The sequence below is a fragment of the Musca vetustissima genome, unplaced genomic scaffold, assembly GCF_032173495.1.
Source record: "Musca vetustissima isolate MV318-11 ecotype Yass unplaced genomic scaffold, APGP_CSIRO_Mvet_v1 utg4496, whole genome shotgun sequence".
NCBI classification, from domain to species: Eukaryota; Metazoa; Arthropoda; class Insecta; order Diptera; family Muscidae; genus Musca; species Musca vetustissima.
In genome coordinates, this window is record NW_026876942.1 from 74,171 (window position 1) to 146,259 (window position 72,089).

At 33.1% G+C, this 72,089-nt stretch overlaps 2 protein-coding genes across 3 annotated transcripts in view; both read left to right on the plus strand.

Annotated features, from left to right (window-relative positions):
- The first annotated feature begins 33,170 nt into the window (after positions 1 to 33,170).
- Positions 33,171 to 34,083, plus strand: LOC133321470 (alcohol dehydrogenase-like). The gene is made up of 3 exons (XM_061530562.1): positions 33,171 to 33,277; positions 33,338 to 33,739; positions 33,802 to 34,083. The coding sequence occupies exons 1-3, from the start codon at positions 33,185 to 33,187 to the stop codon at positions 34,075 to 34,077; spliced, it is 771 nt and encodes a 256-aa protein (XP_061386546.1). The 5' UTR covers positions 33,171 to 33,184; the 3' UTR covers positions 34,078 to 34,083.
- Positions 34,084 to 66,784: 32,701 nt separating this feature from the next.
- The window catches only part of LOC133321469 (autophagy-related protein 16-1-like), a 6,306-nt gene continuing 1,001 nt past the window's right edge, over positions 66,785 to 72,089 (plus strand). For both annotated transcript variants that reach the window (XM_061530561.1, XM_061530560.1), the window contains exons 1-3: positions 66,785 to 67,085; positions 67,146 to 67,230; positions 67,554 to 67,697. In XM_061530561.1, coding sequence (XP_061386545.1) covers positions 66,815 to 67,085; positions 67,146 to 67,230; positions 67,554 to 67,697 — 500 coding nt within the window. In that variant the 5' untranslated portion in view covers positions 66,785 to 66,814. The remainder of the gene's footprint in view (positions 67,086 to 67,145; positions 67,231 to 67,553; positions 67,698 to 72,089) is intronic.

Genomic DNA, 72,089 nt, shown 5'->3' on the forward strand with positions numbered 1-72,089 from the left:
ATTTCTAACATGTTTTTTCAGCTCAGCTATATAAAAATATTTATATACAGCTCTGCTGAATGTAAATTTTCCATTAACCTCAGCTGAATATGGATTTTCTATAAAAATTTTATATTAAATTCATCTGAATACGAATATATATTGAATATAATTTTCAATAGAAAATATTCCATTCAGTTATCTGAAAATTAATATTCTATATAAACGATTTCTGTGTAGCACAGCCGAATATGGATTTTCAATTGTCATTTTTAATTCAGCCAAGTTTAGAGTGGATTTTCTCAAAATTCTATATTCACTCAAGCTGAATATTGATTCTTTTATGGAATATTTTCCATTCCGAGCTGAATTTTAATGTTATATAGAAAATAACTATAAAGCGCAGCTGAATATGAAATTTCTATAAAAAATTACAAATTAACACAGCGGAATTTTCCATTGACAATTTATATTCAGCCCATATGAATATTGATTTCCAATAGATAATTTTGTTCAGTTCAGCAGAATTATATATATATATTTTTTTGTGTGAAAATTTCTAGTGTTCCCAGCTGAATTTGTATTCATATAGAAAATTTCTATCGCCTGAATATGGATTTATTAAAGAAAATGTTATTTCAGGTCAGCTGAATATGAAAAAAATATTCATATACTGCCCAGCTGAATATGTATTTTCTATAAAATGTTTCTTTTCATGTCAGAGAAGTTATTATAGAAAAAAAAGTTATTATAGAAAATAGAAGTTATTATAGAAAATAGAACATTTTAACTAAGCACAGCTGCATATGATTTTCCATAAAAAAATTTTACTAAAGCCAGTTGAATATGGATTTCCCATAGACAATTTATATTCATTCCATCAAATTATGAATTTTCAAGAGATAGCTGAATAATTACATATGCTAAAATTTTTCTAGTCTGCCCAGCTGAATATGTATTTCTTATAGAAAATTTCTATTCAAACCGGATGAATATATAAAATTCCTATTGTTAATTCAAGTCAGCTGGATATGGATTTCCTATGTAAAAATATTAATATACAGTTCAGCTGAATATGAATATTCAATATAAAATATTTGTTTAGTAATCTTAAAATTTATTTTCTATATAAAAGCTTTAAATTAAGCACAGCGGAATATGGATTCCCATACAAATTTTCAATTCAGCCAATTTGAATGTGGATTTCGAATAAAAAAAATGTAGTAATCCCAGCTGAATATGGATTTAGCTATACAACATTTTCTATTTTCAGCTGAATTTAGAATTTTTATAAAGCAGTCTATCTAAGAGTCTATTAAACCCTGCTGAATAAGGATTTTCTATAGAAATTTTCTATTAAACCCATCTGAATACAAATATATAGACAATTTATATTTACTTTACCATATTATTTATTCGATTTCCAATATAATTTTTTTAGAAAATGTCTAGTCTCCCCAGCAGAATTTGTGTTTGTACAGTAAATTTCTAACATGTTTTTTCAGCTCAGCTATATAAAAATATTTATATACAGCTCTGCTGAATGTAAATTTTCCATTAACCTCAGCTGAATATGGATTTTCTATAAAAATTTTATATTAAATTCATCTGAATACGAATATATATTGAATATAATTTTCAATAGAAAATATTCCATTCAGTTATCTGAAAATTAATATTCTATATAAACGATTTCTGTGTAGCACAGCCGAATATGGATTTTCAATTGTCATTTTTAATTCAGCCAAGTTTAGAGTGGATTTTCTCAAAATTCTATATTCACTCAAGCTGAATATTGATTCTTTTATGGAATATTTTCCATTCCGAGCTGAATTTTAATGTTATATAGAAAATAACTATAAAGCGCAGCTGAATATGAAATTTCTATAAAAAATTACAAATTAACACAGCGGAATTTTCCATTGACAATTTATATTCAGCCCATATGAATATTGATTTCCAATAGATAATTTTGTTCAGTTCAGCAGAATTATATATATATATTTTTTTGTGTGAAAATTTCTAGTGTTCCCAGCTGAATTTGTATTCATATAGAAAATTTCTATCGCCTGAATATGGATTTTTTAAAGAAAATGTTATTTCAGGTCAGCTGAATATGAAAAAAAATATTCATATACTGCCCAGCTGAATATGTATTTTCTATAAAATGTTTCTTTTCATGTCAGAGAAGTTATTATAGATCACAAAGACTTCTAATTAAAGACTCAATGACTTCTTATAGAGTGCAAATAGGCGCTCTTATTCTTATAGAACACCACCACAACATTTAGCAGAAGGTATTCTCATATCAGAGCAGCATTTTTTCTCAAAGTAAACATGAAGGGCTCCTAATAGAAGGCCAGGAAGTTTGATCAAAGAAGGCCAGAAGGGCTTCTCATAGAAGTTCACAGGGACTTCTTTTCTCCGAAGTCTATATAGATCCCCAAAAAGGTATTCTCATAGCAGAACTACATTTATTTTCAAAGTAGACCGGATAGACTTCTCATGGAAGACCGAAGAGGCTTCTCATAGAAGACCAGAGTTTGATGTCGGCTTCTCATAGAAGACCAGAGAGGCTTCTCATAGAAGTTCGATGAGCTTATCCTGCAAATCTTGATCATAGAAGTTGTGAAGGCTATATCATAACGAAACAAATATAGTCTCAGAAGGCCTTCTCATAAAAGAAAGAAGGGTTTCTCATAGCAGAACTAAAGAGGCTTCTCATAGAAGTTCGATGGACTTATCATAGAAAACTTGATCATAGAAGCTCCGAAGGTTATTGCATAGCGAAGCAAATGATGCTCTCTGAAGGGCTTCTTATAGAAAAACAACATTTCTCATAATATACCATAGAGGGCCCTCATAGAAGATCAGAATACTATTATATACCAAAGCAGATCAAAAACGAAAGGCTTATTTTTAGAAGAACACAATGTATTTTCTTGTATAATATCTACTGCTAGGAGAACAAAAGGTATCTTTATAGAAGTCCAGAAGGTATTCTTATAGAAAACCCGGAGAATTTCTTACGTAAAAGCAAGGGAAATCAAACGGTTATCTCATAACCAAGCAGAATGAGTTTTCATTGAATACCATAAGGTATTTCTCTAGAATACTAAAATGTCCAGAAGATATTTTCGGTCACATTAACATGTTACATTATGTTATTTTTTGATTTACAACATTAATCTGGCAACCCCTTCTTTAGCATATTATTGACCATAAAGAAAAACAAATAATTCCATTAAAAAATAGTCACGCATTTAATAAAATATCCTACCACAGAACACAATTCACCCTTCCCGTTTTATTCACATTTCCATCCTGCCATGGCAGTATTTATAGGGACACACACACAAAAAATACGATTTTTAATAGGTGGTATTTATCAAGCTTTTATTATGTGTCCATCCATATGTGTTTGTGGTGCTCAACAAGCCGAAAGTAAAAAATAAACCGATATGTATGCGAAACTATCTTCCTATACAAGGGAATAGTTTATAGAAAAATAAAACTTTTAAATAATTCCAACCATGAGAAGGAAGAATATAACCCAGACAAAGTTTACCCCTGCTGCACAGCCACAAAAAATGTCCTGACGAAAAAAATAATAAAAAAAAAACGATGTCCACAACAATTCAATGTCCCTACAGAAGTAGGTAGTGGTAAAATTGGAATCACAAGCCAGATCCCTTATTATTATTTTTCATTACAATAACGCATGCCCATCTGTAATGATGGTTGGTTGGACGGTTGTTTGGTAGATTCGTCGCCCAGTCTATAATCGTTCGGTCACTTTAGGACCCACCGATCGACCGATCGGCCGGCACTTCACACAAACACAATATCATAACCTTAAATTGCAGATGATGATAATAGCATGCCAAAGAAACCCAAAAAAAAAGATAGAAAGACATACAGTCTCTTACATACATATCATATAAAATACTCTGAGTGGACAATATTTTTTGGTTGAATGAATGAGTTCTTCTCCACCAGCTAGCCTTTTTAGATTTAGAAGGAAATACTATAGAGTTTTTGTCCATGAAAATTGTGGTTTCGGTACAATTTCACAATAACAAGCAATGAAACGAAAAAAAAACTTTATAACTAGGATTGCAAGCTGGCAGGAAGAACCAGTAAAGTTTAGAAAAAAGTCAACATGATTATCATTTAACCATGAGAATTGCTTTGTGTTGCAAACCAGCCGACTTACCGACCAGCCGCCTGGCCACAAAGGTTAAACCCAAGGAATGAATGAAATATAAATGCATCTTGACCATGGCTGCAACTACTTTCATGAATTTTTATTACATTTTATATTGAAATTAAATGTTAATGGCCTTAAATGGAAAGTATTGACCATGGCCACCAACGAGAGTGAGTGTGCAGTGCACAGAGTTCGGTAAAAGTGGTAATAAATGTTTTAATTTTTTGTTTTGCTTTTCTTATGAAATTTTCTATGGAAAATGAATAATGAAAAGTTTATTGCTTCACGGGAAATTGAAAATAGTCCCCAAAATGTCAATGACCATAATTAAAAGAAACATTCTAAATCCATTAGATGTCATTAAATGGTTTATTGTGGTACGTAATTAGATAATTATCAGAATTTATTTGGAATAATAAAAATGGGTGCTTCTGTTGGCACTTGTTCCAATACTTTTCATAAGAGTTCAGTAGAATTTATGTTAGAAAACTTGATCATAGAAGATCCGAATGCTATATCATAGCGAAACAGATAAAGCTCTCTGAATGGCTTCTCATAGAAGAATAAAATTTCTCGTAGAAGACTAAAAATGGCCCTCATAGAAGATCAGAAGACTTTTTCAATGCGCAGGAGGAGTTGTTCTTATTTCAGAACAAAAGGCCTTGCCATAAATGAGCACAAGGTATTTTCTTGTAGAATGACTACTGCTAAAAATGGTTATATAGAAGGTATTTTTATAGACCAGGAGGCTTCTTATCCCAGAGGAAAAGAGCTTTTCATAGAAGATCAGACGGTTATCTCATGTCGAAGCAGAAGGAGTTCGCATTGAACACCATACGGCATGATTAAAATAAATTAATTATTTTTTTAATACATTCCATTTTTATTAATATGAGTGACGATCTCTTAGCATCCATGAAGTTAAGTTACCTTATGGTGCAAGATACACTAATCTCGACCTATTGAAGTTAACAATATTTTTACTTATAGCATTGTACACTGTACATTACTTATAGCATTATATGTATTATCTATTATATAAAAATATCTCTCTATTGTGATACCAGAAGATTAAACTTGCATCCACTGGCCACATCCGGAGAATCGGAAAATTGTCCCATATAAAACAAAATTGTATTATTTTCATAAATGATAATTATTTGCAGAGGGGTTGGGGAACACCTAAATAAATTCCCTATAAAAATAATTAAAAAACTTCACCCATTCGAAAGCTATAACGAAGTTACTATGATTGTTAAGTTACTATGTAATAGATTATCATTTAAACATGGATTTTAATATATATTATTTTAATGTATATATAATTTTGAGTTCCTACATCTAGATCAGATCCATGAAGACTAATTTAAAACAAAAAACCGCACGGTAGTCCAATGTTTGAATGAATTTGGATGGGTACAAATGTAACACGGTTATTGATGTCTATAAATTATTTTATAGAAATCGACTTTAAATTAAATAAATTATTTTATTTTACCAACCTTCATGCTACAACTAATTTTTTTCAAAATTTGTTTTTAATAACACAACATTAAATGACGGCAAGAGGGCTTCTCAAACATTAAACGCATTTTTCACCAAACAGCGTTTTTTCAAATGGCGGGCACAAAAAAACTAATAATCCGATCGATTTAAAATTTTGGGACGTTTCTCTGTGAGTGTATAGCTACGTATAAAGTAGGATAAATCTATTCGGTCAATATATTCCTTATGTTTTAACTTGGTTTGTGGTAAAAAAACTAGGCGATTTTCGAAAAATATTTTTTCAAAGGTCCGCCATTTTGTTGATTTTTGAGCGAAGTCAAAATCATAGTTCATACGCGTGCCAGGCATGTACCCTTTCTAACACCGTTGGAATTTTCGGATTCCGATGTTCCAGTGAGGAGTTATCATACCCGCCATCAAAAATAAGGACTTTTCTTTATCTCATAAAACATCAACAAAACAATAACAAAAAATGTTTGAAAATTAATATTCTTTTCCTTTACATCTTCAAATATATATCTGCAAAGTTACAAACCTTAACAAGCCTTGGTATTGATTTACCTGCCCACTGATAATCTTGGTTCTCTTAAGTCAACGTAATTATAATTGATGGACACTAAACTATTACAATATATAATGGAATTTTATGGGGGAGATGTGCTACACAAGATAACCCTAAATATAAAATTTCAGTCAATTCGGTCTTTATAATTCTAAAAATATTAAAAATGTGGGCTATCGTTATATGAGGACATACATAAAGATGAAAGGATATCCAACTTCATGAGAACCCTTAATATCAAAAATCAGCAAATGTTCTCAAAATTCTGAAAATGGTGGGACTAATTAAATGTGGGGTTAAGTGAGCCGATGTTGATAATTTTTGGTTAGAAATTAGAATATCACAATACAACCAATTTAAAAAATAAGTATAAAATCCTTAAAATTTGGGGGCAATATTTCAGCTTTGTATCTCAATTCTTGCAGAAACTATTGTGATTACCATTGAAATACTGCGATATTTATATCGTGTTCCAATTTTTCTGTTAATCGATCGACAAAGTTCATTTTCAAGACTTATCAGACAATATAACTCTTATTATGTTTCTTCGAAATAGTCGGTTAAAAACATGGACGAAATTCCATCAGAAAAAAATAGAGCCGATTTAGCTATTTCAGCTTAACTGACACATGTCAAATGTTAATGGTATATTTTCAGTGCTTCTACCTGTTTTAGCGATTTCTCACACCATTTAACTTTTAAGGTCACTATTACGTAAAATTTGTTAATATTGACCAATTAATACAAAACTATTCGATTTAGAAACATTATTTTTCAAATCCAGAATTATACAATTGTTGTACACACATTTTTCAACAACGTCTATATATTCTTATTTTGCAATATTGCAAATATGTTTCAACCATTCAAAACAACATAATCTAGTTTATTCAAAATCAGTTAAAAATATCGCTACAGGTTTTCAATACACCAAAAAAAAAATATTAAATGGAAGTTCAAATTATTCTATTTGGAATTCGAATCCTTTCTTTTGAAATTCAAAAGTTTCCATTTGCTAATCAAGTAATTCCATTTGATATATGTTATATTGCAATTTCTGAAATATTGCAATGTTATCAAAACATTTCAAATGAAATATTTTGAATACAGATTTTATTAATTTGAATTTCCAAATGAATAACTTGAATCGCAAATTGAATAGTCTAAATTCCAAATGGAATAAATTGAATTACAGTTACAATTATTCGAATTGCAAGAAGAAAACCACGAGTATCAAATTTAATTGTGGATTAAGAAATGAAATATTTTAAAGTACTAAAAACGCATTGTGAAATATTTTTGCTTTTAGCGTTAGTTTTTAGTTTAGTTTTTGGTTCGTTTTTTGGAACCAAACATTTTAAATTGTAGCTACAAAACCACATAATTCATTGAAGTTTAAATCGGACTGTGCGGTTTTATGAAGGTCATATGATGAAATGAACCGATATTAAATTTCGTCTCACGATATGAATAAAGTATATCATAATATTGCAAAATCAATGGCAAAATAGTATGTCAGGATATCTTCCCATTGCAAATTGTAAATATTTTAATTTTATCACGTTCTGGCCTATGAAAACTTTGAAAAAATCTAATTTTTAAAATATTATTATAAAAACAAATTATTATTTCAGCTCACCTTATCAAAGGTTCGTAGTGTGTGTTTTATTAAAAAAAAACTCTTCGTAAAAATTCACAATTTTACCGAAACACTTTTATATTCAACACCTGTTGTTTCACTTCAAAAAAAAATTATGTTTTCAGTTTTCAGCACCAATATGTTTTGTGTTAATAAATTAAAAGAATATGCTTTGTTTACATTCAATATTTTGTTTCATATAAATCCACAATTACTTTTATGCGAGAAATATTCTCATCAATTTCGTTTTTTTCAATTCATATAAATTTACAATATGTTTTTTTATAATTCCTCTCCGTATTTATTTGAAATCAGTCAAGGAATAATTTTCAATATTTTTTTGTTTTGCAAAAAATCAACAACGACATCCACTACACTCAAGAACGGAGAAGAAATTAAGGAAATTTTTGTAACCGATCTTGACCAATGTAAGGTCGACGTAGAACTAAAGTCTTTTACCAATGTAATGAGTTGTTATATAAGTTAGAAGACTTCTTCTTTCTTCGTTCGGCACATTTCAGCACACAATGAGCAAAACTAAGTTGGCAGCAGCAGCAAAAAACTAAAAACGATAATCAACCAACAACCACCACAGCGCCACTCCATATCCATCCATCCATACTCATATGCTCCAGCTTCTTTGGGAAAAAAGGAGAAGAAGTAGAATTGAAGATAGAAAACCAGAATATTACGGCTCAGTCACTACAACAGAACTCGAATGAGAGAGGAGCGAATAACCAAAGGCTTTACAAAGAAGAAGAAGAAGTTGGGAAAAAACAGCAAATGCCAAAATGAAATTCATAATTATTGTCATCCTCGCCATCGTCGTAACAATGATCATAAACGTGATCATAATTGTTATAATGTATAAATGATGGGAATCATTATGATGATGTTGCTGTTGTTGGTGGCGGTGGCCAAAGTCAAGGCAATATCATACCACCATACCAAACTCGCATTTTGTTTATCGTCATCATCATCATCATCGTGGCAATTCATCCATCCATGACCATCACACATCCAACAAATGTTGTACTGGTGCTGTTGCTGCTTCTTCTTCGTCTTCTTAGATCCGCTCAATTTTAGCAAATGTGTGCTGTGCTCAGAATACCAGCCAACAATTGAAGTTTAGTTTGGTTCGTTCGTTCACTGGTTCTATGTATGTAAAAAGGAAAAAGAACGCGAGTTTTTGCCATTTTCTTTCATTCTTGGAGTTTTCGAGCAAAAAAGCTATACACGCACATGTGTTGCTGATCTCAATGCCAAAGTCTCTTGGTTTCAACCAGAACCTCTTGTCGTCATACCAAAAACCACCAGCAGCAACAACACTTGTCCTCTTCTGTCCACATTGTTGTGTTTGTGAGTCATAAGAAAAATCCACACAGATCCAAGTTTTGTAACCGCAAACCCAAACCACAATTACGATCAAAAGCTAATGATCATTTGGTAGTATGAATGGAAATCAGGTGGAAAAAGGGGGAGCATTATTTGCAATGGTATGAAGATTAAGAGGTTAAGTAAGTTTTTATTGTAAAATTCTGTTGTGAGAAAAGAGAGAGACCTGGAAAATTATTGTGAAAATAAAGAGAAAGAAAGTTCTTTCTTCAATGTTGCTAACATGTCGGTTCGAAATTGTTCGAAATTAAAATTGTAGAAATCTGTGTTACTTAGGGGAATATTCAAATACGGTTTAGCTATATTCTACCTACAAAATCTCCCTATCAAAAATATTCAATATAAGTCCATGAATCATATACATTACCCCCATACAATGGTCAAAAGGTCGGTATATTCAAGATCATAGCACAATTTTTTTCAGGGACTAAGCGCTGATTTTTTGTTTAAAAATATGTTTTAAGGCAAGCCAATAGACAGGCGTAGATAAAAAAAAATATTTTTTCGAGGCGTAGATTTCTTAAAAAATATTTTTTTCAAGGCGTAAATTTCTTAAAAAAAATTTTTTTCAAGGCGTAGTTTTCTTAAAACAATATTTTTTCAAGGCGTAGATTTCTTAAAAAATATTTTTTCAAGGCGTAGATTTAAAAAAAAATATTTTTTCAAGGGGTAGATTTAAAAAAAATATTTTTTCAAGGCGTAAATTTCTTAAAAAATATTTTTTCAAGGCGTAAATTTCTTAAAAAATATTTTTTCAAGGCGTAGATTTAAAAAAAAAAACATTTTTTCAAGGGGTAGATTTTTTAAAAAATATATTTTTTCAAGGCGTAGATTTCTAAAAAAAACTATTTTTTCGAGGCGTAGATTTCTAAAAAAACTATTTTTTCAAGGCGTAGATTTCTATAACATATTTTTTCAAGGCGTAGATTTCTAAAACAATATTTTTTCAAGGCGTAGATTTCAAAAAAATATTTTTTCAAGTCGTAGATTTCTAAAAAATATTTTTTCAAGGCGTAGATTTCTAAAAAATATTTTTTCAAGGCGTAGATTTCTAAAAAATATTTTTTCAATGCGTAGATTTAAAAAAAATATTTTTTTAAGGCGTAGATTATTAAAAAATATTTTTTCAAAGCGTAGATTAAAAAAAAAGTATTTTTTCAAGGCGTAGATTTTTTAAAAAATATTTTTTCAAGGCGTAGATTAAAAAATATATTTTTTCAATGCGTAGATTTTTAAACAAATATTTTTTCAAGGCGTATATTTAAAACAAATATTTCTATCTAGGCGTAGATTTTTAAAAAAATATTTTTTCAAGGCGTAGATTTAAAAAACATATTTTTTCAAGGCGTAGATTTAAAAAAATATTTTTTCAAGGCGTAGATTTAAAAAATATATATATTTTCAAGGTGTATATTTAAAAAATATATATATATTTTCAAGGTGTATATTTAAAAAATATATATATTTTCAAGGCGTAGATTAAAAAAAATATTTTTCAAGTTGTAGATTAAAAAAATGTTTTTTTCAAGGCGTTGATTAGAAAAAATATTTTTTCAAGGCGTAGATTCAAAAAAAAAATATTTTTCAAGGCGTAGATTTAAAAAAAAATATTTTTTCAAGGCGTAGATTAAAAAAATATTTTTTCAAGGCGTAGATTAAAAAAAAATATTTTGAATGCTTAAATTTAAAATAATATTTTTTTCTTAACAAAATATTTTTTTAAGTCGTAGTTTTTTTAAAATATATTTTTTCAAGGGGTAGATTTTGATTTTTTAAAATTATTTTTCAAGCCTATTCATAAAGCGTAGATTTGTTTAAATGTTTTTTTTTTCAATGCCAGTTATAAGGCGTAAAATCCAGGTATTAGGCGTAGATTTTTTTAAAAATGTTTTTTTAAGATCAAGAATAAAGAGTATAATTTTTAAAAATATTTTTTAAGATTTTTAAAAAAAATGTGTTCAAGACGATCCATTTCTCAAGCTAATTTTTCAGTACAATCCAGTAAACCTCCGAAGATTATTTTCTGTCTTCTCATTTATGAATTATGTTTCAAATTAATGGTAAATATTTGAACAATTATGGCCACAGGTCTGCACATTTTAATTTTTTAAGTACAAATTGAAGCGTTTTTCAAACATACACTGAAAATACATTTTTATTGAATTAACTCGTGTTTATTTGTATTTTATTATCAATACTCTTATCTCACGAAAGAGATGCATATCTCTTACCACTTCCTCACAATTTCTCTTATAGTTTTTCTTAACCAATTGATTTAATGATCATTGGTGAAAGTTCTCATTTAAATCTCTCCTTTTTATTTTACAACTCTCACGCTTTCTTCTCAAACACACATCACTAAAATTAACATTTCCCTCAGTCATACATGTTAGTCCGACGATCTTCGATATGCTGCTCATCTTCAACCTGTTGCCGATCAAACCAAACATGCCGGAAAATAGCATTCCTCTTCTTAGCATTCATTTCAGATTAACGCTGATTTAAACGTTACGGTTTTATGAGCGCAGACTTAGTACCCGAATAACAATACAAAAAACGAAACCATCAAAAAATACCTCATGTGGTGGTCATAAACAAAATCTTGGATTTATTCCCGGCAGCAATGCCAAAAAAATATCAAATTAATGCCTGTTTTTCGTTAAGAAAACGCCATGATTTATCATAAAGCCCATTTTGTTGCTATGACGTGTGGAAAAATGATGAAAAGTCAGCGAAGCATTTCATTCTAGACGTACATTGACCGTTCAAGTAGTGTGTTGGTTCGGGAGCACTTACTGCCATACAGCTGATAACAAAAACAACATAGGAACACAACAATAACAGTAGAACATCCTCAACTATTCATCCTCATAGTGGTGGTTACCACAAAATAAGAACAAAAACAACAACAACAATGGGCGACGAAATGAACAGAAAGAAATAAATAAAACAAAATTGTGGAATACACTTCGAGTCAAAGTCTTCGACATACCACACCACCAACCATCATAGCAGCCATCAGACATGCACGCATGCGCGCATATCCATCTTGTTTATGTTGTTGTTGGTTTTGTTTTTCCTTTGCTGGCCAGGCTACCTGTTCGATAGATGTTCACAACTCCATACCTTTGTATGGCGTATGAAGCGGCTTGGCTTGCCGTGGCTGGCTACTTGGCACGATCACGGTTTTTATTACACATTTCCTCAGTGGTGTTATTAATTTAACTGTAAATTCATTGAGTCCGAAAAACGAAAAATCTCTCCAATGCGCGTATTTTTTGTTTGGCGTTTTTTTTTCTCAATAACTGAAACTGCAATAGCTACATAGCCTATAAAATCCCCAAGAGTGTGGATTGGAATGTTACCATATTGTTGGGAAATATGGAGTATATTTTGTGGAATGGCCTGGTATGAAGCACAAAAAATGAGCAGGAATCCATCATGTAAATTGTATAACGAAATAGATTTTCCAAGAGTGGCTTGCATATTTCTTTCGATGCACAAATAGCATATTTATCTGATTTTGGAATTTATATACAATTTAATGTGGTTTATAACAAATATTTTAGAAAACATTTTAAATCATATACAACGCTTGAAGAAATCTATTTATTTTTATTTATAGATCAAACTGTTCAAAACACTTCTTTAGAATTTCAAAAAAAAACTCTTCAAAATATAGAAGGAGGCTTCAAATGGGAAAATAAGGTTTTCAAAACATCTTAATAATAAAACTGTTTTGGAATTATATACTAAGCCCCACATTTTTATATATGAACTACAATTTGGTGCATTAGTTTTTAAAATGTGAATCTGTATTGGGTATATTGGAGCGGGTCGAGGAACCCCATAAGTTAATCTCGAACGAATATAACGTCCAATAGCCTCCTCTATAATGAGAGAGGACAGCTGCACTCGATTTAAAAAAAAAAAATAGTTTTCTATTAAAACCGAACTTGCACTAATTCAAGAAAACCTCAACAACTATTGAAGATATAGCCGATTTATTGTGTCAGCATCAACGTTAAATGTTTTGCCAAGAATATTTGTTACATTGAGGTTTTATCGAAAATTAGGTGGAACTTTATGAACCATGGACCTATATAAAAAGTTCCCGCTTACTTCCAGAACACGGAATTCCAAATAACAGTTACTTCGGCTGGAAAATAAGCTATACGCACCACCATGAGCTGGGAATTTTCCTGCTAGATAAAAAATACGATTAGGATCTTCAGCTTCTCGAAAATTGGGCGAACATTTAGCAATCATGGGTGTATATTGAAAAATATATAAATATGTTTCTTACTCTCCAAGAATTCCGAATTTCAAATAATAGTTACTAGGAACAAAATAACTTTAGAAATCATGGACCTATATTAAAATTTTTCTGCAAATATGCTCCCTGGAATTTCAGATAACACCTACTTAGAAAAGCTGATACCAAACTCGGCGGGCTTTACCATTATTTGGGTAAAATTTTGCATTTCCAAATTTCACTGAGCTGGGAATTATCCTGCTAGATAAAAAATACGATTAGGATCTTCAGCTTCTCGAAAATTGAACGAACATTTAACAATCATGGGTCTATATTGAAAATATATAAATATGTTTCCTACTGTCCAAGAATTCCGAATTCTAAATAATAGTTACTAAGAACAAAATAAACCTTTAGAAATCATGGACCTCTATTAAAATTTTTCTGCGAACTTGTTCCCTGGAATTGCAGATAACACCTACTTAGAAAAAGTTTACTTATTTGGGTAAAAGTTCTCATTTCAAAATTTTACTGAAAAAGGAGTCAAAACTTTCGAAAATATGGGTATATACCAAAACGTGAACCTATATTAGGAAGTTTTCTAGCCAAGACGAAGACGTTTTCTATGGGAGTCATATGAAAATATGGACCTATATTGAAAATATTCTGCAAAAGTTTTTTTTTAACCTCTAAGGCCCGAAACGTCACATTTCAGCTTATAATATTCCGACAAAATTAAACGGTGCCCTTATATGGCTGATATACCGAAACGTGAATCACGTAAAAATAGGGACTATATTTTTGCTGTGAAAAATTTTTTCGCCCTTCAACACTCAGGAACTCTAAATTGCAGCCATATGTCCTGAACCATTAATACCTAAATTAACATACACAGTAACCTGCGAATAATTTATAACCAGTAAGCGGAGTAGTATATTCGGACGGGGCCGACCATATGGTACCCTACACAACTTCCACCGCGGAGGTAAATTCTAAACCTAGGAAATATTTCGCGTTATTTTCACTCTCTTGGCCGATTAGAGGTCCTATACAAAAAAAAAAAAAAAAATACTAAATAAGATTAAAATTTTGTTACTTTACACAAAAACGTTTGGGTTCATTTCGACAGCCATTCGACGTCTAGAAAGGAAGACAAAATTTAGTTTTTAGTCCTTTTCATCCCCCCAATATCATCTGACCATCATCGAAAATTATAGGGTTTTCAAGAGAAAATATATAAGCCGTAGAATATAAATTTTGTATGTCATGGTAAAAATACCTTAAATCGGGAGGTACGGTTATATGGGTGGCTATATCTTATTACCCATACCAGTATATATAAAAACCTTCTGAGCCAAATTTTGACCGCCTATGTCAAGTGGTTCGCCAATTAATGAGTTTATACTCAATTTTGGGTAAATACTCAAAATAGGGGTATCTTGGTATGGGGCTTCCAGAAAACGTGGACCTACATATATAAATTTCTGCATGAATATTTTGCACCCAAAGAGAACACTCTGTGCCAAATCACAGCCAATTTGGTCGTAACATGTGTCTAATAGACAAAAAATACCTTAAATCTGGAGATACGGTTATATGGGTGCCATTTTCCATTCCAGGATCCCATTTTCCATTTCAATATTTGCTTTCAGCCTGACTATTTTGCAAAAACAAAATACAAATGGTATCCCAAATAAACCGCCAACACTACTGAAGTTGTAGACGCAGGCACGGTTGAACTGTTTGGTTTGTTGCTGTATACTAGCAACACCAACAAAGTCGTTGTGTGCATTTGTCGCGATGTGACAACACACAACAGTGGGAAAGGTGTGGTATTGTTTGTAAATGCCTTGTTAACCTCGAAGTGAGGCTCCAGCGAAATTCTCATGCAGTTTATGTCGTTGGTCAGCTAAGTACTTCGCTTTGTTACAAGAGACATTTGGGTATGAAAGGTTTTTTGTATAGAAGCAATAGCTTCTGGGGAGAATATCCCAACAAAAAACTAAGGGAACTGATGAGGATCAGTGGCGTGATCCGAAACTATAGTCTTCCCTGCCTTACCCCTCGGCAAACAATGCCATACATTCCCCACTAATAAATAGTTGTTTTTTATAAAAACAACAAACTGGGATTCAGCCTGACTATTTTGCAAAAACAAAATACAAATGGTATCCCAAATAAACCGCCAACACTACTATTTGCTTTGACATTAAAAACATGTAAGCAAAATGTTGGCCGCCTATGTCAAGTAGTGAGTTTATACCCAATTTTTGGCTAAATACTCGGGTATTTACCCACGTCTTTAAAGTATCGTAAAACTATCCATTATAAATCGATTTGATAACAGAAACCTGGAAAATGGGGTAAGATGTTGTATTACCGATTCAATATAGTAAATACCCAAATAAATACCCGCAAATGGGTATTTACCCGGTAAATACCATCTCTATTCATGTAGAATATCAAAGTTTTTTTGCTTCGTAAATGGTAATGACAATTCTAAATAATATCAGAATACGTCCGAGTAAACAAATAAATATAATTAGTATGCATTGAAAGGTCAACCATTCCCCTTGGATATACTATGAACTTATCAAGTTTATGTTCTTTAGGAGTTCATATATGCCCCATAAAATGTTCACCCAAAAGTATAATTACTAAGTTAAAACTTAAATTTACATACACCAAAAATTCTATGCCGAAATGTTTCTCGTCCTCGTTGTACCCGGAATGCCAAATTTCGGCGTTTTCGATTGAAAAATGTGACTAAAATCTTCAAGAAACCAAAATTGAGACGCTACCGTTATATAGATGAAACATATATCAGAACATGGACTAATGTATCCAATTCTCCATAACAAACATCCAAATAGAAAACGCAATGTATTTGCAAAACGTTAACGGTCTGTTTTAAATATTGCAGTCTCTGTCGAGATTAAAAAAAAAACTGACATTAATATCGAGATTTAATGGTCGGCCGATTCTAAATACACCTAGAAATGTCTTCATATCAAGAATATATACTTAGCGGACGAATATTTAAAACCATTGCAAACTGAATGACAAACTTAATACGAGTCAATCCCCCGTATAGTGGAGGGCATAATAATTATTACCCTTACATTTCCCTTAAAATATAAACCATTTAATTTCCCAAAAAAGACATCAATCTGGCATCCCTTTTTAAAATAAACACCAAACCAAAATAGTATTGCAATGATCATGACCATGATCATGAACTTGGTGTTTTGCTGCTGCTATTCATGATCAATGTCCATGTTAGTGTCGTTGAGGTTGTTGTATGGTTGTAGTACTTGTTGGTTCCATGATTTTTGTTTTTGTAACCAATCTGTTGGTTGAGATTTCTGTATGCTCTCTGTCTCTCCACACTCACGAAATATAACAGCAATTTCTTGGCCCCCCATGATCATTCAGTTGAGTTAACAGTGAGTAATCTCACATTTAACATTATATTTTTCATTATAAAGATGAGAGCGAGCTTTTATGTGTGTTTGACTGTTACGTTAACAGAAAGCTTTTCGTTTAAAAATTATAATTTATAAATACTTACTACCGGCATCAATGACCGCTGATGATTTTACACAAAATTGTATATACAATTTTTTTTATCAAAACTTCCGGATAGAAATAGTGAGACTTAGTTTTTTTTATTTAATTTTTAAAAACAGTGCGTGAGAATAATGTGTAGGCATACAGTATTAACAAGCAAATTAATTCTATTTATACACACTATTAGTGACATTTTTTTTATTCTAATTTTGTCTACTCATTATATTATTGTTGGGCGTCTTTTTGTGCTTCAGTTCGTTCACTGGCGTCGTCTTATGTGGATAATAATGATATTTTAAATTAATTAAATGTTAAACGTATAATTGAGTTTATGAATGAATGTCTTTTCATTACATATATTCTATTTTCCAAAAATTCATTATTGTTCCCATGTCTTCATTAAATCGAATTTTATTTTGTTATTAGATACTTAGTTTTCGACTGTCATAGAAAGGTGCTCACGATCAATTTTTAGTGTCTTCCATTTGTATTCTACATTGAAATATTAATCACAAGATTAGTTATCTTTTTTTCTAATAAATTCCATTAGTTTTTTTTTAAGATATACTTAAATTTGTTTGCTTAAGAATAAAATACAAAGGATGCATTGTTTTCAAATGTCACAATGAACGGGGCATTAAAATATTTTAAATTACTAAATGCATTTCTTTGAATAGATTTGTGGGTCTAATAAATCGAAATTGGAAACGGAAATAGTCTTTAATACTTCATATTGTTCTTGTTTACCATCCGTGGGTGTTAAATTCTTTTATTTTGAATCTTATCGGTATTTTATAAATGACGACGTATGTTTTGTGTCCCGTTCGATTAATTAATGACGCTTTATTGTGTCTCGATTGTCCAATAGAAAACTGATTGTTCATACCCCCTGCCCATTCAAATCGTTTGTTATTAAATTGGTGACAAAATGTGTTCAGACTGAATTTTCCGTAATATGTTATATCTTTAGGGTTTTGTATTGTAATTTTGTCCAACAAATGTAAACAGATTTATTATGTTATTTGATACATATGTGTGTAGCAATACATGAAACCGAAATAAATCATTTTCTTACCAAACTTTGAATAAAAAATATTCCTATTATAAGAAATTTATAGAACCTTAGAAATCTTTATCTTATCTAAAGTTGTTCCACCTGTTCAACATTGTTTTAAACATGAGAGAATATAATAATAGTTATTTTCTTCGTATGGTAGTAATATTTTATAAATTTCAGACCCAATTGATAATATGAAGGGAATATTGTAAACATTAATATTCGTATGAGAACCAATAAATGAATATGGACTGACTTTTTTCTTTTGTCTTAAGGAGCAAATACGACGATGGAGTGAAAAATTGCGAAAAACTTTTTGAGGAAGATTTTCATGTTTACAATAATTTTTTAGGGGATGAATTAGGGGATGAATTTCATGATTTTGAAATTTTGTTGGGGTAAAAATAGTACGATGTGGAAAATTGGGATCAAATCAAATTTTCTATTATAGTACGTTTACATTGTACTGGATTTCGTTAACCCAGTGGGTTTAAATTGTCAATTCCATTGTATATATGTCAAATAAATTCTCATGATGCAGGTTAACCCAGAAAAAAGTTCTAATGTAAATGCCGTTTTAGTTTCAGATACAATTTTTATATCATTGCGGGTCACGGTTTACAGATGAAAAGGAGTCGAAAATATTTTTGTATATATTGTATTTGAAAAAGAACAAAACATTGACATGTGCCAAAATATTAACATGAAATGAAGGCCAATTACACAGTTGGAATTGATGATTATAATGAAAGGGAAAATTGTCAGTAATTTTAAAATAATAATCAAAAGTTTCGCATATCGTCACCATAAATGCAAACGGACGTAACTACAATTTTACTAATTTTACAGGAGAAACAAGAAACGTTATAAAATCTATATAAAATGGAGTATGGCTAGAAATTATTCAAAGATTTTTTTTTTTTTTTTTTTTGAAAAAAAAATTGGTTTTTAAATGTTTTATGTCAATTAAGTTTTTTTTAACATACTATTTTCTGGAACAAAAGGAGGTAACTACAACACAATTATAGTACAACAAAATGACTAATAATTATCCGATTGAGACTAAAATTTATACAGCGTACCAAATTCAGTCTAGAGTGACGTGTGTTAAGTTTTGTTGAAATCGGTTCAGATTTAGACATAGCTCCCACATATATTTCCGTCCGATTTTATGCAAATGATGCATTAAAAATATTGATGCATAAATGGAATTTCTATGACTTTAACAGATCGATTCATATATCTATATTGATCACATATTACATTTCAAGCTTCCAGCAGCATATTAAAACCAGTGAGCGGAGCAGTATAGTCGGACGGGGCCGACCATACGATACTCTACACAAGTACCACGGAACTCTAACTTTCTGCGGATGTTTATTTTGAGCCTGGACAATATTTCGTGATATTTGCACCCTTTTGACCGATTAGAAATCCACAGCACCTCTTCCTTACACTGACATATTTTCCAAATATTAATATTTTGTACAGCCCTTCAATTTTTTTGTCCAGATTCCCATCGACAAAGCACAAAAAAAAAGTTTTCGGTCCAGTTCATTTAAAAAATATGATAGGTGTTGTCCTTGAGCCTAACTGCAGCTTTATGGAAGATATCAAAGCGATCATCGCTATATTTCCGCCCTCCAGTGTGGTAATGGATTACTAAATAATATCTGAATACGTTAGCACCTGTAAATATGTAAGTGTAACTCCCAAATCCGAGTAAATACGACAATATAATTGGTATCAATTTGTACAAGTTCCGATACAGGCGTATGGACTTGTAGGGGTTCTAAATCTACAGAGTAGCTTTAGAACCGAAAATATTTGTTGCACAAAGACGAACAACACTAATATGAATAGTAGACAACACAACAAGTATACTGGCGATACTTACGTGTTGCTAATTAGGAACTGGTGTTGGTTGGTTAAAATAAATCACTATTTTTAATCATAGACTCTGGCGGTCTTTATTTATGTTTTATTTGTATTAAAACAATTCTTGGTTCTTAATAGCGGCAAAGTATTTTAGCTTTCTGCTTCTTCTTCCTTAGGGATTGGTATTCTCTTATCTTATTAGTTTACCGATGGCGTTATCGATGCAACCTCAACACAATTTAAAGGTCAACCAAAATATCATTTTATAATTTTTCACACAAAAGTCAGGGCCCATTTGACCCGCTAAATATTGACCGGTCTTTATCAAAACAGTTATGCTTATTTTTTCGCCCGATCCCCCTCACCATGCAAAAATTTGTGATGTTTGGACCATAATTGTGGCCTCTAGAACGACCATAAAATCAGACAAAAATTAAGCTGTTGGTCCATTCCATCCCCTAAATGTTAACCGATCTTTACCAAGAACAATAGGGGTCTTCATTGGCCAGAACCCATCTAACATGCAAAATTTAGTGAAGATTGATCCATAACTGTGGCCTGTATCGTGTTTACACGATCAGTATCAGTACTAAAAAGTGTAAGGGAAAAACATATAAGCCTCACCTACAACCAAAAATCAGACAAAAATACAATTGAAAAATATATAAGCCTCACCTACAACCAAAATGCAGCCGATTTGGGTTATTATGATGTGGCAAACCTTCCTACCAAAAAATAATCAAATTTGGCCCAATTTTTAGGGTAGCTCCCATATAACAGGCCCCCCAAATTGCGATATTTTCGGGATTCTGTACGCGTTTATAAACGAAGTTGACTGTATTTTAGTATTTTAAATTAGCATTTTCTAAAGTTTCGGGGTGGGCCCTACATAAACAGACTCCCAATATTTCGGTATTTTGGAGATTTTGAGTTCGTTTTTGAAGGAAATCGGCTATATTTCAAATTTTAAGTATGCCATAGTTTTATACACATAATGCATAAACCAACGACTTCATGCCATTTTGATATTAAAAACTGTTATGAAATGAAATATTAAATTTTTTCTAGTTTTACCCCTTATTCACATTTTTCATTACTGACCATAACTCTACAAATCGTGTTCAAAAATAATTTGATTAACTCAAGTTTTAAAAAATGTGACCCCCAATTTCGATATGCCATATTTGATTCTTACAGTTTCCTTACTGAATCGTAATCAGCATCCCCGAAACGCACTGCTCTAATTATGGCCAAAAAAAATGGGATCTCTGGTCCATAGGGGATTTTTTAAAAAGGTATTTTGGTGATTTTTTTGGGAAAGGAATGGTCCAATATTCACTACATTTGAACTTCATTAAACAAAAATGTTCAGCAATTTAAGGGGACCCAGAGTACGTATCAATATAAATTTGTTGATTTTAAAGCGGCCGATCACTGGACGCCCCATTCCAAAAATTTCGACGGCATTCGATAGAGTACGTGTCTGGCTCTAGTAGAATTATCATCGCACAAAAACTAAAAAAAAATAGCCGACATATGAAATTTAATTTTTAAAAAATTTCCTACTTTCATCCACTGATTTATACTAAATACGATAGATATATAAGTACAGAATAACGCTTCAAAATTGAATTATAAGTTTGGTTTAAATTGTATAGCACATTTCTTAGAAAACTGGAATGGGGGATCCCCTTATCGGTCTAAAAACGTGATCCATGGAATACCAATCCTTGGTGGACATAACTGAGTCTATTTTTTAATCATATAATTATTAGAGTCTTAAAATCTGCAGGAGACCGATTGTTTATCTGATCTATCTGATAGTTTTAGAAAAGTGTCATTTAGAGAAAAGTATGTTCTACTACACCTTTTTCACATGTTATTCAAAACATATCAAATATAATTCGAATATTCCATTTGTAATTCACAACATATAATTTGCAATTCGAGAATTCCATTTGCAATTCATAACATTTCAATTGTAATTCGAGAATTTCATTTGTAATTCATAGAAAACCTTTCGAAATTCGCAGAATTCCATTTGAAATTCATATAGTTCCATTTGAAATTCGTAAAATTCCATTGGAAATTCTAAAAACTCCATTTGAAATTCATAAAATTCCATTCAACTTTCAAATAAATTCATTTGAAATTCGTAATATTTGATTTGAAATTAATAACATTTCATTAAAAATGTTATTGAAAACACCCAAAAAATGTGTAACACATTAAGGTGGGTAAAAATGTATGTACATATTAATGTAATATATTCAAAGTAAATTTTTCACGTATATATATGTGTGTGCGTGTTAGTTTTTTTAATACTATTTTTCACTACATAAAAAAATCTACCCCACTTATTGTTCAATTTATTTATTCTATTCGAATTTGAAATAAAATGATAAGAATTTGAAATGAATTTTTACGAATTACAACTGAAATATTATGATTTACAAGTGAAATTTTATGAATTTCAAATGAAACTCTACGAATTTCAAATAAAAAATTACAAATGAAATTCTTAAAAATGCAAATGGAATTTTTTGAATTACATATGAAAAGTTTAAAATTACAAATGAATTGTTGTGAATTGCAGATTAAATACTCGAATTACAACTGAAATGTTATGAATTGCAAATTGAATTTTCGAATTACAAATGAAATTCTCGAATTGCAATTGAAATGTTTTGAATAACATTTGAAAAAGGTGTAGTCATTGATTGTGGTTAGAATTAGTACATTTTCCAAAACTTTACTTGTATTAAATCAGAAATTGATTAAAAATTTTAAACGCGATTCTTATTTTTTATTAATTAATATTTTGTTAATACCTTATATAATTTTTTCCTTCCACTAACAATTATTGTTTTTTTTTTTTATTTTTTAGGTAAGTTGCTGTGACCTCACTATTTATTGTAAGTTGAAATATTATTGCTAGTGAAAGTTACATATATTTTGAAATGAATACTATAACTAAACAAACGTTTATGTCATTATTCTCCACCAAGTGCCCGATGTGGAATACCCACCCAATAAAAATCACTCACACGAAAAATATATCAACCTTAAATACAATGTTAAAAATAATATTCTTTGTGGATCTATTTTAAATCACTCAAATATTCTTGAAACACACAAAATGTAGGTCAATTCTGGCAGATATTGTTCTAAATGGCAGATAATGGAGGTACCTTCAATCAAGTATCACTGTGTGGAATGCCAAACAGCTAAACACAAAAAAATAAAATCAAATTTAATGGGATGGTGTATAACAACAATTTTGTTAATTTTTGGCACGTTCACACGCTAATGACGACACCACCTCCCTTCAAAGAGAATTCGCCAAAACTGTAGCAAAAACAAAAAATATTTCTTGTCCAATTCTAAATACGTTTCTTTGTTTTTTAAAGTCTTCATGTTCAGTAGTCCAAAAATGACGACCACTTTGTACATTAGCAGCATACAAAAGTGTTAATTAAAAATCAATTTATATTTCGAAATTTTGAAACTTTTAATTTTTACTTTTATATGAAATTAATTTTAAATTATCGTAGAGAATCATGTCACGAATTTTTGACATATGTATGTCAATCGAAAATATGTATGTCAATAAATAGAACGAATATATTTTCGTTCTCCATTTGATTCGCCAACCTTAAAGGGATCTCCCCCATTCTCGATTTTACATTTTTAAGAATTTCATTGGGCTGGGGCATATATAATTGAAGATTTAAAAGAGCAGATAAATAATTTGCAAAATTTGGTTGTTATTCTTGTTGTTGTAGCAGCTTGTACTGCTGTATATTTCTTCTTATTCTCCTTAATCTGGTTCTACTTCTAACTCCAAATTCAGGAAGGCTGCGACCTATATCGGATGAGTCCAAAGAGAAGATAGGGTTAGGTAAGTGGGTTTGGCTGTGCAGTTGAATAGGTGTAGCGTGTCATGTGGTCCGTTACCACATGCCGGGCAGATAATGGCGACCTCTCAATCAATTCGTGCCCAATATGAATTGAGGCGGCTACACCATCCAGATCTCATTTGTGATTTGTCGAGGTAGCTGCTGCTCTTCTGCAGTTCTCGTAGGCGGGTGATCTCCGAGGATGGAATTCGTACGATATTCTCGAAATGCTTTCTCAACTGCATCCGTGTGGATACGATTCAATCCTCCTTCATTTTTTGTTGTTTTTGGTGATTAAAGAAAATACCTTATTTTTAATGGCGGACATGATAACTCCTCACTGGAACATCGGAATCCGGAAATTCCAATGGTGTTAGAAAGAGTCCATGTCTGACTCTCGTATGAACTACGATTATTGATTTCGCTCGAAAATTAACTAAATGGCGGACCTTTGAAAAAAAATTGTTTTGGAAATTCGCCTATTTTGATCTAAGTTAAAAAATATGGAAGTCCTACAACTATTGGCATTATCGTAGTTCATACGATAACTATACACTCCCCGAGAAACGTGTCAAAATTTGGAACCGATTGGATTATAAATATTTGAGTTATCGTGCCCATCATTCGTAAAAACACGGCTTCGAGAAAAATGCGTTTAAAGTTTGAAATCCCTCTTGCCGTCACTTGATGCTGACACAATAAATCGGCTATACTGAGCCGACTATATGATACCTTCACCACTTGGGGTATATTCTACATATGTATCCTAACAGACGGCGCATTTTCGAAGGAACTTTGACATGAAATTGAACGAATTTAAATCTAAATCCAATCCGATTTTTTCGAAACTTAACACACGGGCTATGATAGGAACAGATTTCCATCTCAAAGGCACGAAAATCCCCATGAACATACAGAACAACAACATCCAGTGTAAATACAAAAACAGAAAAAAATCTGTAAATATACTTGTCATGAGCGAACAAATATATAAAAGAGGTTGTTAAAAATACTTCAACAAACAAAACATTCAATTCTAGAAACTTCAGTACATTGTACAAAATTGTGTCCCGGTCGGCCAAACTTTGGGTCTTTAGTGCACAATTTACATAAATCGGACGAAAATATATATGGGAGCTAAATCTAAATCTGAACCGATTTTCACGAAACTTAGCACTCATCATTCTGGAGCTTATTCAGTACCCTATGTCAAATTTTGTGCAAATCGATAGATATGTAGGGACTTTGGTGCCCCATTTAACTTAAATCGGACAAAATATATATGGGAGCTATATCTAAATTTGAACCAATTTTCAACAAATTTTACACACATTCTAGACTCAAGCGCTATGCCAAATTTCATTAAATCGAAAGATATATAGGGACTTTGGTGCCCCATTTACCTTAAATCGGGTACCTATATACGGGAGCTATATCTAAATCTGAACCGATTTTCTTTCATTTCAATAGGGTTCGCTCTTGGGCCAAATAAGTGAATTGTGCCAAATTTCATCCAAATCAGATCATAAATGCGACCTGTACTTTGTTTACAATTTAACATCTACAGACGGACAGACATGCATAAATCGACTCAGAAAGTGATTCTATGCATATTCTCAAAAGGAACCACGTGTATATCTCGTTTCCTTTTGCCTGTTACAAACATATGCACAAAGACATAATACCCTGTACCACAGTATGGTGAAGGGTATAAAAGCCAGGCCTACGCATTAAGTGTCCATCTTTAGTGCCAGTTTGCACTAATTAGAGGTTTGCAGTTCAAAAGGGAATTCACTCTTCGATATTGATATTATTTGGTTAACAATGTTTCCTATCTGTTCTGTCCACCATAAATGTTAATTACTACCTGCCCAGCTGATTGATAACTAATTAAAAAATGTACCCCTTTCACATGCAATTGACATCACTGACTACAGTGATATTATTTAATTTGTTTATATTCTCTTATTGTTTATTTTGAAAATACAACATTTCGAACATTGCTTGAGGGAATGCAAATTAAATGTAAACAATTACATACAATTGTACTAAAATATTAACACATTGAATTATTCCATTGTTATTATTTGCATTTGATTGAGTGATTGATTAAATGATAGATTTTTGTTTACATAGTGCAATTCTGAGAAATGTTCATCCAGACATTACCGCATTCGTTTAGTATTCTAAGCGCCATGTCAGATGTTTTTTTCTTCTAATAATAGATTTGTTGTTGATTGTAGGTGTGAATAGGTTTAATTTTAACACAACGTTAAAGTTGATTTAATGCATTTTTTTATTAATCAGCAACGATTTTGTAAAGTAATTAACCCATTACCGCCCTTTGTCCCCATATGAGGACATCTGTTTAAAGGTGTGATTTATAAACAAGAACACGTGGTCCCAAGGACCAAACAAGTGTTATTTTTTATTAATCTCGGTTCAGTTTGTAATATCAGTTCAGTTGTGTTTGGTAAAAAGTTTTACTGTTATTAAATATACCAAGTGATTTAAAGTTAGTAATTCGTGGAGTATAATATATCGATTACGTGTAGAGAAGCGTGTTATATTTGAAATAAAATTCAAGTGAAAAATTTGGCTAAACGGTAAGATAAGGTCCTTAAGTAGGGGCGCCTCTTTTTCGCAAAAGTGAGCAATGAATTTTAAGGTTTTTTATGAAATCCCTTTTATTTAGTCGGTAAAGAATTATTAAAAATCAATTAAGGGTACCCCCCATTCTCGGGGTCAATTTTTTTGATTTAATTTGAATCTACACTAATTCAAGAATGTTCCTACAAAATTTCATATGAAAACCTCAAGAACTCTTGAAGAAATAGCCGATTTATTGTGTCAGCATCAAATGACGGCTAAAGGGCTTCTCAAACTTTAAAAGCGTTTTTCTCTTTTGCGTATGGCGGGCCCGATAACTCAAAAATTAATAACCCAATCGATTTCAAATTTTTACACATCTGTGAGTGTATAGCTATCGTATGAACTAGGATAAAGCCAATCGGTGAATATCTTCCTTATTTTTATACCCTCCACCATAGTATGGAGGGTATATTAATTTTGTCATTCCGTTTGTAACTCATCGAAATATTCATTTCCGACCCTATAAAGTATATATATTCTTGATCAGGGTAAAATTCTAAGACGATCTAGCCATGTCCGTCCGTCTGTCCGTCCGTCTGTTGTAATCACTCTATCTTCTGAAGGAATTAATATAGATTGCTGAAATTTTGCATAGGGTTGTCTTTTGTCTGCAGGCAGGTCAAGTTCAAAGATGGGATATATCGGTCCACGTTTAGGCATAGCTCCCATATAAGGGTACCCCCCATTTTCGGTATTTTGGGGTTCTTGACCGAGTTTTACAACTGAATTTTTTGAGTAGTTGAATACTGAAGATAAATTTCTGTAATTACTTAATATTTTACTTTAATGTTTTTGTAAATCAATTCAGAGTAGTTCTTATTCAAATGATTTTTTTCTATTACTTTTAATGAATATTTATGGAGCTTGAAGAAATGTAACATGAAAAGAAATACTAGTGTTTAAAATTTATATTTTTAATTTGGTCTAAGTTTATTTTGTAGTATACTGGCCATATAAGGCTTTTTGGCTTGGCTTTGAAATGAATAAATAAATAATAATAATAATAATTCGCTGAAATTTGATACTTTGGGTTCTTATTGGGTACTAAGTGTCTCCACAAAAAATTATGAGTATAGGTCCACTTTTTCGGGTAGCCCCCATATAACGTTTCCTCCTAATTTTCAGTATTTTGGGGGGTTTTTGATCGTATTTTTCCACCGAATTGGCTGTAAATTAATATTTTGAGTTTTTAATAGGTGCCAAATCTCTCCACAAAAAATTATGAATATATGTCCATTTTTTCGGGTAGCCCCCATATAAGGGTACCCCCAATATTCGGTATTTTGGGGTTCGTTGCAATTTGGTATTTTGTAGTCGTATATGGTAACAAATCTCCTTACCAAAAATTATTTATATTCGCCACCTTTTTGGGGTAGTCCCCATATAACCCCCTTTTTTATATTAAAATAGTTATCTAATTTGTTCCACGTTTTGGGTTTAGTTCTAAGAGTCTGTCGTAATCATTTAACCTGCGGAGGATATCGAGATAAAGTTAGAACGTAAGGTTCGATAATGAACTATACATGAACTATAACCCGCATTTAGGCCTAGCACCTGTGTGGGAGATATCAGAGGGAGTGGACCGATAGTCCACATTTTCGATCCTGAACTAAGTTTGGAAGAATAATAAGATATGCACAGGTTGGATGAAATCAACATTTTCTGGAACATGGTTCACATTATGGTTTTGGTATTTTCCCTACATTTTCATTTCAACTACCTTTTAGTATATCTATGGTGGAGGGTATCCAAAGTTCGGCCCGGCCGAACTTAACGCTTTTTCACTTGTTTAATTTGGTTTTTGGTCAAAAATCGGCGATTTTCCAAAAATATTTTTTCAAAGGTCCGCCATTTTGTTAATTTTAGAGCGAAGTCAATAATCCTAGTTCATACGAGAGCCAGACATGTACTCTTTCTAACACCGTTGGAATTTTCGGATTCCGATGTTCCAGTGATGAGTTATCATGCCCGCCATCAAAAATAAGGGCTTTTTTTTGATCACAAAAAACAACAACAAAACATTTTTGTAAATTATTTTTCTTCCATTTTAAATCTTCAAATATATGTGTGCATAGTTACTAATCTTAAAAATCGAGAATGGAGGGGGTTCCCTTAAAGCAAATTTTGACCGACAGTTTTCTTTTGGGCGTTAATGGGTTAAATATTAATTTTGAACTTCATCTACGACCCAAGCCTTCCAGAAATAACTAGATAGTTTATTAAAACATTCAATTTATATTATTTAACACATTCATCACATTTTCTAAATTGCTAAATATTTGTTTTTTTTCTTTTTTTTTATTGCGGCAGCATAAAAAAATTCATAATTGAGCGATAACCTCACATTGTGTGGGCTATTAATGTTAGATTATAGGTACGCTTACCACATGTTCACAGATCATACATTTGTTTATAGAAATTAATGCCAGATTTGTTCCATAATCTAACTATTGCGGTCATAAAAATTAGGAAATTTCAAGAATATTTTCAACAAATTTATCGCCTAAAATGATACTAGAATGATGAAATAGTGGTCATAAAAATATGTTATGCTATGTTAAAGTTTCTTGGATTGAAATATGCAGCAAAAAAACTTCAAAATTTTAAAACGATGGATTATTACAATATAGAGTATCAATATGGGATTCTGCGCTCAGTATTGTGTGCATGAAGGTATATTACTCTCCAAATGATCATTTCGAAACCCAATTTTGTTGCAAAATTACAATATGTCCGGCTAATATTTGAGCAATATTTTAAAAACTTAATAATAGATCTGTACCCATTTGGAATTAAATATACCAAATACAAAATATGCGGCGGTGACATTTATGTAAGCCTGTATCTAAAATTTCTACTGTGGAGATTTTTCTTGAATTTAAAATTTTTCCAAAATCCATTAAACATTTTGGATAAATTGAATAATCGGGTGGTATATTTTAATTGATATATTCCCATTCGGAGACCATCGGTAGCTTGTTTCAATACCAATGGATCTTAAATCCTCTATTTATATAGATATACAAACATGGGTTTATCGATCTAGAATTAAAATTAAAATCCGATAGAAAATGGTTTTACTGCTCTAGCGCCCGGCCCATTTAACAGATAATTCATGTCACGTAATTAGAGATTTTTCAATATTTAGCTAGACAATTTAAATTGTATCTTAATAGTGGACAAGCGTCATAAAATCTAGACAATCCAGACAAACTGGCAACCCTTATTAACGTCTTATAGTAGGACACATATTATGTTACTCCAAAATATTCGGTATTTGATGGATATTTTAAAGCCGAATTGGGTGTAATTTTGTATTTTGGACTCTAAAAGCGTAGGTGCCGTATTTCGATACGTTACAGACTTTAAGCGCGTTTTTCAATCATAATGGCTTTAGTTCTTTATTTTGGGGTTTCGAGGGGTATAAAATCAATCTATCAAAAAATGGTCAATGTGCTACACACCATTTCTAGGTAGTTTGCACCGAAGTGAATCTAAGAGTCAGAGTTGCCAATGTCAGAATTTCTGTTTTTTTATGAATACGTTACATACAACTTTAAATACTGGTTTCTTGAGAATGAACAAAACGGGATTGTGGGTGTAATTTTGTATTTTGGATTCTAAAAGCCTAGGTACCATATTTCGATATTTTACAGACTTTAAGCACCTTTTTCAATCATAAATACTGGCTTCATGTCAGATAGAAAGAACAAAATGGGAGAGTCTCCTTTGTTATGTCTTGTCTCGTTTCTTCTTATTTTTTACATATTTTCATGTTCTGCTTCATTAGAGCAATCATATACGATGTTTGGCATATCGTACTTAGCACTTATATAGCACAACAATTTGGAAAATACACATGCGAATTTGGTAAAACCAATGCAGAGATCGGTAAGAGTGTCTGAAATAAAGAAACAATGGAATGCTAAACTAGTAAAACAAGCTGTTGCACAAATAACAACCAACAAGTTAGGGGAGAGTCGGAAGACGATACCAAAACAAAACACAGCCGAACAATGTGGTGGTGTTTTTTTTTCTTTTCTTAGGAGCTATACATTTGTTTTTGTCAGAAAAAGAGAGAGGAAAAAAATGAGAGCAAATCGTGGTGAAGTAGAGTGAAGTAGAAAAATAGTTGTGTTTTTAATGTAATGTTTTGCATTTTTGGAAAAAAAATAGTGGCTTTCTCATGATTTTAAGAATTTTTAATTGTACTCTAAGCGAAGAACGTGTATAATATAAAAATAAAGTATAAATAAAATTATAAAAATATCTATTAAAAATTTGTCTGTGTAGTGCATTCTCTCCAATGTACCCGATTCGTACCAAATATTATTTTAATTCGACCAAGATAAAGCCTAACCATGGTTCACTCCTTTTGGACAAGCTCCCACTTTTTACTTGGATGATAGAAAATATCGAATCAATATATTTACTACATTTTACAGAAAAAAGAAGAAAATTAAACATCATTGATATATTTTAAGTGATTATTTATACTCTTTCGAGTCGAGCTTGATGATCTAAGTTTTGCAATGAAAAGGAAAGCCAGGAGAAGAACCTACGTACCCACCATTATGCGACGCGTTTCGCCGTTGGTTAAGCGGCTCATCAGGCATATTGGGCTATGTGGCTTTACAAAGGTCGTACGTTGATAGCTTGTATTTATTCCGCCCTGATGCGGAACTTACATATGCGAATTAAATTCAAATTTGTCAAAGTTCGACATTTGTCTTCATTCTAGGAACAGTCCTTTTCAAAACAAATTTTTTTTTTTGTTGTAGCGATGGATAATTAATCCACACACCTACAATTTCTTCCATGGTATACACATGTTTTTGCGCAACCGTTTTGGAAGTGTGTTGATGGCTCAGAACGTTAAGTGGTCTGGCAACATTTGTGTTGCTCCGAGGACCTAGGTTCGAGCCCTAGCCGTGCTCAGCTCGATATATATTTTCAGTCTATATATTCCACGTCAAAGTCGACTTTTGGAATTTGGGCCCTAACACAAAGTCTACTTTTTGAAATTTACACCAGTGAGCGAAGCAGTTTAATCGGACAGGGCCGATCTTACGATACCATACACAAGTACCACGGAACTCTAACTTTCTGGGGAATATTTATTTAGAGCCTGGGCAATATTTCCTTACACTGACATATTTCCGAACCCTTTTAAGAACTTGTCCAGATTTCCTTCACCGTGGGTTGTGTTGTGATGTTCGATCTTTTGACCTAAAGATCGACTCGAAAAAGTACGAAAAATTAAGTTTTTGGGTCCACTTTATCCCAAAACTATTATCTCACTATCACCGTAAGTTATAGGCGTTGTCCTTGGCTATAACTTGAACCTTAAATTTCAAAGTGATCAGCCCTATATTTCCGCCCTCTAGTGTGGTAATGAGTTACTAAATAAGTATAACTCCCAAAGTCAATTTAGAAGTCAACCACTCCTCTTGGATATACCATCAATTTCTCAGGTTTATATCCTTCAAGGGTAAATATATACAATACAAATATATAAAATACAAATTTTGTAATTTTTCACAAAAAAGCCAGGGTATATTTTACCCGGTAAATATTGACCAATCGCTATCAAAACTGCCATGATTATTCTTTGGCTGCACCCCATTCTACATGTAAAATGTCTCTTGGGCGACCAGAAAAACATACAAAAATAAAATTTTTGGTCTAATTCATCTCTTAATATTAACGGATCATTAGCAAAAGCAATAGAGGTCTTCCTTGGCCAGAACCCATTCTACATTCAGAATTTAGTGAAGATTGGTCTATAACTGTGGCCTATATTGTGTTTACAAATTATAATAGACAGACGGACGGACACACATGCCTAGCTAATGGAGATATTACGATCTGTATACTTAAAGGTGGGTCTAGGACCGGTGTTACAAACTCTTGGGGCTGCACAAAGCTATAATACCCTGAAAACATAGTTGTATAGTGTATAAAAAATGCATATAACATCAAATACGGTTTTAATTCTTTTCTCCCAATACAAATCTGTCCGAATTGTGTTAAAAATTATAAACATTACTACGTTCGGCGTAGTAATCTTGGCTACCTATACATCCTTCTTTTGTGGGTTGATTATCTTCTAAGCTATCGTATTTATTAAAGCTATATTTAGTTGATTAACTGTATACAAATATCTCGACTGTTGACAAATAAATATGTACATTAGGAAATTGTTAGTGAGTGGACATATACAGTGGATCCCTACACCTCATATGTGATAAATAAACAAGATAAACTGGAAATTATCATAACAAACTTAGGAAAACAAAGCCTAAACTTTACGCCTGATATCTTTATAAAAGTAGAAAGTATTGCCCTGTTCCACTGTTTTAAAGTGCATCACAATCGTTAGAATAAAATTTGATCAGCAAATAAAAATTAACAGCATGTGTTATCTATTTGACATCTGGCTTGAGATTAACCGCAAGCTCAGCTCTCAATCATCCGACTGCGGCTATATAAAGTCGTGATGTCGGCGAAAAGCCGATTAAATTAAATTTTATTTTTGAACGGTAATAAAGTCTCGGAAGAAAATAAAAAAAGTATTCCACAATGAATCTAAGTGGTAAAAATGTTGTTTTTGTTGCCGGTTTTGGTGGCATTGGTTTTGAAGCCTGTAAGCAATTGATGACTCGTAATGTGGCCGTAAGTTATCCTTATTTAATGCCATTCGAACAATCAAATCAAATCTTTGTATTCCTTTAGAATTTATTCCTTTTGGATGTTATGGAAAATCCCAAAGCCCTGCAACACTTACAGGATTTGAATAAGAATACCAAAGTCACTTACATCTATTGTGATGTCACCGATAAAACGTCCATTAAAAATGCAATCAATCATGTTGTGAAAAGTGTTCAATATATTGATGTATTGGTAAATGGCGCCGGTGTTATTGCTGATCGTAATGTTGAATTTACAATTAATGTGAATTTAATTGGTCTGATTAATACCACCCTGGAGGCTATGCCGTATATGGATAAATCACAAAAAGGACGAGGTGGTGTTATTTTAAATATTGCCTCGGTATTGGGTTTGGAACCTTGTCCACCCATTGCTGTTTACAGTGCATCGAAATTTGGTGTTGTAGGCTTTACCCGCTCATTGGCTGTAAGTTGTAAAATTGTGTTAAGTAATTCGGATTCGTTTTAAGATCGCTAATATGTTTTCAGGATCAATATTATTATCAACGTAGTGGTGTTGCCATAACTGGTCTTTGCCCTGGTCTAACTGAAAGTCCCATGACAGCTAATCCCACAATTAGTGACACTTTTGAGTATTCAAAACCATTGACAGACAAAGTATTTGCTGCACCACGTCAACCAGCAGCAAAAGCTGGTGAACATTTAGTCCAAGTTTTGGAAATGGCCCAAAATGATACCTTGTGGATCACAGATCGTTGTGCCATTAAGAAAGTCGAACATAAATTGTTCTGGGAAGCCTATTAAAATGATGAAGTGCTATAAGGGCAAAGTAAATGTAAATGTTGTTAGATCTTTATGTCTATATAATGTACATACATGGGTGTGAAATAGTATATGATATCTTCTAAATAAATCCTATTATTTTTATATGCGAATATTGTTGTTAAAAAAATATAAAATGTAATTTTCCAAAAATCAATTATAACCAGCTGTGATTTTTTATCCTTCACCATAAAGTATGTTAAATTTGTAATTCCTGTTACAATATTTATCGGAGGCCCCATAAAGTATATATATTCTTGATCAGAATCTATGTAGATTTATGTGTCCGCATGTCTGCTTGTTGAAATGTTACCGGTCAGCCCACGTATAATGGTAATGGTTCTCGTGGGATGTCAAATATTCATAATAAACGTGATCAATGTTGTCTTACTTTTTAGATAATATCCCATATATGGAAAGCAAACACTCCAGATGCGATCTTCAACAAAACTATTTTCATTCAATCGAGCCATTACTTTTTAGATAATATCCCATATATGGCAAGCTTGAACACATGTTTCAACCAACATCAAAGATCGGGTAAAAGAACCCTAAATAATAGGAGGCAATTCCGTTGAACAAGGTGTAATACCTTCGAAATATCGAAAATGGGCGGTGACGTTATCTAGGTGCGATATCAGTACGTGAACTGATATTGATCATTTTTGGTATGCAGATTTGAACCCTAAATAATAGGAGGCAATTCAGTTGAAAAGGTGCCTAACTTGATTTTAGTAGGGATGTTTTGTACTCAATGAGAATCCCAAATCCCTCAGCCTATGGTTTGGTTTTGTCTACTGAATTAAACACAGGTTTTATTATTCGCTATACAATTCTAACGGTTTGGGGGAGAGGTAACAGTAGGGAGTGGACTGAGCGGTTGAACTTGACCTATATTACGATGTGCAAAGTTTCGATGAAATTGAATATTCCAGTCGAGTCATATGAGATTTATGATTCTTCAAAATGTTGACCTTTTGTGGGGGAGGTGCTAGAAAGTCCTATCTTCCAACATTATACAGGTATGATTCAACTATTAGAATAAAATATTAAATTTTGTGTGGAAGGTTGCAGAAGGAGTAGACCTATGGGTCGCATATTCGGATTCGTTCGAGACAAGGCAAACATCTTACATCATCATATTTCATATTCAGTTTGCTTTTATATAACAAATTTTCAAAATGTCGACCCTTTGTTGGGGAGCTACTAGAAGAAGTTAAAATAGTTTGTGGAATGTTTGGTTTAATCGATTGCGGCAATTGGTGAATATTTAGACGTGTTTCAAACATACTGGCATATTTAATATCCACCCCACCCTATGGTAGTAAGTATAATATTTATACCATCTACCATAGGGATATAGCCATTTACATTCCGCTACTTCTTTAGCGAATGTGCGAATTATTTAAAAGGCAATACTGAGTATAATTAAAATTTTAGTACTATTTAGTACCTATGCTCCCTTTTAGTACGTATTTCTAAAACTACATCCATATCTCAACACTACACACGAATTCTGACCGCAACAGAAATCTAGATCTATACTAAATTTGGTATCATTTATTACCCTTTGTACTTTTGTAATATTTTTTTCCAAAAAAATCCAAATTTCAAATATAGGTTCACCCAAATCCAAATTTAGTACCAGTAAGTGCACATCATTATGAATTTCAATAACTACCTACCTTAAGAATCAATCATAAGTACGAATTTACCAAAATTCCCACATACTCCAATCTTAATGCCAAATTTAGTATTCCAACTCTATCGGTTCACCCAAAATCTATATTGTAGCAAATTTAGTACACATAAGTACTAATTTCCCAAACTACACACATACCACAATTCTATATTCCAAAAGTAATATTAATGAAAAATTTCAGGAGTCCGGCTCTGTTGGTATACCTAAATCCAAATTGTATCAAATGTAGTACCATTTTGTACTCATATGTACAAATTTGCAAAAACTACAACCATACCGCAATCCTACACTTCAACAGTAATTCTAATTCCAAATTTCAGGATTATAGCTCTATCGGATCACCTAAATCCAAATTGTATCAAATTTAGTGCCACTTAGTACAGAAAAGTAAAAAATGTCCATTCCTACCTACATAACCTAATTCTACACCCTACAAATTTCCAAAAACTACAACCATAAAGCAAAACTACACTTCAACAGTAATTTTTATTCCAAATTTCAGGATTCCATCTCAATTGGATCACCTAAATCCAAATTGTATCAAATTTAGTACCACTTAGTACAGAAAAGTAAAAAAAATCATTCCTACCTACATATCCGAATTCTATACCCTAACAGGAATACTAACTCCAAATTTAAAGATTATAGCTCTATCGGTTCTCCCAAAATTCAAATTGTACTAAATGAAGTACCATTTAGTACACATAATTATGAATACACAAAACTAACTGCATACCTCAATTCTACAATCCAACAGTAATCTTAATTTAAAATTTGTACTATTTCAGCTCCAAATCCAAAATGTATTAGTGTCATTTAGTACCCATAAGTACAAATTTCCAAAACTACACTCCAACACAAATCTTATTTCCAAATTTCAGTGTTCCAGCTCTATCAGTTAACATAAATCTAAATTGCACCAAATTTAGTACACATTATTATACATTTCCAAAACCTCTTAAATACCTCAATCCTACAGCCCAAGCGTGATTCTTACTCCATATTTCAGAATTCCAGTACTATTGGTCTATGCAAAATTCAAATTGTACCAAATTTAGTACAGATATGTACGAATTTCCCAAACTACCAACATACCTTAATTCTACAAAGCAGTTATAATCTTAATTCCAAATTTCAGTGTTCCAACTCTATCGGTTCACCCTAATCCAAATGGTACCAATTATGGTAGCATTTAGTACTTTTCGTTCTCATAAGTACAAATATCAAAAACTTCCTACAAACTTATAGCTATATCCATTCACATGCTCCGAAATTTAAAAAATTAGAACATTTTAGTACTTTTCGGATACTTCTAGTTCGAATATCCAAAAAACCGTTGCTCCATATATTCTGCACTCTATCAATGACCCTCATTTCAAATTTAAGAGTTCTAGCTCCAAATAAAAATGGTACCACATTCAGTACTTTTCGTGCAATACGAGTTATAGTACGAATTTCCAAAACTCCGGCCTTATCTAACACCATTGGACCCAGAATAACCCTCACCCAAAATTTAAAGATTCTAGCTTCAGACTTTTTACTATTTTATTAGCATAGATTTAGGTTAAGAATATGGCTCATTAATTTTAGTTACACATAAAAACTTCTTATTAAAATATTTTTAAAAATCCGCCCTTATAGCTCGGCATGTCCTTTTGTCGGTTTATCCTTAAAAAAAGAAATAATAATAAGAAACTAAAGCGATGTAATAAAGAAAGGAAATTCGATTTTTTCTCCTTTCCTTGCACGAATTCAACCACGAATTCAATGTGCATCTTCCTCATATGATCTTCATACTGTGACTCAGGCGTTATATATGTAGGCCTATAATACAATTGATCTCTTCTTCTTTTTATTTATTAGTTTTATAATTCTTCACATAGTTTTACTGTATTATCAACTGTATCACAAATTAAGAAAAAGCTGATCTTCACAACAAATTTCTCATATATTTCATGCCATAAATTCCTCTGAGAAAAGTGGTTACGGCACTTGATCTATTTTATTGATTTAGCGGGCATAAATCAAATATTGAAGATGTGAATTATTTCACACAATCGGGCACACACACACTCGTACATCTAATAAAATTCCTGCCATTGAAAGCAACAGAAAATTGCACTACCAATTGTTTTCAATTTTTCAGCACATTTTCATTATAAAGAATAGAAAAAAAAATTACTCTTCATCTTACGTCTTTCCCTACCCCCAATCGCCACGCGTTCTGCAATCAAGAAAAGAAGAATTTTTCAATGGTGATTATTTGTTTGCTATTTACAATTGCTTAGCGTAACCTGCCACCGTCATCTTCATTGCCAGATGGTGGCGGTTGCCCCAGTGTTATTATTTTGTTGTTGTTGTTCTTTCTCTCTATTTTTCGCGAATTTTTTATTTATGTTTATGCACAACTGATTCTGGCATTGTACTTTTATTTGTGGTTAACACGCCCATTAGGTGTGGAATTTATGGATATCCAAAGTTTCATCCAGAACAAACGGATCAGTACAGAGCGCACACACACAAACACAAACATATTCATTGCTATATATCAGGGTTAGCCAACAATACATATGCAAACTGCTATGATTGTGTTGGACACACGCATAGATCCGTTGGGAGAGTAATTTTCGCTCTCTCGGTACAGATCGTCTATGTTAAAGCACACACACACACAAATTTCGAACACAGAACTGTGATTGTATTGGTACACTCCCAAAGCGCCCACGGGCGCCTGTTTGGTGAACAGTGCTATATATCCACACATATGTGTACTCGTACGTAGTACGTCTGAACGTTATTTCATTGTCATCATTGAATGGGAGTGAATGTGTGATCGTGTACCCGTTCCGTCTTCGTAGTATTCACTTCTAATTCGATTGCGTGCAAAAATCATTCTTCAACACTTGTTACCCTGACTTGGCTAAGGTTTACGTTTCAATGCTTCTTTGGCTGATCCAACGGCTGTCTGCCCAGGTAGGAAAAGGTGCCTAAAAATCAACAACAACACCAACTGAAATCATAGTAAATTGTAGACCATAGTTAAATAAAGCAAACATAGTCTTAACAATGTCTATATGGCCAACTCCAGATTTTCAATGTTTTCCACATGGATTGTCGTCAGAGATGGTCTGTCAGAAACAGTGACGTAAATAACATACATTTCCGACGTATAATACATACGTCAGAAACGTCGGAAACCTACCCAAAACCATTAGGTTTTTGACAAAACAGCTATTTCAATTAATAAATTTGGAAATTACGTATGATTTACTCAAATTCATATAAAATTTCAAAAATTTCTTCTCAGAAAAGGTTAGAAATTTTTATAAGTTCTAGTAAAGAATAGATAGATATATGTAAAAATAATATATATTCTTGAAAATAACTGTATATGGTGATAATATTGAAATAAATGACGTTTACTACATTTTTTACATTTTATACAGGTATATGACGTTTTCGACGTTTACACCTTTTTGACAGTCGAAAACCTAAAAATTCGTCACACGGACCATCCCTGATTGTCGTTGTTAAGATGCCTTTTTATTTGTTTTTGTTGTTGGTTTTATTTTCAGAATTGCTGCTTTTGTTTAACAATGAAATCTAAATCGTTGACCATAACGGCTCTGTATTCTTAATTTTTTATTCATCTTTTTTGTTATGCTTTTTTTTTGCGTGGACGATAATGAAGTACGTTGGCAAAGTTTGAGAATAAAACATATGATATACGATTTTTCACAATTTGCCTCGTCAAAATATTAAAAAGTCTATTCAAAAATATAAGAGATATATTAATAACTTAAATTACTCAATGAATAAATTAATTGGAGAAAAACAACGTATTTACTTTTAAGTTTGGAGGAGACTATGTGCCAACATACATATTTATTTAAATTGTGAACTTCGTAAATTTCGATTATTTCTCTACCTTAGTAAGGTGGAGTGCGTCATAAAGTAGTCCGTCCGTTTTCAAATCCTCGAAATATTCGTCAGAATTGTGTATGAAATCACGATACCAAAATAGTTCGTATTTTATATGAATATTGTTCAGAAAGTTTTGTCAATGTCAGGATTTCTGCATTTTATGGATGCAATTTATAAAACTTTAAATACTGGTTTCTTGTCAGAGATAGTGGAAAAACAAAAACTTTGGAGTATGTGTGTTTGGAGGTGGTATGACACAGGAATTCTTTGCATATTATTTTTTTTTAATTTTTCTCCGTTATGTCTTGACCGTTTTTTCTCATTTACTTACTTTCTTATTTACTCATCAGAACAACCATATACAATGTTAAACATTCGGTTTTACTTGTGGTTCGTATCCAACACCTGTTCGACATATTGTATATAGCATTTATATCGAAATCATTTAGAAAATACATACGCGAATTTTGTAACACCAATACACAGGCCAGTAATGTTTAGCGTTTTTAACTCGAAATCGTTTGGAAAATACATATGCGAATTTTGTGATACTAATGCAGAGGTCGGTAAGGGTGTCTGAAATAAATAAACAATGGAATGCTAAATTTGTCACAACCGAGTGGAGTGGTCAAATAAGCGGTTACAAAAATAACAACCACCAAGAAAGGGGAGAAGCTGAGGACGATAACAAAACAAAACACAGCCGAACAATTGGGATGAATACATTTGTTTTTGTCAAAAGAGAGAGAAAAGAAAAATGAGGGCAAATAGTGGTAAAGTAGGAAAATTGTTGTGATATTAATGAAATTTTTACATTTTTTGAAGATGAAAACAAATAAATACAAGATGGCAAAATATAATCATGGAAGAGATTATGAAAGTATCCATTAAACAATTTTGGCTGTGTAGTTTTCAATCTACGCATATTACTGCTACTCCTGAATGTTATATATTGGTAATGGTATCCGTCCATTTTTTCGGATTTTTAAGACGCAATTTTCTTAGCTAAAATACAGTAATTTGGCATTTTGGTTGAAAAACTTCTGAACAGGCATTGTGCAGTGTCGGTCTGCGTTTTTGTGCAAACCGTATAACGGTGCCACATTTTCGGTATTTGAAAGGTATTAGACGCATTTTTAAACCGAATGTGCTGCAATTTGCCATATGCGGTTCTTTTAGGGTAACCAAAATATTTGAAGAAAAGAACGGGGTCCACCCCACATTCTTTTTTATGATTTTCAATCGAAGAGGCTTTAATTTGTCATTTAAGTTTGTTCGAGAGTGGACCTAATCTTTATACCCGCAGTCTTATGGCTAATGAGGAGGGTATATACACTTTGATACGGTAAAAATTATCGAAATATTAGTTTTAGACCCCATGTTTCTTTGGACCAAATTCATTTCAGAAAATTCTCTCTTTCTATCTGGCTGGCTGGTGCCCCCGATAACTCTCGAAAGGAATAATCGATTTCATTCAAACTTTGCACATCTTATTATTTCTTCCAAACTTAATTCTGCCCTCTCCTCTGGCACCTCCTCTAAAAAGGGTCAATATTATATAATCTTGTAACTTTTATTTGAAATCCGAATTGATCAACATTACATCTGAAATGTCTTTGATAAAAACATATACCTTATATACAAGAATAATACCAACTGTGTGTAACTCCGAAGACCCTCTCCGTACACCATAGGGTGAGGGTATATATTCATCGACAACGCCGTCTGACACTTTTTTACTTATTTTAAAAACAATTCGGTTCCTTTTTTATTTTTAATAATTTGGCATTTCAGTATAGATCCATGGTTTGACATAACTCCAAATAAAAGTGCATTTGAATCGACCAAAATAGTCCCTATTTCAAATAAATCGATGTGTACCAAAAAAAAGCGAATCGATCGGACTTGATCAGGGTTGATAAAACATAACGATGTGAAAGATCCAGATCCGATCTGGATTGTACGTATAGATTCATGATTAGTAACCTGTGCCGATCTTATAAATAATGTTGATGTTTCGCGGACCTTATTTCTGTTCTTTCTGTCCTTTTGTATGTCTGTTGAAATCATGATAGTGCTCGCAACATTGAAGATAGAGTTCTGATGCATTGCTATTACCCCTACATTTAAGATATCCCTTATATAAGGTACTCCCCATTATTTAGTATTTTGGGGAGTTTGGACACGCTTTTAAAAATGGCTACAATCTGGTACGTTGTGTTTTCATTGGGTGACACATCTTCCAACCAATATTGGTCAACTTCTTAATATTTTTACGAGTTGTCGATTTGGATGTAAATTGGTACATTGGGTTTCCACTGGGTAGCAATCTCCCTACCTAACATTATCGATATCAGTCTACATTTCAGGATAGATGAAAGTCGAAAGCTGTGAAATATGATCGCCCCAAATATGTACACGAGTAAATTATTTTTTACAAATCGATTTTTCCTATCACTGCGGTGATACAGTGCGCTGTAAACAAACACAACACATCATCGAGTATGTCTTTAATAAAAAGTACAAACTTTTCAATAAAAATGACAAAAAACACAACACATTGTCGTACGTGAAATCGTACTCTGTCTAAACGTCAAATTTCTCCAAGGAAATGTCTGATGGCGTCAGAGAACCAGGGACGTATGCAGAGGGGGGCCGGGGGGCCCGAAATGCATTTTTTTCACAGTAAATTTATGTTTGCAACATAGAATTTTCTCATTTTGTACTACCGGGCCCCCACCACACTGTGGTACAGGGTATAATGTCTTTGTGCATATGTTTGTAACAGGCAAAAGGAAACGAGATAAACACATGGTTCCTTTTGAGAATATGCATAGAACCACCTTCTGAGTAGTTTTATGCATTTCCGTCCGTCCGTGTGTCTGCCTGTAGATGTTAAATTGTAAACAAAGTACAGGTCGCATTCATGATCCCATTTGATCCCTATTGAAATTGAAGAAAATCGGTTTAGATTTATATATAGCTCTCATATATAGTTTCGTCCGATTTAAGGTAAAAAGGGCACCAAAGTCCCTATATATCTTTCGAATTACACGAAATTTGGCGTAGGGTACTGAATTGGGTTCAGGATGATGTGTGCTAAGATTCATGAAAATCGGTTCAGATTTAGATATAGCTCTCATATATAGTTTTGATCGATTTGCACGAAATTTTGCATAGTGCACAGAGTTGAGTCTTGATGTTAGTCGGTTTGCATATAGATAAAGATCACATATTTAAGTTCGTTGAATGTTCCTTCAAAAAGGCGACGTCTGTTAGGATACATATGAGGAATATACCCAAAGTGGTGAAGAGTATCATATTGTTGGCACAGTCCGACTTTACAACTTTCCTTACTGATTTTTATTGTTTTTGTGTAAACTTACTTCATACCAACATCAAGAAGTTTAGAAGTTTTACAGGTTTCCTTACATTAAACTCAAAAAATCCCTCTGAGCATCCCACAAATCTCTCGAAACATACAAATTCAATGTTGTCTGAAATTGTACGTTACAAGACAAGTACAAGTTATTACGCTTCTAACGCACAATACTGTAGGGAAGTAAATATTTTTAGCTAACGTATTGACTTTTGACTTATATATATAATTTTTGAATCAACTTCTAAAACTACCCTCCATATTTACTTTTCAAATGCGTGTGTGTGCATTATTACTCGCATTCGTACATCGAGCTTTTAAAGTTAAAATCTTTACAAAATTCCTAAAATTGTAGCAGCAGCTGTGTGCCGCGCACATGTGTAACAAAAACATATTCTACTCTATCAGTCTTGCGTCCTAAACATATTTTGGTGTAAATTCTATTCCATCTTATTGGTTGCTGGGTAGACTGAAGAAGCAACTACTACCTCTTGACCACTAATGATAAGGATTTGTTTGTTTGTTTGTTCCATTGTGGCAGACTTTTCTGCATTAGACAATTATCTCTCAACACAACAACAAAGAAAGAATGACCACATCACCAAGAAACCATCCCCTGGAACGTGAATAAATTGTGTTTGAAGCTATTCAAAATGTCTTTATTTGTGGAGAAAAAATGCGCTCAGCATGTGTTATTAAAACGAAGAGTTCGTCTAACTTTTTGCTTTTGCCAAATTAAAATTTTTGGATGAATTCATAGAACATAGACAATTCCACATTCGTATGTAGGCCATTTCCAAAGTCATTTGGTATGTCTGACTGAAATTCTTGTTAAAATATTCGTCTGGGTAAGGCTCCAGTTATAAATGATACTAAGCGGAAATGATTTATTTCTATTTGTAGTGAATTTTTGTATATAACCCAATTTTGGTGGAAAGTGATAAAAGAAACGTTATAGGAACCTGATAAAATTATTTTTTTATATTGAAATAATACTGCAATACTTTATAAGTCATTTTTTTATTTCCTGTAATAAATACGTTTGCGTTTTTTTAAATATTCGTAAATATTCAAAATAGCCATTCATGGTGGTCGGCTCTCCTCAGCATTTCTTGTTAGCAAGGCGAGAGATAAAATGTTATTTGCCTCTTAACTACTGTTAAAGTGCTTAAACCCATTTTATTGAATGGTACGATTTTTTATTTATTGTTTTTGTTTGGCGCTGTTCAGATAGATATACGAATATCAATGTACTTGAAGAGGTAGATGTAGGCAATACCATTAAAATGCGAGACAAATTTACATACTCATCCGTAGGGCAGGAAATTGTTAAACGATTGAAATTGAGATGAAAAGAGCCACAAGAATTGTGTTGTAAAAATGCCGATACCCTACAGTTTGTCAGTCAATTCATTGTATTGGAGTGTTTTTAAGGTGTTTTGACGAAATCACGACCACCTAACCTAGTCACTTATTGACTAATTTCATGATTTTTATAAGAAAAATACCAATTTTGTTAGAGGGATTTCTAGAATCCGCTATAAATCCCTCAAAAACTTTAATAACGTATCTGGCTTAAGTAGAACATTTGTAGGTGTAGAATAATTCTTCGAAAACATATCCATATCGGATCATCTCTGCATCTCTTGAACACTCATATCTCAGCCATTTTTTTCCGATCGACTCGACATTTTTGCAACAATTCTATTCTACCTGAATTAATTTTATAAGAGACTTGAAGTGCTAACCATTAAAAATTGGCCAACAAATTATTATATTTTAACCCCTAACCCGAATTGAGGTCTGAGTCGATTTAACCAAGGATTGGTTCTGAGATCACACTCATTCAGTAAAACTACCTTTGCTCCAACGAAATATTTATCATAAAAATGATTTTAAGTATTCAGCAGCATCAAAACAATTTTTGAAGCATCATTCACTCCAAAGGAAGCCTCCAAAACAGGATTTTGGAATACTTAAACAGTTTCTATAAATTGTTGACGACACATTTTTCTTCACGTGCGGGAATAAAAATTAAGCATTGTGTGCCAAGTCAGGGCTGTACCATGGATGACCCATCAAAATCCCCTTTAACGCGCAGGTTTGAGCCGTGTACAGTAAATCGGCTTCTCATTTTCGTATTCCAAAATGATCCGACGACTTGTGGAAACTTTAGTGCACCTCCCAGAATTGATTGTCATACTTTGCTTAAGCGCAATAGTCGCCTCGTGGAAATTTTTTCCGAAGAAATGAGCTGGATTTACTTCGATGTGCTTCTTCCACGAATCTTTGGATTTGGCTCGTCATCGAAGCCAAATCTATGATTCGTCACCTGTGGCTATAATCTCTATTTTTAAAAGCACTGCGATCGTAGTTTCGTACCCTCAGCCTTATGACCGTTTATACTATGCAAATGTGCCTTTTGGAAATATTGGTTTTGGAACCCCAAGTGTATTTTAACCAAATCTGTTTCAGCCAATTTGGCTAATGCGGACGATAACAGATTGGATCCAAACTTTACACATCATAATCTTTCTTCCAAGATAGGGAATATTGGTCCAATCCTTGTGGTATCTCTCTAACAGGATGATCAAAATGTTGCTGAAAATTAAATGTATAATATCACGCGAATATGACCCAAAAATTGCACAACCAAACCTATATCATGCCTGAAAATAATGTATATCTCCTTCTAGAACCTGTTCACGTCGTTGTATTCTATATGGGACCCATTGGTCGAATGCATTGTCCGATTAAATCCATTTACGAAACCTCCTGGTACCTCTTTGAGCAAATCATATACATTACATAAACCAAATAGTGAATTCAGACCTGCATAGATATACTTAACATATATTTAGTACAACTATCGACTTAGTAGATCCCCCACAAACCGTCACAATATTCAAAAAATATAAATTTAATATAAAATTGCTCCACCTCGAAACTAGTCAGTGTTTCCGTAGACCTCCGCAAACTAAAATATCATTCAAAAGTCATGAAAAGTGTATACTACGTGTGTCATAGGCTAAGGGTATGTATCTGCCAGCAACACCGACACTATTTTCTCGAATCTCAAATATTGATGACAATGCGAAAACAGCCCATACCGTGGTTATAGCTTTTGCGGTTAATCTTGGTCAGTTTTCTCCTTTGAGCTCCACACAGCTATTATCTATAAGTTTATAGAAACATTTTTGACTCGGAGTTTGAGGTCCCACCTGGCTGAAGAGGCTAGGTGAAATTAAATGATCCCGTAGTCAATAAACTTTTATGTAAGAGATCGCAGCAGTATTACATGGCATGACACGGCACCTGTTACACCCGCTGTTACTGAGTTATATCCCATCCGAAATTTTCTTATTTGTCTATAACAGTAGGTTATCCGGTCCGCACAGAAAAAATAATTCGTATTTTATATGAATAGTGTTTAGAAAGTGTTGCCAATGTCAAGAATTCTGAATTGTATGAATGAAGTTCATAAAACTTTTAATACTGGGTTTTTGTTAGAGAGATTTTTTTTTCTATGTCACAGAAACATTAAATTTTCTATTTTCATTTTTGTTTTCTTCTTCTTTGTTATTATGTCTTGTCTCGCTTCTTTTATATTTACATGTTCCTATGTACACAAATCATATACAATATCAACATTGTATTTGGCATTTATATCGAAATAATTTGGAAAATACATATGCGAATTTTATAACACCAGTGTAGGGGTAGGTAACAGTGTCTGCAATAAAGAAATGAGTGTATAGACGGCAGTTGTTAGGAAGAAAACAAAACATAGCCGAACAGTGAATGTTGGTGTTTTTTTCTTGGGAGGAATAAATTTGTTTTTTACCATACAGTGAGAGAGGAAAAAATGGGCGCAAAAAGTAGTAAAATAGAGTGAAGTAGGAAAATAGTTGTGTTTTTAATGTAATGCTTACATTTTTTGGAAAAAATATTGGCAAAAATTTGTACTTCAATTCTAAGTGTGTACATGTACAATGGGAATGAAATTATGAAAATATTCATAAACAATTCCTCTTTTCCTCTGCGGTTATTTGCTTACTTTAGAGTAGTATGGTCACTCGACACATTTGGACACGCCCTGTAGTAGCCTGACAACCCCCTCAAGTAATGTGTCTTATATATTCCCTATTAAATAAATTGAAAATCATTTTCATGGAGTTGATTCCAAAATGACATCGGACCATAACTATGCCCTGTTGCGAAAGGTCTTGTACGCTAATGAAGAATATGAAACTTGTAAATATTTCACTCAACGAGAACATTCATTCGGCAACAAATCGGAACTGTAATATATTGCTCTTTTTTAAGAAATGCTTGTGTAACGTATGCTTTCGATCGAATACGACCAATCTATGTCGTTATCATTTCAAAGTGTAATTTAAATGAAATAAAAACAAAAAGTGTCTTTCGATTTGAAATTGAAAAAAGTACCGCCAACGAAGCGCGCACTATTGCTGAACCTTCATGTACCTACATACGTAGAATACAGTGGCTCACATAATAATTCGGTTTTTTTCAAATAATATTTTGTTTTTACAATTTGTATGAAACACAATAATTTACTTAGTATTTTATACATTACCATTTACTTTATTCACTTACGAAGAAATACGAATATATTTTCAAATTTAACTTTTGTTCCCTTGATTATGTTCATGAGCTAATGTGCACCACTGACTGTTTTGTGTGTGCTTGATGCAAAGATTCATCGTGCCTTCGCGCATAAGTTTGGTTCAATCTTTGCTAAACCTCTTTCTATTCGCAATTTGTGGCATTAACTATTGACAACTAAAAGCCAAAAGGCGATATGAAATTCAAAATATATTGCGCGTAACAACCAACAAATTGATTTAGTTTAATTTCTTTTAAATTGAACACAAGCGCAGGAGGAGGATGTTGTCGAACGACAATGATGACTTGGGCGCACAACTGGATGCGGCGATGTACCCCAATCTTTTTTTTATTATTTTTTCTTCTGTTCTTACTAACCGATATTGTGCCTTAAAGGTTTTGCTAACTGTTTCAGTCTCAGTATGTTGTTGTTTATTGTTTTAATTGGATGATCTTTTTTACGCCACCATTTGTTTTGTTGTTGTTATAGCCGAGATATGATGCATTAATGAAACGAAGAAATTGATATCAATTTATAAAGTCATGCCGGCTATACGCTTTTATCTTGGCCATGCGGAATTTAATACCCCTTTTTGGGGTTTGAAGTTGTTTCAATGATTTTGGTATTTTGTTTTTGTGCCAAAATTTATTATGTTTTATCATATTATTCGGTATGGTAGACCAGTTGATGTATGTTAATTGATTTTTCTTGAACCGTTTGACATAGAGGTTTTGAATTGATATTTGAAATAACGTTAAAAGAAGGTTACACAGTGCGTATAAGATGTTAGCAATTTGGATGGGTTTATTTTTAGTAGTGTTGGTGGGTTTTTAAGATACCATTTTTATTTTGTTTTTGCAAAATAGTCAAGCTGAAGTGGGGAATGTATGGCACTGTCTTTATAAATTCGTATTTTAATTTTACTAGTAGGACATTCACCCCTAAGTGATACATAAATGGCGCTACTACAATTAAGTTCGTTTATTACAGTACTAACCGTCATATATGCGTGTTTAGAATTGACTGCTGTCATATCATTTGCTTATGAATTGTAGCATTTCGAGTGAAGCAACACTAAAAAAATTATAAAATGGATTTCCCTTTGAAGGTGGTTACCAACAAAAACATTCAATTTCTTTTAGGGAAAGTGACCAAACGCTACGACCAGCACTTTTGCGATGGTATAGGACAATTGATGTACCCTGATAACATCATTTTACTCCGAATCCAATTGCTCACAATGAGCTTACTTACTTAGCTGGCTTGTTACAGAACGGTTGATCCATAAACCGAGCTTAAAAAAGATTTCCAAGCGAGTCGGTCTAGTGCGCATCTCCTACAATTTGAAAGACCACGTTCCAAGACGTTGTTTTCTACATGGTCTTTCCATCTGATTCGTGGCCTTCCCCTTCTACGGGAACCATCAGTAGGCTCGCTTTATATGCCTTTTGAGCTGGGACATTCACATTCATTCATTCGCACAACATGGCCTAGCCATCGTAGTCGCTGCAGCTCAATACGACTGACTATGTCTATGTCCGCGTATAAATTGTAAAGCTCGTGGTTCATTCGACTCCGATATTCACCGTCGACGCAGATCGGCCCGTAGATCTTTCGGAAAATTTTTCTTTCAAACACCCCAAGAGCTGTCACATCTGCTTGCGCAAGTACCAATGCTTTAGATACATATAACAGCACGGGTAGTATCAGCGTCTTGTAAAGTGTGAGTTTGGTCTGACGGGAGGTGGCCTTGTTTATAAACTGCTTACTTAGACCATAGTAGCATCTGTTGGTCATCACAATCCTTCTCCGAATTTCAAAACTGATGTCATTCGTTTTATTTATGGCGGTACCAAGGTATATAAAATCGTTAACTACCTCGAAGCTGTAGTTCTCAAGTTCCACAGTTGGTCCGAGTCTACTGGACGTACCATCAGTTGGTCTTCTCGCCGTTTACTGCCAGACCCACTATGGCAGACTCGCAATATTCGACCCTTTATATCGATGTCATCGGTGTAGGCGAGTAACATGTGTTGTTTGGTGTACAGAGAGCCATTTCTGTTCACCTTTGCGTCTCGTATGACTTTTTCCAGCAGGATGTTGTGCCATATCCTTATGCCATATCCTGAATAGCCGTATTAATTTTGCAAGAATGCCGAACGTAGACATGGCTTTAAACACCTCTGAACGGATAGGGCTGTCGAATGCGGTTTTATAGTCGACGAATAGGTGGTATGTGTCGATGTGTTTTTCGTGGGTCTTTTCCAGGATTTGGCGCAGAGTGAAAATCTGGTCAACGGTGGATTTGCCAGGTCTGAAGCCGCATTGGTATGATCCAATAATGACATTGACCATACAAAGTAGGCTTGTTGGCTAGGTGGTATACACTCTATACCATCATCTCTTATTGGTTTTGGGGTATCTTCTTCACCGCCACTATTTGATACCAGAAACTTTTCAAAATGCTCCTTCCAGATTCTCAACACGCTGTCAGTATTTGTCACCAGGTTTCCTTCTTCATCTCTACAGGATGATGTGCCTGCACCAAAACCTTCGGTTTGGTGTTTTACTCGTTGGTAAATTTTTCGGACTTCATTCTGACTCTTGTACATCACAATGAGCAGCCTGAAATTAAAAAAAAAAAACAAGTAAAAAATTATCAGTCGGTGTTGTCGGCAGATATGTAGCCTCAGTCGATGACATATGTGGTATATACAATCGAATCCGCTTAATTGCAAACCGTGTTCCATTAAATCTCAATACCGAAAGCACCATAACAACTTCTGCATTTAAAATGTGGACTTAATTTGGAACAATATTTGCTGAAGGCAAATTGAACTTCGATCCTCGGTTAAATTGAATATATATACATTATTCGGACTTCACTTTATGGAAATTGAACTCGAATATTTGAAATAAACTCATTGCATTTGCTTACATTCAATTAAGCGGAATTGACTGTCATATTTCGTCAATTTTAATTCGTTTTATTAAATTTATAATTTTAACAATTTTGTTGCCGATTGATATATATCCTCACCCTATGGTTTGCGGAGGAGGTCTTTGGAGTTATACAAATATATAATATTGACCCTTTTTGTAGGATGTACCAGAGGAGAAGGCAGACGGGTCCCACCTTCGGACTTGATCTAGGCTTGGTTAATATAGATTGTGCAAAATTCAAACATTGAAAAGTTGGCCATTTGGTCCCATCTTCGGACTTGATCTAGACTAGGTAAATATAACAGGTTGTGCAAAGCTTTGTTCAAATCGGACATTCCATTCGCCTGACATTGTATTCAAAAATATTAAAATTTTGGACCGTTTCTGTGTTTGAGGTACCAGAAGGAGTAGACCGATGAGTCCCATCGTCAAACTTTATCTAGGCTTGGTTAATAGAATAGATTGTGTAAAGTTTGGTTTAAAATGGACTTTTCATTCGCCTGATATTGGATTTATAAATATTGAAAATTTTGACCTTTTGTGGGGGAGGTACCAGAAGGAGTGGACTAATGGGTCCCATCTTCCTACTTGGTCTTGGCTTGTTAATGATAATAGATTGTACTAAGTTTCGTTAAAATTGGATAATCCGTTTGCGTGCCATTATAAAATTAATTTTTAGCGCAATTTTGGCCATTTCGTGGGGGAGGTACCAGAAGGAGTGGACCGATATTCCCCATCTTCGAATTTAAATGAAATCGAGAAGTATCTCTTCGAGAGTACAAAGTTTGAGAGTGAAATCGATTAGTCCCTTCTAGAGTTATCGTGCGCCAGATGGTCAACGGACGGACATGTGTAAATCGACTCCAAATTTTCTGAAACTGTTTTGGGTCTAAAGCCAATATTTCGATGAGGCATCAAAGTGTATATACCCTCATTAGCCATAAGGCTGAGGGTATAAAAAGCATCCTTTATATTGAAAATTCTATTTTGTGGTATAGCTTTGGCCATGGTAACCTGAAATGCCAAATTACCTCCAATTTGTTTGGGAATACTAAAATGTGGCGGAACCTATATTGAATATTTTCTGACATTACGAGGACTCGACACGTATTGGAAAAGACACCCATCTCATTTTTTGCATGCTGTAATTATTTTTCAAAATATACCAATGTTTCCTGGCATATCATGTAGCGAAATTTCCCACTGTGCTATGATAAACATAAACCCTGTTGCCCGTACAATTTTCAATTGGGGCACCCCGTTGGGCTCTTCTTTAACACTTAACTTGATTATGATTGCCGGATGATGATGAGTCGAAAGTTCTTCTTTTCTGTTTAAATAATTTAAAATAGCTTCTGGGCAAGAAAATTGAAAGCAATAGTCCGTGAAAAATGAATTTTTAAATTGAACAGTAGTTGTACGTCTTATCGCCTAGTCAATTGCCAATTATTGTTTGTTTTTGTTTGTTGATTATTCTCAGATAAATATTTGTTTTGTAGCTGGTATTCAATTCACGCCATAAGGCGATAACGCCATATGAATATAATCCATGTGTGGTGGGGAATGCGTGATGTTTTGTGAATGTTTATTAGGGTGTTCACAAATAACTTCGCATTTAATTAATAATATAATTATACATTAGATAATCTGATGGCGCCCAACATTGAAGAAAATATAGAATTATATATTTTTGGTCATACAATGTTCAATTCTGAATTTGGTGTTGACTTATTATTACTTTTTTCTACAATGAAACATGAAACAAGAAATCTTCTTTAAGTTGTGGTCGTAAATCTTTAGTTATTATTATGTGTGAATGAATTCAGCTGAATTTATATATAGGGCTGATATTTTTTGTATTTTGTTCTCTAAAATCTCAGGAAATTTCTCTAAAATCTAGCAATTTTTTCAAAATGTCCCTAATTTCACTACCATCTGCGTACATGTTAATGTCACAAATGTTGCAAACCAAATTTTTCCTTGGAATTCATTGTTTGAAAGTTCTAACATTTTTTGTTGCTGGCCTTTTGGTTTCCTCTATTTATTGTTTTGGGGAGGCAAATTATCAAAGGTACCAAAAACTAACACCCAACAATGTTTCAATACTTTGTTGTATTGTCTTTAGTTGCTACTGCTGCTGCTGATTTTTTGGTCATTCTCTACTAAATGATTGTGAGACAACAGAGGTGAATGATCAATTCTCTGGAAATTCTCACGCGTTCTCAAGTCACGAATCACTACTATCAGCAGCCGGCAGCGGCAGCGGCAGCTCACTGTACTTACATGTGACCATAAATGGCTAAGAGATACAGAACTAAAAACGCAGATGCGATGTAGAATAAAAACCTTCAGATATAGGTAGATATAACAGCCACACACAGATATCTTTCATATAATGCCATTAACAAAAAACAAAAAAAAAAAAGTAGAAGAAAAAACGACAAGAACATTGCAATCCATACAGCCTTTAATTGTGTGGCATGATATGAGATGAAGAACAAGCAGCAACAAACATACGAAAAAATAATCATTGTTTTAATTAAATATTTCTTCGGCTACTTCTTGGGTCTCAAGGCGTTAGGATGTCACGCTTAGCTGGAATTTGCTTTCGTCTTTCTACTACTAACAATAATAATTCGAATGGTATTTAAAGCTAATAAAGCTACCATTCCGGCATATTATGAATAAATTTCGACCACCTGGTAATTATACGGCTTAACGAAGGTTAATAATCCTATAAGGAAATGTTGGGTTGATATTAAATTATATGATTTTAATGATCCTTAATTATGTTTATATGATGTTAGTGTTTTATGGGATGTCAGCTATATAGTCATGGCATTGTAGAATAATTTTTTTGATTGCAGATATAAATTCATATGTGAACATTTTTTCGAATGTCTAATACTGGCGTTGATTTGTTTAAATGTCTATTGTCGATTATATGCGTGGATTCTTTAATGACATATTTCTAAATTCTAATATAAGCGCATATATCTTTAGACATTTTTCTAAGGTCTAATTTAGGCGTAGATTTTTTAAAGATTAGTCCAATGTTTTTAATGGTATTTTTCTTGGGTCTAATATAGGCGTGGATTGGTTGAATATATTTGTCCAAGGTCATGGAGTGGATTTGCAAATATTTTTTTTCCAAGGTCAAAGCGTGGATTTGTTAAATATTTTTTTGTAAGGTTTAATTTATGCGTCGATTTTTAAGATTTTTTAAGGATTAATTTAGGTGTGGATTTTTAAGATTTTTGCTAAGGTTTAATTTAAGAGCGGATTTTTTAAAGATTATTTTGTAAGGTTTTATTTAGGCGTGCATTTTTTAAGATTTTTTCTAAGGTTTAATTAAGCGTTGATTTTTAAAAGGTTATTTTCAAATGAGTGGATTTTATTGGATGTTTTAAGGGCTTTTTGTCTATGTCTAATATATTTTCAAGAAGTAGACTTTTTTCCAATGCGGTGTTTTTTCCAAGATCGAATATAGGCGTAAATCGTTTTTTTCGTTTGACAATAATAGGCGTAGAGTTTTTAAAGAATGTATTCCAATGTCTTATATAAGCGTGGATTTTTCAAAGAATTTTTGTAAGGGGACCCTCCCTATTCTCGGTGTCAAAAAGTTTTTTGATTTAATTCGACTCTACTCTAATTCTAGAATGTCCCGATTTATTTTGTCAGCATCAAGTGACGGCAAAAGTGGTTCTCAAACTTAAAACGAATTTTTCTCGAAACATTGTTTTAGGAATGACGGACACGATAACTCAAAAACTAATAATCCAATCGGTTCCAAATTTTGAAACGTTTCTCTGGGAGTGTGTAGCTCACGTATGAACTAGGATAAAGCCAATCGGTGAAGATCTTCCTTATTTTTTAACTTAAGCGGTGTACACACTATCATTTTTGACTGTCAACTTTTTTATCGATTACTGACTGTCCAACAACCATAAATATTTTTCTGGTTGCCTGATGAATGACACACATGTGAGGCCACACTATCAAACAAGCAAAATTTGGGCAAGAGTGCCATTCAAAAATGCTAGTGTGTACACCGCATTAGTTTCCCTTACGAGCTTTTATCGATGAGGATTTTTCAAACAATTGTTTCTGAGGCTCTAATAGGCGGGGAAATATTAAAAGTTTTTTCCAGAAGCGCGGATATTTGAAAGAAATTTTTCAGAGTCTCCGACATGTGTCGATGTCTTAAAGAATGTTTTTCAGAGGCTCCAACTGTCGTGGATTTTTTAGATAATTTTTTAGAGTCACAAACATGCATAGATTTTCAAATAATGCTTTTCAGAGCCTCGAACAGACATGGATTTTTATACCCTACACAACTATGTTGTCAGGGTATTATTGCTTTGTGCAGCCCCAAGAGTTCGTAACGCTGCGAAATATTGATCCTAGACCCACTTTTAAGTATACCGATCATATCACAGTCATGTCTTAACTACCTGAGTCGATCTAGACATGAGTGTCCGTCCATCTGTCCATTATAATTTGTAAACACGATACGGGCCACAATTATGGACCAATCTTCACGAAATTTTTCATGTAGGATGGGTTCTGCCCAATGAAGACCCCTATTGTTTTTGGTAAAGATAGGTTAATATTTAGGGGATGAAATGGACCAAATACTTAATTGCTGTCGGTTTTTCTGGTCGCTCCAGAGGCTGCAATTATGGCCCAAACATTGCGAATTTTTACATGGAGAAGGGGATCGGGCCAAACAATAAGCATGACTGTTTTGTATTCTATAGCGTATATATTTACCTCTGAAGGACATAGGTTGATAGTATATCCAAGAGGAGTGGTTGACCTTGGACCTCGGATAAGGGAGTTACACTTAAATATTTACAGGTGCTTACGAATTCAGATATTGTTTAGTAACCCATTACCACACTAGAGGGCGGAAATATCGCGCTGATCGCTTTGAAATGTTCCATGAGGTTACAGTTATAGTCAAGGACAACGCCTATAATTTTCATTGATGATCAGATAATGATTTTAGGATGAAATGGACACAAAACATAATTTTTTGAAGTTTTTCGAGTCGGTCTGCCCACAATTTAAACCCGAACATCACAACACAAGCCACGGTGAAGGGAATCTGGACAAGTACGAGTAATTTGAAGGTCTGTACTGAATATGAGTAATATTTGTTGACCTCTAGTCGGTCAAGAGGGTGCAAATATGGCGAAATATTGCTTAAGCTCAGAATATAGAACCACATAAAGTTAGATCTTCGTGGAAGTTGTGTAGGGTATCATATGGTCGAGCCCGTCCGACTATACTGCTCCGCCCACTGGCTTAAATATAAATTTTAAAGATTATTTTCAGGTCTCCGATATGCATGGATATATTTTTTTCAGAGACTTCGACATGCGTGGATATTTTAAAGATTTTTTTTCAGAGCCTCCGACATGTGTAGATGGATTTAAAGAATTTTTCAGTGGCTCCAATGGGCATGGATATATTAAATACTTTTTTTTCATATACTGCTATAGGTGTGGATTTTGTAAATAAAAATTTTTCAAGGGTTTCTATAGTTGTGTATTTTATAAATAAACTTTTTGAAGAGCTAGGACTATAGGTTTATTGTATGACTAGAGGTTTAAATGACAAGTATTCATTTATTCCTCATATTTCCAGAAAATTGAAATTAATATTTCGATGTGTTATATTGTTTAAAAATAAAAAGAAATATGTAAAAACTATGTGATGATAATCTACAAAAATATGTGGTGATAATCTACAAATAAAATAAAAATTATTTTCTTACCAAATTACAATGAATTGTGGAAATTCAATCCGTCCTATTTTTCATTTATTTCTTATCATTAGGGTGTTGTTGTTACGTGGAACACAGATATGCTGTAGTTTGTGGGTCAAATGTAAAAAATATAATGTTACGAATTCAAAGAATGTATTTAGTTTTTTTATTTTATTTTTTTTTTTATTGTATGTTGCTTTGTCCGCTATTTTGTTGTCTGAGATGAGAAGAGATGAGTGTGTTTCTGATTATCAGTGAATTAGTAGTTGTTGTTGGTGCCGAGCGAGAATGCTTGTTATTTATGGCCATTTCATATAAATGTTTTAGATTGTGTTAAACATAATTTTTATGACTGTTTCTTATGTCGGTCGGTTATGTTCTTGTCATTTTATGTTAAATTAATTAACAAATTTGTTTAAATTGTTCATATTTTATGGTCGTAATGTCTAGCAAATCCTATGCTTTAGTTGAGGGAATATAACATAATTAGCAACTATATAAACATGTATAGAGATTTGTAATATAATTGGAAGTTTTGATCTATTTCCGTACAAAACAATGTGGTAAAACTTCAAAACTTGTAAAAGCGAAAATTGACAACAATTTCAATTAATCGAAGACTTTTAGGTTCTGGAACAGAGCAAGAGTGTTTTATATATATATTTAATTTTCTTCTCCAGTGTTAGTGCTCAGGAGATGCTGACGCTGCGAAATATTGGTCCTAGGCCCACCTTTGATATTTCCGATCCTATTTCGTCTAGCTGTCTCTATCCAGGCATGTGACCTTACGTCCGTCCATTATAATTTTTAAACACGATACAGACCACAATTATGGACCAATATTCACGAGCTTGTGCATATACCACGGGTTCTGGCCAAAGAAGACTCCGATTGCTTTTGATCGGTTTACATTTAGGGGATGAAATGGAGAAAAAAAACTTTATTTTTGTCTTTTTTCTAGACGCCCCAGAGGCCACAATTATTACTCGAACATCAAAAAATTTACACAGAGAAAGGCGTCTGACCATAGAATAAGCATGCCTATTGATGAAGATCGGCCAATATTTAGGGGGTCAACTGGACTCAGCATTTTATATGAATATTGACAAAATTTGCATTTTATATATACTTTTGAAGGACATAGACAGAGACATTTTATAAAATATTCAAGAAAAGTAGTTTATCTTTTAATTGATACAAATTATTTTGTTGTGGAAATTGTACGTCAATATTTACAGGGGTCTACCTAGTTTGATAGTATTTATACGCTTTCTAGCGTAAATTTCGCTCTGATCGCTATGAAAATTTGCCTGAAGTTCCGGTTACGGTCAAAAACGACCCCCATAGTTTTCGGTGGTGAGCTCGGTGGTAGTTTTGTATGGTATCATATGGTCGGTCCCGTCCGACTATTCTGACTGACATTTTCGATCCACCCTATTAAATTTTGATGTTTTTCTTCCAGAATTATGGCCAAAAAATGGGGTCTCAGGCCCACAGTGCAACGATAACGTTATAGAAAACTATTCGAAGCTACAGCAAAAAATGTTTCTTAAGCTCAATGAACCCAAAATGAAAAATTAATATGAATTTTTAATTCAATATTTTTTCACCTAATAATAGAGCAGGACTACGTAAGGGCTGTGCCACAACTCGAACATGTATTGAATATAAAATACCGAAAATAGAGCGGGGACTTTGGGTATGGGCGCATATTTATCATTTTCTCCATATATCAGCCAGAAAACCAGGTATTTAAAATTATAGCCCTTTCAGGTAAAAAATGCTTAAACCTTAAAAACATCGAAAATAAGGAGGTAATTTTATAATTTACACACACAAGTCTTATTATTCGCTTCAAATAAGGTATGTTTTTACCAAAGAAGTTTCAGATTTAATTTTGATCAAATCGGTTATGCATATAAATACTAAACTTTTCTGGGTGAGAACTTGATCTAGGATTTTGTAAAGATAATAGTTTGTGCATATTTGGTTCAAATCGAACATTGCTTTATCTTAATATGGGATTTAAAAATATTTAAAATTTTGACCCTTTGGGGTGAGTAAAGTAAAGTCCGATCTTCGGACTTTACTTTTTTCTTTGTATTACTGGTTCAAATCGGATATTCGATTCGCATAATATTATAAATTTAACTTTTTGCACAATTTTTGGCCATTTTGTGTCGGAACCCATTGGTCCCATCTTCGGAGTTGATCTCGGCTTGTTAAATATAATAGTTGGTGCAACGTTTTGTTTAAATCTGACATTTCATTCGTCTGATGGATTCATAAATAATGAAAATTTGTACGCTTTGTGTGGGAAGTACCAGAAGGAGTGGAGAAATGGGTCCCATCTTCCTATTTGATCTAGGCTCGGTAAAGTTTAGTTCAACTCGGACATTCCATTCGTTTTGTGGGGGAAGTATCAGAAGGAGTGGAGAAATGGGTTTCATCTTCCTATTTGATCTAGGCTTAGTAAAGTTTAGTTCAACTCGGACATTCCATTCGCCTGAAAGAAGAAGGAACAGACCGATATTCTCTATCATCGAACATGAACTAAGTGTCGTAGAAATATTACGATATGCAAAGTTTGGGTGAAATCGGTTACTCCCTTCGAGAATTACCGTGAGTGCCAGTCGGCCAGGTAGACTGACGGACATTTGAAACATGAGGTCTAAAACCAATATTTCGATGAGGCACATTTTGACCGTATCCAAGTGTATATACCCTCATAAGGCTGATGATGTGTACTTTATGGTTCACCTATAAATATTTCGAGATGTTTCCTACGAAATGACAAATTTCATATGCAATGGGAGACAGAGATTGCATGCAGAGTCTTCGTTAGAAATTACCTACGTGTAAACAGCTTGTCTAAAGAAAACACAGCATTAAAATTAATATATTTCCGAATAAATTTTTTACTTTTTTTATTTCATATATGTCGGTTTACCATATTACAAATTGGCATTTACATTTCACTATCAAACGAATAAATTAACGAATATAAATTGGGATCTATCAAAAAATGTGAAATGTACTTTACTCAGTATTTTAAGAAAAATATTAATTTTGTTCAGACAGATTTATACAGTTCGTATATATTATATTTCTTCTCTTTACACTCCTGATTTGAAAATATTTTCTAATAATTTGCTTTTAAAAATAATGATTTTTATTAGGTTTTATAAAAAATTATACATTTTCCAAATAACACATTTTGTCAATAATTAGCAGCAGACATTTACCGCTCAGACAATATATGAAATACAGCAATATTAATCTACAACTCACTGCAATTATAACATATTAAGAATCCATATTCATACATACTACATTCCCGGAAATCTGAAAGTAAATATTCTGTATTACTTTTAACATAAAACAATTAGAAGAAAATATATTCCATAGATTCTTACTAATTATGTTTTTAATGTTTCTGAAAGGTATGTTGATACCTTTGGAAATGAAAATTATAGCCCTGGGGTCAGTATTGACATTTCCTTTTCATCCAATGTAAACACGAAACACCAGCCACAATCAAATTAAAAAAAAAGAACTTCATTAATATTTGGTCATTATCGAAGAAAACTAGACTAGGGATGGTTAGAAAAAATAATAATTAAATGCGTTTTTAAAATCAAATCAGAACGCAATAGCTATTCGCTGGCTGGCATGCACTCTATAATTATTGAGTCAAAAAGAATATTAGCTGCAGAGAAGGGGGATGAGACAAACCACTAGTGATAGTTAAAATAAAAAAACTTGCCTGCCTACAATAACATGGAAATGTTAATTATTGTTTTGACCCCGTGTTATACTTTTAAAACAAACACCACGAAAAAACCAATGAACACTTGCAACACCCGGTTGCTTGCGTTTGCTTAGATGTTTGTTGCTTTCAATGTTGAAATTAAAGAAAAAAATGAAACACTAATTAACCTTTTTTTGCTCTTGGCCAGTTTGAGAAGATTATTTTATTTGAGGAAATTCCATAAAAAACCACCAACAACAACAATCACCTAAACATTTTTACTTTTTTACAATGAAACGGCTGCTGCCGATGATGATGACGTTGCACCACTAAAATAGAAAAATGCTCCCGTTTATTGGACGGTCGGCCACCTCTTTGTACAATGCGACCACCGACCACCACAATGTAGACGACGCCACGAAACAACAAACAAAAAAACTGTGGCCACGAATCAAAAGAAATTTTAGGCAATAATTTGAAAATGTTAACACGAAATGTTATCATGCCAACCGCCAACATCTCGAAAACATAAAAATCTCATAAATAATTTTCATTGCTTTTTGTGGTGCATCAGTCTACATATGTATGTGTGTGTGTGCGTGCGTTCGGTCGTTTGTGTTCTAACACGCGGCATGTGAATTTGTTGCACCGATTAAAATCCAATTTTTCATACAACACTTTCAGATTACAGTAACGGATGTACGTATAAATACCAAACAGTATTTCGACAATTATTTTTTCCAAAATATTTTTTAATTTTCTAATTCATTTCTATTCGCGGTAACGTTTTCACGACCTAATATTTTCAGCACAAATACATATATCATGTCAGCAAGGGGGGGTAAAGGGTGTGCTCATTCTGGTATCTTCACCACAAAGGGTATATATGGCCATTTCCGGCAAAAGGTAAACCAAATTCCAAGCATTTTATCTTTGATTGTACTTAAATACGTGAAGTAACGGCAAAAAATACAATGAATGACCAAAATTGTAATTTTTTCTAATACTAATAATAATTAATGACTATAAATGCAGAAATAAAAACTGCAAAATCAAAAATGTCGCGGAGTGACCGAGAAAAATCCTTCGCAAAAAAGAGCAGGCCAAATGTTGTTGCTTTTATGTCAAAAGATAAAAACCGGAGGCTCTCAATTTGGTCTCTGAATCCAAACATTTGATTTGTATCCTTTTTTCTTATCAGGATAATCGACAGGATCAAATTGTGTGCTGTGACTATATGGTCATACTAGCACTGCTCGGGTACAGGTGTTTTTAGATGTTTTATTGATCGTCTTATGAGTGTGACCATATGGTCACGCTAGCACAGCTCCGGTTAATATATAAAGTTTTATATTGCCTCCGAAAGTGATGTAAGTGGCCGCGGTAATGCCCATGTGTAGAAAATTGTAATTATCTTAAATTGATCCAAATTATCCGATTTGATCCAAAATTTCGCATAAAATAATATTTTTACGAAATCTAGGTGACATTCGACGACCGATCCTATCGGTCCACACTTTCGGGAACCTCTCAAAAATTATGTATGTTTTAAAATATGGAAGACGTGTTTCAAAATATGGATCCACTCTCTCTGGCACATACTCCACAAATTGTCATATCGATTTTCTCTCTATTTTTCTACCCTTCAGTTTGTTTTTTTCCGTTTGTAACTCATCAAAGTATTCATTTCTGACACTATAAAGTATATATATATATATATATATATATTCATAATCAGCGTAAAATTCTATGACGGTCCACGTTTTGGAGTTTTAAAATTTTATGAAAAATCCCCATTGAAAATTTTATTTGGTGTACATTATAGTTTACATAGATCGATTTGTAGAATTGTCGGTATAGTTCTATTTTGATGTTCCCTATATTTTTATTCCAATTACCTGTCAGTATACGTATGGTATTGTTTCCAAAATTTGTCCCAGCCGAACTTAACTCTTTTTTTCAGTTGTCACTTCTTAAATTCATTTTACCTATGGCGTTATTTATTTCACCGGTGAATCACTGATCTTCAATAACAAAATCAAAAAGAAAATAAGGAATCATATGTTTTCTTCCTTCTTATGCCCTACAATATAGGAAAGATTGAGTACTATGTATTAAATTTGACTTTCCGTTTGCAATACATCGAAATATTCGTCGGAGACTTGGACGGAGTTTTTTGGAATGTGTCATCCTTCTAATGCTGAATATGAACATCTAAACAAGAAATGTTCAATATAGGTCCATATACGAGGGTGGTTCAGAAACTTCATTGCCTATCAATGAAAGTAAATAGTTAGTTTTTCAAAAATATTTTTATTTTTCAAAATAAACGCCTGAAACTTCAATACACTTAGTCCAACACTTTTCTAGCAATTCTATCCTCAAAATAGTGGCAATTACAGTTGTAAATTGCATTTTCATTTAAGGTAAACCGCTTTCCGCAAGGATTTTTTAGGTTTGTGAACAAGTAAGAGTCACTGGGAGCTAAATCAGGAGAATAAGGTGGGTTGTCAAGCAACTCGTACTTTAATTTGTTGATATTAGCCATTGTTAAAACACTCTTGTGCGTTATCATGATGAAAAATAATTTTTTTTTGTGTTGTAAGCCAGGACGTTTTTCTCAAATTGATCCAAAAGATTTAATAGTACTCTGAATTTATTGTTTTACCCTTTTGCAGATAGTCAATCAATAAAATACCGTTGAAGTCCAAAAACGGTTGCCATAACCTTACCAGTCGATTGAATTGTTGTTTACATTCTTTGGGGCACTTCCTCCAGCTTCAGTTCATTGTTTGTATTGTTATTTTGTCTCTGGATTATAGTGGTGGATCCATGTCTCACCAACATTTATGAAATGACGCTTAAAATCCATTTTATTTCGCTTAAAACGATCCAAACAAGCTTGAGAAATGTTCATTCTTATGCGTTTTTAATTGACTGTTAACAAATGCGGCACCCATCTTGCAAAATCCTGTTTCATCTGTAGTTCTTCAGGCAAAATGAAATGGACTCTATCATTTCACGCGATTTTATTCGTCGATCATTTAATACCACATCATGTGTTCATAACAGAGATTCAAGTTTTCAAAACACTTTACTTTTTTCTGTTTATACCGCGCTTTTTGTGCTAGGCTAAGAAGTTTCCGAACTGCCCTCGTAGCTTGAATCTCCCCCTGTATGATCGTATTGTGATCTGACAGGCGAAATGAAATGCGGTTCTCGGATTTTAAATGAAATGTCGCAACTTTCCTGCTAGCCTGGAGCTATCTGTGTAACAGTAGTTGCACGACGGCATTTGTTCTAGGGTTCCGCTATCCCATGAGTCTATGTCTGGTATCATAGTTTAGATGTGACAACTCTTTTTTTAACTATTGGAACTGACTCAAAACTACTGATTGAGGATCAAGAATGCACTATGCTTTTGCTATATAGCTATATATCGTCATCAATTGAAATGAAATTGACTTTTTGTTTGATTGATTTAGACATCTAACGTCAAAATCAGCGATCTAATTCAAGAAATACAAACGGACGTAACTGCAATAGTATGTTTTTATAAATGCAATAAGACGTAACTACACTCCTGTAAAAAAAAAAAAACTAAAGCTCGCAATATTGAAGATAGAAATTCTGAACTTATTATATTAATGTTACTTCTGGGATGTTTGATATTAAAAATGAGAGATAACGGCCATTTTTTACGGTAGCCCCCATATACCTTAAAATTCGGTATTTTAACGCCTTTCTTATTTTTTTTAACCAATCAGCTATAATTAGGTATTTTTGTTTCCCACCGGGTGGAAAAGTTCCCTGTTCAAAGTTCTATCGCTATCGGATAAATATTTAAGAGCAACATTTACATAAAATCGGTCGAAACTGTATATGGGAGCTATATCGAAATCTGAAACGATTTTCACGAAACTTAACACACATCACTCCAGACTCAATTCAGTACGCTTTGCAAAATTTCGTGCAGATCGAGAGAAATATAGGGGCTTTAATGCACCATTTTCACAAAATCAGACGAAAATATATGTGAGAGCTATGTCTAAATCTGAACCGATTTCAAAAAAACAACACACGTCACCCCGGACTCAATTTGGTACGCTGTGAATGAAATTGTGAAATTATCGCCCATGTGCTGCATTTCGAGTTTGCTCGAATGTGAAACATTTTCCCAAATTTGGTGTGCTCCATTCCGAATTCCCAAAAAATATTGGGAATATAATTCGAGCACATATAGCCTTGTGGATTGAAAACGAAATGAGATCGTACGTGTTTTTCTGAGCACGTACCCATTAAAAAAGAACGCTGAAGTAATATTTAACGTGTTTTTACAATATTTATTTAAAAAATAGAATACTTACATTAGTTTTATAGTAAAATTAAAGAAAATAAAAAAGGGCTCATTTTATCAAAAACAGCGCGTAACATTTTTGAGATCAATCTGGCAACTCAACCACCATATGATCAAAATAAAAATAGAATCTATAAAAAAATCTACTTTTAAGATTTCCAATAGTCCTTTTAATAATGTTTCTTGCAGATGTGTGCCCTTTATTATATCGATGTTGACAAGATCCATGTTCCTCTTGTTTATAGGGCGTCATCAAAAATGTTTCTAAAGCGTAACCACTGTCTCCTAGAAGCCAACTATTTTGCATACCATTTCCTCTTCTGCCTACCTGCACTCATATGTCAAATAAAAGCATCATGGCTGGATCTTGGTCTGCAGCTGTCCACAGCTTGCACACACTTTGCCAGCTTGCACACACTTTTGTCTTCCAGGACTTTCATTACTCTCCACAATATTTTACACATTGTTCTGCGATCAACACCTATGTTTAAATCATTTGCCACTACACTCTGAAACCCACCAACAGCCAGAAATCTTAAGGTAGCTGCTAAATGCAGGCTTTCGGGAATGGTACCCTTGTGTATGAAAGGACCAACTTCTCTCAAAATATCCATAAATGCCTATTTTAACACGTTCCAGTATCATTAGACTTTTTCTGGTAGAAACCAGGACAATTAATAAGCCAGCAGCCATATTTTTTCTTAATTTTGTTGTTAAACAAATCGCAAATTCCAATGAAACATATGTTTTTTATTGAACACATTTCGTAACATATTGAACACAGCTATGTTTTCGAGCCTCACTTTCGCTCGAAATTGAGCACACCATTTTGCACAATATGGTGATTTAAAAAAGTATGGGAATTCAAAAACTCTCGGAACATGTCACATGGGCGTATTTCATGAATTTTTTTTCTGTGTAAAGTATTAATACTTTTGTACACATTTTGCATGATGTACAGTCGACTCGGCTTTACTGTAAGTCGCTTTACTGAAAAATATCGGATAAGTGAAATTGATTTCCTGCACCATTAAATTTTAGGTTAATCGCCAATAATTTATTCCGCATAATTTAAACTTCGCATAACTGAAAATATCGGATAACTGAAATAGCTTTTGGAGTCAAATATTCCAATTTCCTTTCAAATCACTCCGTACTACTGAAAATTGTGAGAATGAAGGATAATGACAGAATATTGTGCATTGAGGAATACACATCTTCAAAGCCCACCCTAATAGATACTTTTCTGCAATTAATGATTTTTCGACGTATGGAACGTGTGTATCATGTATATATATAAAAATTCATTCATTATAGAGTATATAATGAACAAATTACTTAAAGACTTAAATCGGCTAATATGAAACCTTACGCATAAAAAATACAGTTCATAATAAAAATCCTTTGAGCAGAGAACATGTCAACCAGTTTGAATTTCTATCGTCTATTTTCATAAAATTAGAGACCTACGAAATCGATATAAAATATGACTTACTGAAATTCTTAAAACTTGACAATGTTTTTCTTATGAGAAGTTCGGATAACTGAAATTATTTTAAGTTAACCGAATTTCGCTTAAGTGAAAACATCGGATAACTGAAACAAACATCTCGATTTTTTCGTTTCAGTAAAGCGGAGTCGACTGTATCAACCCCTTGATTTTTGTTTGTAGCTGGCCGCCAAAATGAAACTTTTTCAACAGTTTGCTTTTGATCCTTCATAATTTCTATTCATCACACTGTATTTTTTTATTTCATACAACATTCTTGTGACTTTTGACGGTGGCGCTGTTTCTTTTCCATTTACAATGTTTGTGGCTGTTACAACTAGAGCGCTGATTAATTTCCTGTTGTATATTTATATGAGCATATTGTAACAATATCAGCAGCAGTAAAGCCTGCCTCGAGGTGTATCGTAAAAATGTAAGGTGTTCTTTAGGCTTAAACAAAGTTAGTTTGCTATCTAAAAATCCGTTCGATTTAGACATGCGTTTAGAGATAAGTATATAGTATTCGGAAGTGAAATGGATATTACATTTTATTTTTTTGCAATATAAAAGTAATATAGATTGGAGATATCCAAAGTTCAGCTGAAATAAATCAAAAACATATTTCTTGCAATTAAATTATTTATATATATCAAATTTCAAAAAATTGTTTTATTTGGTTCTAAAAACAAATGTAATTTTTAATTAATAATAATATATATTTGTTTTTCTTTTTTCTTCCAGCACACTTTAACCGGTCACAGCGGTAAAGTAATGGCAGCTAAATATATCCAAGAACCAGTAAAAGTCGTTACCGGTAGCCATGATCGTACATTAAAAATCTGGGACTTGCGTAGTATAGCCTGTATAGAGACAAAGTTTGCCGGATCCAGTTGTAATGATCTCGTTACCACCGATAGTTTAGGTTCGACCATTATTAGCGGTCACTATGACAAAAAGATCCGATTTTGGGATATACGTACCGAAAAGCAGGCCGATGATATTTTGATGAATGCTAAAATTACCTCATTGGATTTATCAAAAGGTGAGCAAGGAAACTGAACCATTAAATATTTTTTATTAAAAAATATTTTGCTTTTTGCAGATTGTAATTACCTCATTTGTTCAGTACGTGATGATACTATAAAACTTTTAGATTTACGTAAAAATCAAGTTATTTCCACATTTTCGTAAGTAGCATATTTTCTTACCTTGTTCTTCTTTATTTTTTATATTATGATCAATATGTATTAATTAACTAAAAGGGTATTCATGCCGAGTTAATGGCAAATATCAGACTTCTGTTGGCATATGAAATAATCATTTCAATTAATTTTAATTTATTTTATTAAGTTATACTGATATTGTTTTCTGTTGATATTCGTATGCCTTTGAGTTACCCCATTGTTTAATTAATTAGTATTGTCTTCATCTTCGGTGTAATTGAGTTGAGAGTGTGTTTTACCAATTAGTTCCTATCTTTTTTCTCTTTCTCCCCCTCTTCGCCATGTAGCAATGAACATTTTAAACTTAGCTGTGATTGGGCCCGTGCCTCATTTAATATGAATGCCACAAAAATCGCCTGTGGTTCATCGGATGGTGTTATTTATATATGGAATGTCATGGGCAATTTGGAATGCGAATTAAAGGGACATGCGTAAGTTTTTATAAAAAAAATGTTTGTTGGTGTTTGTATTTGTAGATTTTGTGTGTTTAAAGAATGTGGAAATTTGTAACTGTGTGAGAATTTATTTTAATAGTAATAAGATTAAATGGATCGAAACAATCAGATAAAACTTGTAGATTTCGGATACATAAAAGGTTTCCAATAAAAAGTGTTACAATTTTGCGGACCATTATCGATTCGCATCAATACTAACCCATATACAGCATGTAAAGACTCTAGTTTCGCTGTGTATGTGAATATCTGAATCGGGATTTTGAAAATGTGTTAGCGTATGTTAGAAATCAAAAATCTCGATAGAAATGCCAAATTATAGCCATATCGGTAGAGATATTTAATATTAAGTTGGGGAAAAAGAAATCCATCCAAAGTCGAAAATGTCGATAATATCGGACCGACATGTTCGCAGTCGTAACATTTCCCAGGAGCTAAAAAATCGACCATAAAAATGTTTTAAATCATTTAGACAAAGCTGGATTCGAAAAGAAGCTCGATGTTTGGGTGACACACCAATTAACAGAAAACAAGTAAAAAGCATTAAGTTCGGCCGGGCCGAACTTTGGATACTTTCCACCATAGGTATACTGACAGGTATTTGCAATGAAAATAAAGGGAAAATACGAAAAAGTAGATCTATATCGACATTTCTATAAACTGATTATGTAAACCATATTTATAGCCTCAACTTTATGGCTAATGTACAAACTTCGATACGTTGAAAATGTGTCTCATCGAAATATTGCTTCTAGACTCCATGTTTTTTCGACCAAAACCATTTTTAGAAAATTTGGATTTCGTACAAAATTTGCACCATTTTTGCATCAGAATACATTTCTTTACGCTAAATATTAAAAGTACCGAAAATCGGTATACCGAAATATTAAAAGTACCGAAAATCGGTATTATATGGGGGCTAGGCCTAAATGCGGGCTATTTCGATAATCTACGCAGGTGAAATGATTACAGAGTCTTAGAACCAAACCCAAAACGCGGAGCAAATCAGATAAATATTTTAACATAAAAAAAGGGGTTATATGGGGGCTACCACAAAAAGGGGGCGAATATTAATAATTTTTGGTAGGGAGATTTGTTACCATATACAAAGTACCAAATTACAACGAATTCGGTTGAAAACCGCGCTCAAGAACCCAAAAAATACCGAAAATTGGCGGATAATAAGGGTATCCTCGAATATGGGGGACATTTTTCAAAGGAAAAATACGGTCAAAACCCTGCAAAAACTGAAAATAGGGGGTAACCTTATATGGGAGCTACCAGAAAAATGGGCCTATATTTATAATTTTCAGTGGGGAAAATTGTTACCCAGTAAGAACCCAATGTACCGAATTTCAGCGCATTCGGTTGAAAAACGCGCTCAAGAACCCCAAAATACCGAAAATTGGGGGTACCCTTATATGGGGGCTATCCGAAAAAATGGGCCTATATTTATAATTTTTTGTGGAGAGATTTGGTACCTCTTAAGAACTCTAAATACTAAATTACAGCCAATTTGGTGGAAAAATACGATCAAAACCCCCAAAATACTGAAAATTAGGAGGTGCCGTTATATGGGGGCTACCAGAAAAAGTGGACCTATATTTATAATTTTTTGTGGAAATATTTATTACCCAATAAAAAACGCGCTCAAGAACCCCAAAATACCGAAAATTGGGGCGTACTGTTATATGGGAGCTATGCCTAAACGTGGACCGATATATCCCATCTTCGAACTTGACCTGCCTGCAGACAAAAGACAAACCCCTGCTAAATTTCAGCACCCTATCTCAATTTATTCAGAAGATAGCGTGATTACAACAGACGGACGGACATGGCTAGATCGTTTTAGAATTTTACCCAAGAATCAAGAATATATATACTTTATAGGATCGGAAATGAATATTTCGATGAGTTACAAACAGAATGATAAAATTAATATACCCTCCATACTATGGTGGAGGGTATAAAAATATATTGGTTCGAATTTCCATCTGCTAAGCCGTTGCCAAACGGTATGAGATAGACCCATTTCTTAAACGGATGGTGACTGGAGATGAGAAATGGATCACATACGATAACCCTGTTCGAAAACGATTGTAGTCAAAAAGCGGTGAAGCACCTCAAATAGTGGTCAAACCAGCACTAACGGTCAGGAAGGTTCTGCTATGCATTTGGTGAGACTGGAAGCGGATTATTATGAGTTGCTTCCATATGGACAAACGCTAAATTCTGATCTCTACTGTTAACAACTGGACCGAAGATAGCAATTGACCAGAAACGGCCAGGAATGGCCACCAGGAAAGGTGTCGTGTTCCACCAGGACAACACTACCCCACACACATCTACATTGACTCGTCAGAAACTTCGGGAGCTTGGTTGGAAAGTTTTAATTCATCCGCCATACAGTCCGGACTTGATACCAATCGACTATTATATTTTTCTTGCATTGCAAAAATTCTTTAATGATTGTGAAAATCGACTACTAGAGTTTTTTGCAAATAGAAAGCAGGAAAGCCAAGCGGTTAAAGTTGTGAATGGTGTTTATGGTTCCGATGCTGTAAAAGCCTATTCTGTGCAATTATGGTTTCGTAGATTCCGTTCAGGAATTTTGATGTTAAACCGGCACAGGTTTCAACGACCGGCCGAAAATATCGATAAAATCGGAGAAATGATTGAGAAATGCCTTTAAAATGGTAACAAATTTCGATCCTAAAATAATGGATTAATTTTTTCCCCCAACTAATATACTCCACCTTCGTTTGTAGAGGGCATAAAAAATGTTATATTCTGTTAAGGCCACAATAACATTTCTTAATGAAAAAAACTTCAAATATCCGAAAAAAGTTCTAGCTTAACTAGCAGTGAAAGAATCATACAATTTTCCTCACACATTGCCGAGATATAGTCATTTGAAATTTACTTTAAATTCAAATATAGCTGCTATGGAATGCTGTTCGCCTGTTACCATAAAATTGCCTACTGAAGGAAATTGGTATTGCATAATTCTTGAAGTTATTTTTTATACCGAAATTTGATCACAAATCTACTTGAGGTAACAGGCCACCTGTAATTCGCAGCAGTTTCATTTTGATACAAGATCCACAGTGTGTGTTTATAACTCAGCTACGAATGAAGACATTTTAATGCAATGTTCACCAAACAGGCACCCGTGGGCGCTTTGAGAGAATACCAATACAATCACAGTTCTGTGTTCGAACTCAACATTATTCTCGACATCGAACATGTCGTATGCTTTGCTATGCTTTAACATATACGATATGTATCGAGAGAACGAAAATTACTCTCCCAACGGATCTATGCGTGTGTCCAACACAATCATAGCAGTTTGCGTATGTATTGTTGGCTAACCCTGTTTTAATGAAACTTTTGATATTAGTTAGAGGGAATCTTCTAGTTTCTCTCTAAGGCATTGAGGATTATTTATAATGTCCATCTAATTGTGGAGTGAATAAAAATTTCGGACCGTTTTATGATTTTTCCAGTTACATTTAAGAAAATGTTTTGAATTGGCTCTCTTATTAATATTGAAAGTTTCATTAAAATATATTCATTCGTTTCTGAGATATAAGCATTTGAAGTTGATCTGATACAAGAATATAACTGCAGCAGATTACTGATCGCCTGTTACCTCAAAATGATTTGCGAAGAATTTCAATTGCAGCAAATTGCCCCGAAAATTCAGATTTAATGAAATACGAAACTTCTTATGCATACAATTTTAAAGTAACAGGCGAGCAGTAATGCACAGCAGCTATATTTTAATTCAAGATAATATCTAAATGGCTATTTCTCGACAATATATTTCGACAATTTCGTGATTCTTTTACTGATATATAATCTGAATTTTATAATTTTAGAAATACATAGTATTCTAATTTTCTGATTATTTTGGAACACGTTTTAGGTCAATATTGATATAAGTAGTAGATCAATAGTGATACTATAGATAGGGTACCAATCAAATATTCCTACAAACTTTATCATATGTTTGTATATTATATTTCTTTATAGTTTTCAATTACCTTCTGTCGTTGAGATATAGGCATTTGAAGTTGATCTTGTATCAGAATATAGCTGCAGCACATTGCTGGTGGCCTGTTACCTCAAATTTATTTGCGAAGAAATTTTGATGAAATTTATTCAGTACACCATTTTGAGGTAACTGGTAACCAGCATTGAGTAACAGATATATTATAATTCAAGATAAATTTCAAATGGTTTTTAGTTGAGTTCAAATTTTATGTGGCATAAAAAGAAAAATGCATTCTTTATACCCTCTGACACGATGGTAGAGTGTGTATAATAATCTTCGGAGACTCCATAAAGTATACGTACGAGTATACATAG

Bases quoted from the DNA above. Each gene is read 5' to 3' on its own strand.
- LOC133321470 (XM_061530562.1), top strand. From the start codon at position 33,185: ATGAATCTAAGTGGTAAAAATGTTGTTTTTGTTGCCGGTTTTGGTGGC. The intron at 33,278-33,337 runs GTAAGTTATCCT...GTATTCCTTTAG, and splicing joins TGATGACTCGTAATGTGGCC to AATTTATTCCTTTTGGATGT. The intron at 33,740-33,801 runs GTAAGTTGTAAA...ATATGTTTTCAG, and splicing joins GCTTTACCCGCTCATTGGCT to GATCAATATTATTATCAACG.